At 44.8% G+C, this 72,089-nt stretch overlaps 2 protein-coding genes and 2 long non-coding RNA genes across 5 annotated transcripts in view; 2 read left to right on the top strand and 2 right to left on the bottom strand.

Moving 5' to 3' along the window:
• Positions 1–6,753, bottom strand: part of LOC140464591 (cytochrome P450 2K4-like) — a 22,299-nt gene extending 15,546 nt beyond the window's left edge. For both annotated transcript variants that reach the window (XM_072559844.1, XM_072559845.1), the window contains exons 1-2: positions 6,546–6,753; positions 5,238–5,400 (exon numbers count right to left, since the gene is read on the bottom strand). In XM_072559844.1, coding sequence (XP_072415945.1) covers positions 5,238–5,400; positions 6,546–6,746 — 364 coding nt within the window. In that variant the 5' untranslated portion in view covers positions 6,747–6,753. The remainder of the gene's footprint in view (positions 1–5,237; positions 5,401–6,545) is intronic.
• A 10,302-nt stretch (positions 6,754–17,055) lies between these two features.
• LOC140464594 (uncharacterized) lies at positions 17,056–40,022 on the top strand. Its single transcript, XR_011954944.1, has 2 exons — positions 17,056–17,355; positions 39,287–40,022. It is a non-coding gene; the product is annotated as an uncharacterized lncRNA (long non-coding RNA).
• Positions 39,652–55,616, bottom strand: LOC140464593 (uncharacterized). Its single transcript, XR_011954943.1, has 3 exons — positions 55,391–55,616; positions 48,298–48,469; positions 39,652–40,545 (listed from the first exon to the last, which is right to left on the bottom strand). It is a non-coding gene; the product is annotated as an uncharacterized lncRNA (long non-coding RNA).
• A 3,600-nt stretch (positions 55,617–59,216) lies between these two features.
• On the top strand, positions 59,217–69,081 carry LOC140464804 (cytochrome P450 2C31-like). Its single transcript, XM_072560289.1, is given in 9 exon segments — positions 59,217–59,432; positions 60,317–60,487; positions 65,566–65,588; positions 65,682–65,727; positions 65,730–65,854; positions 66,574–66,715; positions 66,874–67,061; positions 67,692–67,833; positions 68,903–69,081. Coding segments are annotated over 9 exon segments (1,110 nt in total). The 5' UTR covers positions 59,217–59,338.
• Positions 69,082–72,089: the final 3,008 nt, after the last annotated feature.

Below are 72,089 nucleotides of genomic sequence, written 5' to 3'. Positions count from 1 at the left end.
CTCGAACATATGTGGGGAGTTCCTGGACTAGGGGGGATAGGACAGTGTCAAGGTAGGTAGAGATGAGTTCAGTGGGGCAGAGGCATGCTGAGACAATGGGTCGGCCAGGGTGGTCAGGCTTGTGGATCTTGGGAAGGAGGTAGAACCGGGCAGTGCGGGGTTCCCGGAATATGAGGTTGGAAGCTGTGGGTGGGAGATCCCCTCAGGTGATGAGGCTCTGTATGGTCTGGGAGATGATGGTTTGGTGATGGGGGGTGGAGTCATGGTCGAGGGGGCGGTAGGAAGAGGTGTCCTCGAGTTGGCGTTTGGCTTCAGCAGTGTAGAGGTCAGTCCGCCAGACTACCACTGCATCCCTTTTATCTGCTGGCTTGATGGTGAGGTTGGGATTGGAGGGCTGCGCGTTGTGAGGGTGAGAGGTTGGAGTGGGGGAGGGGGTAGACAAGTTGAGGTGGTTAATGTCCTGGTGGCAGTTGGAAATGAAGAGGTCGAGGGCAGGTAATTAGCCAGCGCGGGGTGTCCAGGTGGATGCAGTGTGTTGGAGGTGGGCGAAGGGGTCCTCGGAAGGTGGGCGGGAGTCCTGATTGTGAAAGTAAGCTCGGAGGCGGAGGCGGCGGAAGAATTGTTCGATGTCACGACGTGTATTAAGTTCATTGATGCATGGACGGAGGGGAATGAAGGTGAGTCCTTTGGTGAAGACTGATCGTTCTTCCTCAGTGAGGGGAAGGTCTGGAGGGATGGTGAAAACTCGGCAGGGCTGGGAGCAGGGATCTGGTGTGGGTGTGGAGCTGGGAGTGGGAGCGTAACCTGTAACTGGAGTGGGTGTGATAGTGGGGGGAATGGGGGTGGAGTCATGAGCAGGGGTGATGTTCCCCTCAGGGTTTTGGGGGACGGGAATGGTGATAGTGGGATCTGTGGGGGGGGGGGGGGGCGTGTCAGCAGAATGCAGGTGAGTGGCATTGGTGGGGTGGAAGTGGTGGCAGACACGGCAGTAGAGGTGGCGGAAGTCACTGACCGTGTGACATCAGTGATGATGTGAGAGGTGGAAGTGATGTCACGTGTGATGCATGAGGAATTGTGAGGGGCGGACATGGTTGTGGGAGCCGCCATGATGGGGGCGGAAGTGACATCAATCAGCGTGGGGGTGGCAGCTGCACCAGCCACATGGCTAATGGCGTCCAAGCAGTTCCAGAGGCCCAGGGAATCTTCTGGAATGATTGAGGAGCGCTGGTTATGGAGGTGGGTAGATAAAAGTTTGTTGTACTTGCAGTTTTTGATGTTTGAGATGGAGTTGAAATACTGTTTGTTGAGAGTATGAATTCTCCTGAGGATGTAGTACAGAGTGGGTCCTTTGCAATTCTGAGAGAGTGTGGCCCTCAGCTGAGGCAGGGCTGACTGTAGAGAGGTTAGGTGCCGACGCATTGCTGCAAGCGTGGAGCGGAGGATCTTGAAGGAGAACTGTTGCTGGTGTTTTTGAATCTGTAGTCTGTACTGTTTATCCTGTTCGGGTCCAAACTCTGCTGGTTTAAAGGTGGCCTGGAGTCCGTTTGGGATGAGTTGGTTACAGAGGCAAGCACTGAGGAAGCAAATGTGGCTGTGGTAGCGAGTTTGTTTCACGACATGGTTGAAGAGCTTCAGGGCAGAGGGAATGACCTGGGAGTTGCAGTGGGAGAGGGACTCCCTGAGATTCTTGTAGAGAGAGGAGGAAAACTTCTTCAACTCCCCCTCCCACTCTGCCGAGGACATGGAGGTCCTGGGCCTTCTTCACCGCCGCTCCCTCACCACCAGACGCCTGGAGGAAGAACGCCTCATCTTCCACCTCGGAACACTTCAACCCCAGGGCATCAATGTGGACTTCAACAGTTTCCTCATTTCCCCTTCCTCCACCTCACCCTAGTTCCAAACTTCCGGCTCAGCACTGTCTCCATGACTTGTCCTCCCTGCCTATCTTCTTTTCCACCTATCCACTCCACCCTCCTCCCTGACATATCACCTTCATCCCCTCCCCCACTCACCTATTGTACTCTATGCTACTTTCTCCCCACCACCCCCCTCCTCTAGCTTATCTCTCCATGCTTCAGGCTCTCTGCCTTTATTCCTGATGAAGGGCTTTTGCCCGAAGCGTAGATTTTACTGCTCCTCGGATGCTGCCTGAACTGCTGTGCTCTTCCAGCACCACTAATCCAGAATCTAGGAATTCCCTGGCTGTTCAGTTTGGCTTGTCCTGTAACAGTCGTGTTATCCCAGTCAAACTCATGTTGCTTGTCATCTGCGAGTGTGGCTGCTAAGGGATAGCTGGTCGTGTTGTTTTGTGGCTAGTTGGTGTTCATGGATAGGGATCATTAGCTGCCTTCCTGTTTGTCCTATGTAGTGTTTTGTGCAGTCCTTTCATGGGATTTTGTACACTACATTGGTTTTCTCATGTTGGGTATCGGATCCTTTGTCCTGGTGAGTTGTTGTCTGAGAGTGGCTGTTGGTTTGTGTGCTGTTATGAGTCCTAGTGGTCGCAGTAGTCTGGCTGTCAGTTCGGAAATGTTCTTGATGTATAGTAACGTGGCTTGTCCTTTGGGTTATGGCATGTCCTCATTTCGTTGTCTTTCCCTTAGGCATCTGTTGATGAAATTGCACGGGTATCCGTTTTTGGTGAATACATTGTATAGGTGTTCTTCTTCCTCTTTTTGCAGTTCTGGTGTACTGCAGTGCATTGTGGTCCTTCTGAACAGTGTCTTGATGCAACTTCTTTTGTGTGTGTTGGGGTGGTTGCTTTCATAGTTCAGGACTTGGTCTGTGTGTGTGGCTTTCCTGTAAACCGTTGTGGTGAATTCTCCGTTCGGTGTTCTCTGTACCATCACGTCTAGAAATGGGAGTTGGTTGTCCTTTTCTTCTTCTCCAGTGAATCAGATTCCTGTGAGTGTGGCGTTGATGATCCGGTGTGTGTTCTCTATTTCTGTGTTTTTAATGATTACAAAGGTGTCATCCACATATCTGACCCAGAGTTTGGGTTGAATTTGCAGTAGGACTGTTTGTTCTAGTCTTTGGCATTACAGCTTCTGCTATGAGTCCAGAGATGGGTGAGCCCATGGGTATGCTGTTGATTTATTCATATATTTGGTTGTTGAATGTGAAGTGTGTTGTGAGGCACAGGTCCAGTAGTTTGAGTATACCGTCTTTGATGATAGGTTCCCCATCATGTTGTCTGTTATGTCTGTCCAGCAGGTTGGCTACTGTTTCTCTGGCTAGGGTTTTGTAGATAGAGGTGAACAGTGCCATTACATCAAATGAGACCATAGTTTCTTCCTCGTCTATGTGTATATTTCTGATGATGTCCAAGAATTCCTGTGTTGACTGAATAGTGTTTCTGGATCTGCTCATCAGGTGTTTCAGTTTCTGTTGTAGTTCTTTAGCCAGTTTGTGTGATGGTGTCCCTGGTAGCAATACGATGGGTCTGAGTGGGATGGCTGGTTTGTGCACTTTAGGTAGTCCATAGAATCTGGGGGTGTTGTTGCTTTCAGGTTTCATTCTCTGTAGGTCAAACCTGGTTATCTGTCCATTTTTTTGCAGGTTCCTCAGTGTGTTGTTTATCCTATTGATGAGCTGTGGAGTGGGGTCAAACTCCCTCTTTTGGTAGGTGTTGGTATTGGCAAGTAGTTGTTGCGCTTTCTGGATGTACTCTGCTTTGTCCAGGATGACTGTCATTCTGCCTTTGTCTACTGGTAGTGTGATTATGCTCTTATTATTTCTTAGTGATTTTAGTGCTTCCCTCGTCTTGGTGTTGAGGTTGTGTGTTTGTCTTTTCCTTGTTGTCAGGAACTACAAAAGCAACCACCCCAACACAAACAAAAGAAGTTGCATTAAGACTCTGTTCAAAAGGGCCACAACACACTGCAGTACACCAGAACTGCAAAAAGAGGAAGAAGAACACCTCTACAAGGTATTCACCAAAAACAGATACCCCCAAAATTTCATCAACAGATGCCTAATGGAAAGACAACGGAATGAGGACATGCCAGAACCCAAAGGACTAGCCACGTTACCATACTTCAAGAACATTTCTGAACTGACAGCCAGACTACTACGACCACTAGGACTCATAACAGCACACAAACCAGCAGCCACTCTCAGACAACTCGCCAGGACAAAGGACCCAGCATGAGCAAAACCAACATAGTGTACAAAATCCCATGCAAGGACTGAACAAAACACTACATAGGACAAACAAGAAGGCAGCTAACGATCCACATCCATGAACACCTAATAGCCATGAAACAACACAACCAGCTATCCTTAGTCATCACACATGCAGATGACAAGCAACATGAGTTCAACTGGGACAACACTACTATTATAGGACAAGCCAAACAGAGTACAGCCGGGAGTTCCTAGAGGTATGGCACTCATCCACAGATTCTAACAAACACATCGACCTGCACCCAATATACCGGCCACTGCAACGGACAGTAGGACCTGACAACCAGAAGCGGCAGAGACAAACAACCATAAATGTCAGAGGAAACAACACAGAAGCGCTTCACAGGAGGCTCCCAAGCACTGAGGATGTCACCTAGACAGGGGATGAAACGTCTGCAACACAAATTCCCAGCTCGGCAAACAGAACCACAATAACGAGCACTCGAGCTACAAATCTTCTCACAAACCTTATCCTATCTATGCCCCTCATGATATTATAAACCTCCATATGGTCACCCCTCTGAAGCTCTAGCATGTTACAAAAATCTCAGTTGATGCTAGATCACATATTAATTTTAGATTGGAGATCAATCAGCTTCTGTAAACCAAAGATATTCAGAAACTTGAAATAAAAGTGAGCTATTCTCAGAAGAGCTAATGTGTCACTGTCAGAACAATCAGTGTTCCCAACCCTCCAATATAACCCTCATGTATTGCTGAATATAATATTAGTGTCAGTTCTAAAATCATAGAGAATAGGGTGCTGAATGAAATTACTAAATATCCCCATGCTAACATCACCAATTGTCATATAATGGTTATAGTTATTGGATAATGTATGATTAAATATAACCATATGTTTTAGAAATTACATAGAATTGGTTACAATCAGACACAACAGCTTTTTCTTATCTTTCTAAGTTCTTAAAAAACATAATACTTTAGAAATACTAAATTTTATCGAACACTAAAAAGTATTCATTATCCAAACAGGGACAGAATACAGTCTGACTTTAACTGATAGGTTTTACAACAGTGAAGATGCAAATTACCGTGTCCTTTTGAAACCACTTCAAATATCGGGATGTGTGCTCTTTCTCCAAATTCATCTGCATTGTTGATGAGAGCATCCTTCACTGCTTCATAACCGGTCAGCACCACTGCAGTTGTGGGCCCCAGCTTGATGCTAAACACTTTGCCATATTTCTCAGATAGCTTCAAGAAAAAGTTTACTTGACAAATTATTACAAGTTTTTCCGTGACACGTCCATTTGTTCATTACACCAGTGACCTTTCAGACTGTTCCATGAACCACACATCGATCTCTCACTCAGCAGCACTCCCCAGCTCTCAGGATCTACACTGGACATTCACATCAGCTCCAGCTCACCCTCAGACAACTTTCAAAGGCATCAGCTTCAAATCCATTTCTCACATCCTCAACATGTCTTTAGCTTTATGCAGCTCTGTCAGTACATCACTCAAATACAATGTAAAACACTCTCACTAACATCCTGTTCACTCTCTCTCCTATACCATCTCAAGGTATAATGATACAGCTAGACTCAATCATCATGAGATTGGCCCGTACATAAGCCAAATCTCTGATTACATCAGCCTTGTGCTCCTATTGTTGGTTTCAGAAACTACTTGCATCCCTGTGATGGAAAGGAAGCTTTGAGACTGAAATCCAATAAATCCATTACCTTGTGGTTTAACACATGAAGAATTAAGTGTGGGAGGGACAGGGCACAAATTTAAAGGGTAAGGATGCAGGATGTGACAGTCCAGCGTATAATCTGGCTTCAATGCTGGAAGACATTTACTGGTCTAAAGGCAGTGAATGTTTCTTCAGTTAATATCTCCTATTCACCACACCAGTGACCTTTCAGACTGTTTAATGGGCCACACACCCAGGCTGCACACCACTGTCCCTGGGGATGGAAAATGTCATGCTGACTGGTACCTGAGAGAATTCTGCACCTGGTGGACAATGGATAGGCAGAAGAATATGGTCTCCCCCTCCCACACAACAGTTTCATTGAAATTCGTTCTTACTTCTGTTTGTTGTCACAATATATTTGTGGTGCCTTTTCATCCCCGAGTAACTTTAAACACTCAGACACTCCCACTAATGTGAGTGATCAGATTACAGGGGACGAATACACTCCATTACCTGGCCAACATGGTGTCAATTTCGGTGTAATATCAGCTGGATTCTGGTTGGTTTGCATTGGTGACAATAACTCACATTGAGATCACACCTTCAGAGCAGAAAATCACATCCCCAAACGCTGAACACAAATGGGAAAGAGCAAACCAGGCCTCTGATTCACTGTCCGAGTCTAACTCCCTCTTACCTTCATCAAAGATTTGTTCAGCTTCTTCAGATCCAACATGTGCAGGTTCCCGATCACTGGGAGAGAAGGGGGTCCCGGGGGGAAGTTGATGACTCCAGGATTTTTCAAGCTGCTGTTGAAATACAGCAGGAGGATAATGGTCAGAGCCCCCAGCAACACCAGGGTGACGGCATCCACAGGGAAAACACTTACAATCGACATCCCGGAATCAAAACTGGCAACAGGAGGGGCCGCAGTTTATATTCGAGCTCAGCTCCTTCACTGAAAAGATTCCAAAGGGAAATCTCTCACAGATCGATGTGGTTTTAAACTCTCGGATTATCTGAACTTTCCCTTGTCGAAGCCCTGTTATGTAATGAATTACAGTGGGTGGCAATGATCTTCAAACCAATTGGAAGGCAGGAAAGAAAACTCCGTCCCTCGCAAAAATCCAATTTGTTAATTGCAAACAGTCATTAAAATTCCCCCTCACCTCTCACCTAGTGACACCCGTGAGCGATGCTGGTATTGCTGAATCTGTTGGGAAAATGAGGCAAAGTCAGCAAAAAGGAAATTTACAATGCAGAGAGAAACTAAAGTCCCATTCTCCAAACATGGTGTGAATAGCAAGGCAATTCTCGCTAGCCAGAAAGAAGAGGTTTGTTAGTATCGATTTTCACGCTTTTTAAACAAAACAAAATCCCCCTGTGGGATGTGGGTGCTGCTGGCTGACCAGCATTGATTACCTCTTCCCATTTGCCCTTGAGAAGATCGTGGTGAGCTGCGTTTTGGAACCACTGCAGTCCAGGTGCTGTAGATAGGCCCATAATGCCCTGAGGGAGAGTTTTGACCCAGCCTCAGTGAAGGAACAGCAATGTATTTCTAAGTGAGTGGCATGGAAGGAACCTGCAGGTAGTAGTGTTCCCATTGGAGCTGCAAACATCCAGTCAAGTGGGGAGTATTTCAACACACTCCTAACTTGTGCATTATGGAAGGTGGACAGGCTTTGGGGTGTCAGGAGGTAAGTTACTTCTAGCAGTATTCCTGGTCCCTGATCTGCTCTTGTAGCCACTGTACTTATGTGGCAAGTCCAGCTGAATTTCTGCTCAACGGTAACCCCCAGGATGTTAATGATAACACCATTCCCTTACTGAAGGTGATCATTTTCTGGCATTTGTGTGGCGCAAATATTACTTCCCACTTATTTGTACAAGCCTGGATATTATCCAGATCTTGTTGCATTTGAACATGGGCTGCTTCAGTATCTGAGGAGCCACAAATGGTGCTGAACATGCTGCAGTTAGCAGAGAACATAGATTCTCTACAGTGCGGACGCAGGCAATTCGGCCCATCAAGTCCACATCAACCCTCCAAAGTGCATCCCACTCCCCCCCCACCCCCGACCAACACACCCCACACCCCAATCTTATAACCCTGCATTCCCCATGGCTAATCCTTCCTTAAAACCAATGAAACTATCTGATTGGTGATTAAAACTGGACATTTTGAACAGTTGAGAGAGAACTGCCACAGACACTTCTAGCTCAAGATCTCTATGAAAGGTCCCTGTCTGGGGAAGGAGTTTGCACAGCATAACATCGAGACGGATCTGGAGAGAATCCACAGAGGAACAGCTACAGAGGAAATGCGGCAAAGCTGACTGGTTTTGAAATGTAATTTCTTTTTGTAAATCTTAATTGGGATTTTTTAAAATCAGACTAGTATTGTAGAGTGGGAGGTAAAAGATAAGTGTAAAAGAAAGGAGTTGTAAATAGTTCTTGGTTTTTAATATTGTTGGGGATGGAAGTAAATTATGCAGTCTGTGACTCATTCGTAGTGGTCCAATTTAGAAGTGACAAGCCTTGAGTATTGATTGGTTTATTCGTGAGCTCACTGGGAGAGACAAGTCAACCAAATGGTCACAAGTCACTCCAGCGAGATATAGAGTTGTGTGATTATATAATTTTTTAACAATTAGCAAACTGTTAATTGCAGGATAATAAGCCAGTTAGGGACCTTCTCCAGTCATTAGCTTCAGTCACGTAATGTCTGGATAGTGTCAGTTAGTAGCTGATACGTAGGTGTTAGTGTACAAGTCGTCATTGCAAAGAGTGGAATGGTTCCATGCAAGGAAAGAATTTGTTTGTCAGGTATCAGAACAGCCGCAAGGCCAACCATCTTAGCGGGGCATGGGAAACACAGGCTTTTAGCAAGCAGGCACTAAGGTGAGATTCAAAATGGTTTCCATGCTTTTAATATGTGAAAAATGGCTGCCACAAATTTGACAATTCTCCCACGAATTTGACAATTCTCCTTTTTTCTTTTCACCAAATCAGGAGGGTAGTTCAGAGGAGCCAGCAAAAGGAGGTACATAATCAGACCCAGAGGGGTTGTGAAGTGGTGGGGGCTTAGAGTCGTCCAGGTAACTGTCAGAATCAGGGTCACCAGGCTCAAGAGAATAAGAATCAGGAATATCATTCATTCGCGGTAGAATGTTGGAAATGGCAGCAAAAGGGAGCCAAAAAGGGCACAACATTGCTTGAGGAAAATAATAATAAGTGCAAGCAAAACAAAAACAGCAATGAGAACCACAAGACCCTGGAGGAGGCCATTAGCTCAAGAGCCAAGCCATCCAGGTCCAAACGTCCCACCAGGGAATAGTGTCATGGAGGGAGGAGGCCACCTCTACGGGTGGGTGGGGCAATGTTAGTAATGTTCTCACTGGAGTCAGGGATGAAGGTACAACAGAGTCGATAAGGGCACAAGTGCCTTCTTTCTCCACTAATAGCTAATCGAGGGCCATGCGATTTTGGAGGACAACAGTACAGATAGCGACTATGAGCTGGTCAAACTCCAAAGATGTGGCATTGGCAATCTCTTCCAGAATGGCAGTGATTTGTCTAACCTCAACCTCAAGTTGGAGGGTGGCAAAGGAAGGGGAAAAATATAGATAAAAGGCACTGAAAAGTTGTGAATACCCTCTTGCTGCGAGGCATGGAAGTCTCAAAAGGTGAAGAATGGGAGGGGCCAAGGAAAGGGACAATAGACAATAGACAATATAATAGACAATAGGTGCAGGAGTAGGCCATTCTGCCCTTCGAGCCTGTACCACCATTCAATATGATCATGGCTGATCATCCTTAATCAGTATCCTGTTCCTGCCTTATCTCCATAACCTTTGATTCCACTATCCTTGAGAGCTCTATCCAACTCTTTCTTAAATGAATCCAGAGACTGGGCCTCCACTGCCCTCTGGGGAAGAGCATTCCACACAGCCACCACTCTCTGGATGAAGATGTTTCTCCTCATCTCTGTCGTAAATGGTCAACCCATATTTTTAAGCTGTGTCCTCTGGTTCGGCACTCACCCATCAACGGAAACATGTTTCCTGCCTCCAGACTGTCCAATCCTTTAATAATCTGATATGTCTCAATCATATCCCCTCTCAATCTTCTAAACTCAAGGGTATACAAGCCCAGTCGCTCCAGTCTTTCAGCGTAAGGTAGTCCTGCCATTCCAGGAATTGACCTTGTGAACCTACGCTGCACTCCCTCAATAGCCAGAATGTCTTTCATCAAATTTGGAGACCAGAACTGCACACAGAACTCCAGGTGTGGTCTCACCAGGGCCCTGTACAGCTGCAGCAGAACCTCTTTGCTTCTATACTCAATTCCTCTTGTTATGAAGGCCAGCATGCTATTAGCCTTCTTCACTACCTGTTGTACCTGCATGCTTACCTTCATTGACTGGCGTACAAGAACACCCAGATCTCTTTGTACAGCCCCTTTACCTAAATTGATTTCATTTAGCTAGTAATCTGCCTTCCTGGTTCTTGCTACCAAAGTGGATAACCATATATTTATCCACACTAAACTGCATCTGTCATGCATCTGACCACTCACCTAACCTGTCCAGGTCACCCTGTAATCTCCTAACATCCTCATCACATTTCACCCTGCCACCCAACTAAGTATCATCAGCAAATTTGCTAATGTTATTACTAATACCATCTTCTATATCATTAATATATATTGTAAAAAGCTGCGGTCCCAGCACTGATCCCTGTGGTACCCCACTGGTCACTGCCTGCCATTCCGAAATGGAGCTGTTTATCACTACTCCAGAATAATAGAAATGGACCACAAAGAAACAGACCCTTGGGTCCAACCCATCCATGCTGACCTGATATCCCAAACTAATCTGGTCCCACTTGCCAGCACTTGGCCCATATCCTTCTAAACCCTTCCTATTCATATAACCATCCAGATGCCTTTTAAATGTGGAATTAAAGTAGCCTCCACCACTTCCTCTGGCAGCTCATTCATCATATAAGATCTTCTGTATGAAAAAGCTGCCCTTTAGGTATCTTTTATATCTTTCCCCTCTCACCATAAATGTATGCCCTCTAGTTCTGGACTCCTCACCCCAGGGAAAAAACTTTGTCTATTTATCCTATTCATGTCCCTCATAATTTTATAAACCTCTATAAGGTCACCCCTCAGCCTCCGACGCTCCAGGGAAAACAGCCCCAGCCTGTTCAGCCTCTCCCTGTAGCTTAAATCCTCCAACCCTGGCAATATCCTTGTAAATCTTTTCTGAACCCTTCCAAGTTTCACAACATCTTTCTGATAGGAAGGAGACCAGAATTGTATGCAATATTCCAAAAGTGGCCTAACCAATGTCCTGTCCTGACATGACCTCCCAACTCCTGTACTCAATGCTCTGACCAATAAAGGAAAGCATACCAAATACCTTCTTCACTATCCTATCTACCTGCGACTCCACTTTCAAGGAATTGTGAACCCGCACTCCAAGGTCTCTTTGTTCTGCAACAGTCCCGAGGACCGTACCATTAAGTGTATAAGGCCTGCTCTGACTTGCTTTTCCAGAGTGCAGCACCTCACATTTATCCAAATTAAACTCCATCTGCCACTCCTTATCCCATTGACCCATCTGATCAAGATCCCATTGTAATCTGAGGTAACCTTCTTTGTTGTCCACTACACCTCCAATTTTGGTGTGATCTGCAGACTTACTAACTATACTTCTTGTGCTCACATCCAAATCATTTATATAAATGATGAAAAGTAGTGGACCCAGCTCCCAATCCAGGAGGCAGGCAGCCATAAGTGCCATTGAATGTCCCCAGATGGTCGCTTTGGGCACCATTCCAAAATGTGGTAAATGTGGTGTAGTTGTGACCATGAGATTGGTGAGGAACAGGGAGGGGGGCATACGTGAGAGATTGTATTGAGGTTGGAACTAACCCTTGAATGTATCCATGGCATACCCCACTGATTGCCAGCAGAGCTAGGTATTATCCCCCTGAGAGTTTGTGGTGCCCACCCACTTAAGAAAACCAGGAGGGATGTGAAAGGTTGTAACTGCGGCGGAATGATCTTGATCCAGCCACCATTCAGCAGGGTCAGCCTCATTAAATGGGCCTCAAGGGGATCCCTCCCTTGGAGCGGATGGGAATATTGGCACAAACCCAGCAGCTAGAGTGGTTGACCTTCTGTGCATAAAGGTAAGTCATGTAAAGAAAAGTGTTGAAGTGTAATTCCCATTTTGGGCCATTAGGCTGTCCACAGGGCCCCAGTCAAACATAGTTAACGTCAGAAAAATAAGCATAAGCAGCACAATGAAGGGCATAGCAATCACGCTGAGCCATCTGCAGGTCGAAGGCTGTACAAGTGTCTTGGTACTGTTCTTCTGGTGTTCCTAGGGGGTAGAGCTCTCTTGCACTGCGTAGTGAGTGTCCATTTGGGCCTCCCCTTGACCTTAAGGTCTGTGCAGATCACCAGAAGGACTAGGAATGAGCCTTTCCTTCTCGGAGAAAGAGAGTTCTTTTCAAATGACTTAATCATAACATAGTCCCCAGGTAGGAAAGGATCCCTGGGTTCACTGCTAGGAACAGGAAGGGCTGCCTTAATGAGGTCATGATTGTGCATGATGAGCTGAGACAGAGCCTTGGTTTAATCAAGGAGAGACTCCTGTATCACACCAGCAGGGAGGTTGGGGGCTGTAGTTGCAATAGGCATGGGCCTGCCCATCAAGACCTCAAAAGGGGGTGAGAGGCCTGTAATCGGGTTAACCTGATTCCTGATTGTGTATAGAGTCAGAGGCAACGTGTCAGGCAGGGCAAACCTGTGTCCTGTGCAATTTTAGTAAGGACAGTTTTGAGAGTGCCACTCATCATTTCCACCATACCTGAGGACTGTGGTTGATAAAGGATATGATGTTTCCAGGTTATCCCCAGAACCTCACTAATCACTGTGACAATACCTGCAGTGAAATGATTGTCCCTATCACTGTCAATGGAGCCCGGGACCCCAAACCTGGGGATGACATCTCTTAATAAGCATTTAACCACTGTTCAAGCATCATCTTACTTGGTGGCAAAAGCCTCCACCCATTTTGAAAACATGTCAACAATCACTAGCAGGTAGTGGAAACCCTGCCTTGTTGGCATGTGTGCAAAATCTATCTGCAATTGAGCAATTGGGCCTGCAGGGACCGGGAGGTGGTCGTACTTAGCCACTGGTTTAGTTATTGTTCCACAGGCAAATGAGGCACCGTGATAACAAAGTGCAAGCAGCCGTTGTAAAACCAGGGGCATACCAGGAATGTGCAACAGCATGCCGTATGCCTGCTTCCCAACATGCCCAACCCTGTGGGCAACTAGGGCAAGGACGTCCAGGTGGGATTTAGGGCAAATAATGCAGCCATCAGGACGCGGAGTAAGCAGGATTCTGTGGCGCCCAAACGGGCCCATCGATCCTTCTCAGAATTGGGGGCTGATTACTGAGCCACTCGGATGCCCTCAATCAGGTCAGGAATGATGGGAAATTGTTCTATTTTAGCGGTATGCAAAACATGCATATAAGAAATGCTAGTGGCCATATGGGCAGCTCTGTCAGCAAATGCATTACCAAGGGTGACAGGATCCCCAGCAGCCATATGGGCAGTACATCTGATGACCGCTATAGTGGATGGGAGAAGGATGGGAGAAAGATTATTAATAAGCTGACCTGAGGAGGTGATGAAGCCTCTATGCTTCCAGAGGGTGCTGAAATCGTGAACCATTCCAAAAGTGTAGCGGGAGTCTGTGTAAATATTAACAGATTTGTCAATGGCTTGGATTCAAGCCCTGGTGAGAACGAACATTTCAGCGTGGAAGTACCATTAGGAAGCGCAGCGGACTCAAGGACTTCAGAGGGCGTACATATCACATAGGTAAAAACAATGACTGCAGATGCTGGAAACCAGATTCTGGATTAGTGGTGCTGGAAGAGCACAGCAGTTCAGGCAGCATCCGAGGAGCAGTAAAATCGTAGTTTCGGGAAAAAGCCCTTCATCAGGAATAAAGGCAGAGAGCCTGAAGCGTGGAGAGGTAAGCTAGAGGAGGGGGTGGGGTAGGGAGAAAGTAGCATAGAGTACAATAGGTGAGTGGGGGAGGGGATGAAGGTGATATGTCAGGGAGGAGGGTGGAGTGGATAGGTAGAAAAGAAGATAGGCAGGTAGGACAAGTCATGGGGACAGTGCTGAGCCGGAAGTTTGGAACTAGGGTGAGGTGGGGGAAGGGGAAATGAGGAAACTGTTGAAGTCCACATAGCCAGCTAGTGTCTGATGTTGAGAGGGCCAAAAGGATGAACCATCGGTGAAAAGGACCATATCAGAGTTAATCAAAGGGGTTTCAGAAAGATCGGGGTAAGGGGTGACGACCTCATGAACAACCTGCAAACAGTCATGATCAGCCGTCAGAGAGTGTTCGGTGGGAGGAATTAAGGTTGCAAGATTCAGGGCTGGGGTGCGGCACAGAACGGGAAGGTAGGATGACCTCATAGCCCAGATGCCTGGATGCAGTAGAATGCTGGGTTGCTGCAGAATTTAGCAGCAGAGAAACTGAATGTAGAACAATTACTGTGCATGGGTAATCCAGCACAAGAGGGGTAGGCTTTTCAACCGTTAAAGAGGCAGCTGCCACACCTCGCAAACAGGCCGGCATTCCCCTCACTATATGTGGTAACTGCACACAGTGAAAGGCTATAGGCACCCTGGAGTTGTTCAGGGAGAGGTGGGCGCCACAGGGAGTGGAGTGCATTATTTCCCCCTCCAACTCTATTTTGATTTAGTCCCTACCCTCCCCTTCTCACTGTTTGATCACGCAGCATTGCCCTTTGATGTGAAGGGCAGTGCTTGTCAGTGGCCACTCGGGTGTTTCCTTTCTTTCTGGTGGTGGAAAGTTGAATAAAGATTCGTTCACCTTGTGTCTTTCACTGTGTCTCACACTTGCACACACACAACATGGGTGCTGGGGGTAAAAGAAAAAGAACTCCCATAAACTCTGCAAAAATAAGAAAAAAAAGCGAAAAAAAGTTAATAGGCTATAGGGCGCCGGAGATCCCCATGCATTTGTGTCAGAATGCCTGAAGCATATTCCTCCTTCTCAGCAACATAACGCTGGAACGGCTGCGAGCAATCCAGAATAGGCAGTGTGGGCACAGAGCTCAGTCTTTAGATTAGATTCCCTGCAGTGTGAGGACAGACAGCCAAACACCAACCCTCCAAAGAGTAAGCCACCTCTACCCTACATTTATTTCTGACACTATGGCCAATTCACCTGACTTGTACATCTTTGGATTGTGGGAGGAAACCCATGCTGACACAGGGAGAATGTGCAAACTCCACACAGACAGTTACCTAAGGCTGGAATCAAACCCAGGTCCCTGGTGCTGTGAGGCAGCAGTGCTAACCACTGAGCCACTGTGCCATCTTGACTTTAGCTCTTCAAAAGCCTGTGTCATTTCAGGAGTCCACTGTACTTTAGTCGGTTGTTTTGGTGAAGACGCCCACCCAAGAGGTGCATCGAACTCACAAAGGTCAGGAATCCAATGCCCATAGTAATTCACCATGTCCAGGAAAGGCATTAGTTCAGTGCGTGTAGTGGGGGACAGAGACTGGTAATGGCAGTGGTAGGATTCTGGTACCTTGTAAGAGTGCAAAGCCCACGTATTGTACTTTAGGCTGACAGAGCTGCATCTTGTCAATATCCTGTGCCAGGGACTGAAGTAGGGCAACAGTATCTTGCATGCAGGCCTCAGCAGAGGTGGAGGTGACAAGTAAGCCATCAGTGAACTGAATGAGAACACTGTTACAAGGCATGTGGAGTGTCTGCTGCACAACGGGAGCATGGACAGTGGGGCTGTCCTTATACCCTTGGGGAAGCTGTGTCCATGCATACTGGCAGCCACCAAAGGTAAAGACGAAAAGGTATTGACTTTCAGGGGACAATTTAATAGATAAAAAGGCAGAGCAGAGGTCAGTCACTGAAAACCAAACAGCGGAGGCAGGGACATTAGTGAGAATAACGTTGTTATCAGTCACCACAGGGGAACAGGGAGCAACAATGACATTCACAGCATGTAAATCCTGCACAAACCCCCTATCTGTTTGGTTTTCCAAGCTTTGGGACGGGCAAAATGGAGTGTTGCAGGGGCTCCGCGTGGGCACAAGGATGCCCTTCTTTAGGAAGGAAGTAATGACTGGTCATATCCCCTCTGTCGCAGTGGGTGTTAATGGCAGACTGAGGGCAGGTGAGCGCCAGCCCTCAAGGTGACGGTGTGTGGTGGGACAGAAAGGACCAAGGTTAGGGTGGGTGCATCCAAAGCACGGGCGGCATGCCCTCCAGGAGCCATGGGCGATCGCAGGAAGATGCGGCTAAAGGGTCCAGAGTAGTAAAGGTAGCTGTAACGGTGATGCCAGGGAAACGCACACAGATTCCGTTCGGATCCAGCATATCAGTATGCAATGGAGATGAATCGTCAGGGGTTATGGGCTCGAACGAACAGGGAAACTCGCAGAGACGTGAATGCATGGAGGCGAAATCACTAAGTGTCCAGGGGATTCCAGGATGATGGGAATCAAAGGGATAGCGTCAGGGATAAGCCAAGACTGCTGAGATGTCAGTGAGACTTCAGCAGCGAGTCCCTGGTGTGCAGATAGCAAAGACCAGTCAGGGTAATGTTGGTCTCTTTGTTCAAATGTGAATCCGCAAACGCAGAGTATATAACCAGTCGGGAGTGCAGAGTCAAGCAGCCATGCAAAGGAGATCACCAAGGGGATGGAAAGTCAACAGAACTCAAGTGCAGAAAAAAGGCCACAAGAGGATGAATGGGCCCCGCGCATCTGTGTAATGAGGGAGTCAAAAAGCGAGCAAACCAGGTGACTGGCACAGTGCCAGGGGAAGAGGGCAGCCTCAGATGGCGGCGGTGGTGGGTCAGTCAGTGCAGAGCATAGCGTAGTATAGCGAAATTCAGCAATCTCTAAGACAAGGCCCTGAGATGAACAGTGAATGGAAGCATTTAATTTGCAGAGAGTCTCATGGCCCAGTAAAGCAACTGGACAGAAGGCAATCACTCAGTGGCATATGGCCTCCCTTATTGTCTAGGGATAAAAATCTGTTTTGACTAGTGACTGTGTCATGGTAGGTGTTAATAATTGCATAATCTTGCACAGGCGCATACAGGAGGTACTTATCGATAAGCAAATCAAAATACTGGACAGTCCAAATATTATTGCTTCTGCATCAAACTCTGCTGTTGCCTTGTCCTTGAGGAACATTGTGGACATTGAAGCACTGGAAAATCCCACATCTGTTTTTGGAGCGCACACTGAAGAAGGCGATAATAGTCGAGTCAGGAGCGGTGACAGGTCCAGCGCTAATGGCGATCTGATCAGAGAAAGGCTCAAGTATGGGTATACCGGAGACACCCACAGTACTGACTGATTCGGAACTGAGGGAGAGACCCGCAGAGGGAGGTGCAGAAGAGTGAGTGGCGCTGGAATCCACCAAAACCGGAACAACCCCCCCCCCCCCCCCCCGTCCGTCTCTGTTCTCACCATGGGGTTTTTAGATGGGGATTGAGAGAGAGACATATCGAAGCAGCCTGCTGAACCTCCCCACTGAAGCAGTCCTCATCATTAGGGCAATGGGGAGACGGGGTCGGCACTGTGGTGTAAATGGTGGCTGTATGAAGCAGCCGTGCTACTGTTACACTCCCAGTGGCCACATTGACCGCAAGACCAGCATTTGCCAAATTTCCTATCCGGTTGAAATAAACCTTATGACTGACGTGGTGTGCTTACTAAATGCAGATAAGCCTCTTTGTTGCCCTTAGTATCCAAGAGATCATATCTGTCCATGTTATGAAGGGTAGTGAGTGTATCTTTCCAAGTGGCAATCTACCAGGTAAGGTTCTGGGTTTTGTAAATCTGAGCTGGATGTGGCAAGATGCAATTGATAAGGGTCTGGATGGCGAGTTTCTCATTGTCCTGGAGAGGAAGGCCCGCTCAACTCTCCCATGTGTCCCTAAAATGGGCAAGAAAATCAGGGACAGTTTTAGATGTCTTTTGCAGGCAGTGAGTGACCTCACCACAGTCAGTTTGTTATCTATCTATGATAGCATCCTTAACATGTCTACCCAGCCAATGGCCCAGTGTCTGGAGGGAAAATCAATGGAGCCCTTAATGGTAGCCCAAAGGGAATCGTAGGCCAGCTGAAGGAAAGTTTGCACATCCTGTGGAAGGCAACTGTAGATGCCCGCCAATTTGTGAGAGCCAATTATAGAAAGGAACAGGATGCTTAATGTGATCCGGGGCATGCTGCAACATGCCGTGGACCTCAGCATGGGTCCAGGGTTTGTCAAGTGGCATATTACCTACCATAATTCTGGGCAATTGTGGCGCAAGATGGCTATCAACGTCCGATGAGGCCCCTCCCTCTGAATCAGCGCGCTGCTGTCACCAATTTAACAGTTATCATAGTGGTGACCAGAGGCTGCAGTGAAACAGCAGACACAGGTGTTATTGCATCACCACCCTCATGGGGGGGGGGGGGGGGGGAATGTTCGAGAAGTGGGGCTGAAGCACTGCTGCCTGCAATGCCGGCTTGGGCTCCATTGCAAGTGGCAACAATCTCATTCATTAAAGGTTCAGGCTCAGGAGGCGAAACAGGGACTTTAGGGAATTGAGGCGAATAGGGCGGGAATGCAGAGGGAACAGACGCAGGAGAGGGAGGATTTCCAGAGGGTTCCTGGTGATCCTTCATCTTGTGGGGGCTGGTGTCCTTTTGCAATTTCCTTAAACTTTTCTAGGTATCGGAGTGTGTAATTGTCATCCCACAATTGTTGGAATCACCACACTCTCCCTTGATGTTAACTAACCAGTAATCAATCTTGCCTAATTTGAATGAACCTACGTAAGGCCAATTTCCATGGGACCACCCATATATGTCAAAAGTAAAATGAATAACATAATGGGTGAAAGGGTTTCAGAAAAGACTTCTCTCCTCCCATTGCTCCTCCCCTGTTTACATCTGTTTCTAATCTAAACCCGGTTGTTCATCTCTGAACTCATCCGGCCTTGTCTGTGACAAAATGTTTATCTCTGGCCTCACAAGGCCGTTTGACCACATCCTGTTGTGGTCCATTGTTAGGTATATCCTCCTTCACTACCATCTGTTTCCCTTACTTGTTATGACCTCATGACTTCTTGATTGTGGTTTGTTCTTGTTTTTGCAGAAGCGGGAAATAGATGCTGATAACTACTGTTTGTACAGGTGTATCTAGTTTAACCCCCTCCCCTCACAGCACCTTATCTATTTGTCTGTAACATCTACCATTGTTTGCAGGCACATTTCATTCTTGCATGCACATTTTAGCTAATACAAAAACAATTATATATTTCCTTCACATAGTTTTTATTCTTGTTGACTCAGCTCTTGACTGAAACAATTATACACTGGTGTGAGTTCATTTACCGTGCATAAGTAATTATGATTGCAGAAGTAACACTGCTTTACCTATATCCCACAACTTCCCCCTTTTTCTTTAATTATCATTTATTACCTTCTGCATTTTTCTTTTACGTTGCTTCCAAATTGACGAGCATCTTACCCAAAATTTCATTTATTTTGGAAATCTCCCTGAAGTCACTTATTCCTTCATTGTTTAATCCTTGTAGAGCCCTTCTCTCTGATTGCTCTTTAGGGGCATTTGTTTCATCAAGGCTGTCTCAATCAGGGTATGATACAACAGCCAATGGCTACCAATACCCCGGCTACTACTATCAGAGAAGTAAGGATGGAGACCACCACCCCCTTCCATTTTCCAAACCATGATTCAAGCCATCCCCTGAGAGATGTATCTACTCCTGAATTCTCAGCCAGTTCTCTGCTAAAGTAGCCTATCCCCTTAAGGCCTGAGTAATTGAACCATCAGGCGCAGTGTTATTAGGAGTAAAGGTACAACAGCTTCCTCCCAACATCACACACGCACACCCTTTTTCCACTAAAATCATATCAAGGGCCATTCTGTTTTCCCATGCCATCCTACTTGTCACATCAAGCTGTTCTGATATTCCTTTAACCGCATCTCTTGTATAATTTATAAATCGCTGTTGATTATAGAAAATGTAATTTATCCAATTTACATTTTTATTAATCTTTACCCACCAGAAGAGAGCTGACTCAAAGCCTGCTGCAATCTGGTTGCGAGCCTTGAACTCATCAGGTACCCCTCTTGGAACTCCTATAGAGTCTAAATAAATCCTGCCATTGAAAGAGGTGTCTAACAGTGATCTCCCACTCCTTCCCTTTTTCTCTACTATCTTTTCCTTCTCAAATGCCAGGATAAATGGAATTGCCAACTGTACAATTGCACATATCCCTCTCCAATCCGGAAGTAGGGTGGGTCTCAATATTTTGCCTCCACAGTCCCACCACAGATCCGTTCAGGGAACATTTAGTGCTGAGTAGTTCCCTCCCTTGTCCATTTCAGTGACATTCTTAATCTCTGTACATAATTTCAGCTCCCCCAAGTCTCTAGACCAATTTGTACCTTGTCTACGCACACACAACGTGTGATTTCCAACTGCGGCTGAAAACGTAGGGGGGTTGGGGAATGCTTTTAAGTCTTTCTTCTCCAAGGGAGGGAACATCAGAGATAGAGAGATCCTATTATTCCATGCAGTCTCATCCTGGTACAGGGCTATCATACATTTCATGCCCTTCCTATCTTGCTTCCACCCGAGCGGAAAGGGAACCACCTGGGCCATTGGTCTACTGGAGACACATGCATAGCAATTGCTCTTGTTCAGACTTTTTACAGTATACTTTACCCATTCAACTCAGGCATTTGCATCCCCGTACCCAGTTTCTATTTCAATGGTCTGTTTCAAAGTCCTTCACCTGTACAATTTTTACTACTTTAAGGTCATCGGGAGGGGTGAAGGGTTGTACCTTATTATCCAGTAGTTCTGCCCGTTTTCCCTGTCCTATGCTAATTCAAAAACAACAGCCCAAGAAATCCTTCCCGTTTGTTTTCATTCCTATCCCAAATGTTTCATTTAATTGTATATCATAGGTGCCCCCCCCCCACCCCCAGAGTTGCTTCATGCCATGTGGTTTTCTTTATCGTTAGGTATATTGGGTTACACTTTTTAATCGGGACAATCAAGAGCTGATCGGAAGGGGACCCAGTGTACTGCGACGAAACAATTATACCAAGTACCATCCCCGAGACCATCCGCAAAGGACTTAAGATGTATCTCTGAGCTGCTGTACTGTCTCTGATTATCTACATCCCCACAATTTACTAAGCTACATGCATCAGGTCTATTACTTGTGGATTATCAGACTCAAGGACTGTTAATAACATATATGAAAATAATGTTTGACAAAATCCCAATACTAAGAGAGCTTGTATCATAACCCCAAGCATCCCCAGCATTCTAAAAATCGTGCTGAAGCACAAAAAGACTTAATATACAATCCTACAGAAATAATCCCGCGCTCGCATCGCCACTGCATAATCTGTTACTCAAAGTCTCTTTAGCCTGAGTTTCAGTGGTGCTTCCGTTGATTCGACTGTCCAGACTTCTTCCTCAACTGGAGATTCCATTGGCCCTTTGACCTGAGTGTAGTGAGTCCAGCCTTTCCCCGCCATTCTTATCGCTGTTTCAGTGGTCAAAAGAGCCTGGTACGGCCCTTCCCGGTCCGGTTGCAATTTAGTCTCTGTCCATGATTTTACTAAGACCCAATCTCCCAGTCGAATCGAATGAACAGCAGGGCGGAGTCTGTGCCAATAAACTCTGTTGCCTGAGGAAAGACAAACAGGAGGACAAGCCCAGTATATACTTCTTTAAGAACAAATCTTTAGTTTCTGGGATTGGCAGTGGCCAGAGATAGGAGCTTCCCAAGGACCTGGGACAGTAGGTATTAAGGAATAAACCACCGCTTCCTGTGGATTCAGAGCTGCTTCTTTAGTTAACTCATCAGCCAATAATGTAGCTTTCCATTCTTTAATTAACAATGAATTAATGCATTCATGTTTTAACTTAGCCATGAATCAATATGACAGGTCACTGAGAATCTGTGATGGGATCCTGGCAATTAATATTGATTCAGGCTAGCCCACAATCGATTTATTGTAAATATTAATTATTAATTATATATCAAATAAATATAAAAACCATTGTCTGTAATTCAGGGTGGAAACGCAACAAATGGCCAAAACATTTTTAAAACTGTAATTGTGCAGTTCTGTTTGTTTACTAGTCACTTGTGACTTCTCATTTTGTTACTGTAATTGTTTTACACGAGCACATTCATTTTTAAGAACCTCACAGATTTCATAGCATCATTTGCAGTTAATTCAATCCCAATTTGGTGGCAGTATTTTGTCATGAGCACAAAACTAATTCTTCGTGCCTCTCATCACAAAATTGTCGCCATTATCCAATTAACTCGTTCGTTCCCGCTGTCTTAGGCTTAAATTTTAAGGATGACCTTACTGCCCCTGTATCGACTAGGAAAACTATGTCCTCTTTATAAAGTCCCACCTTTAAATTTATCAAGGGTTCCTGGTGGGTCCACGGGGGCAGGAACTCCTGACACCCCTATTTTTCAACAAGGTTCATAAATGGTACTGCCTTTACTTCCTTTTTCAAATCTGGACACTCTCTCTTAAAGTGACCTGTCCTTTCACAGTAAAAACATCCCACCTGTGGGGATTTCCACTTCAATCCTTGTTCCTGTCCACCAGACCCCTGAACATCTCCTCCCCGACCATTCCGGTTTCTTTCTCCTTTTAGTTTTGTAGGTATAATTGAGGACACTGTACAGAGGTTCATTCCCAAGAAAAGAAAGATTAACCAGGGAGGGATTAGACAACCTTGGCTGACAAAGGAAGTCAGGAAATGTATTAAAGAAAAAGAGAGATCCTATAAAGTGGCTAAGAACAGTGGGAAATCAGAAGATTGGGAAGGATACAAAAGCAAACAGAGGATAACAAAGAGTGTAATAAGAAATGAGAGGATCAAATATGAAGGTAGGCTAGCCAGTAATATTAGAAATAATAGTAAAAGTTTCTTTCAGTACATAAGAAACAAACGACAGGCAAAAGTAGACATTGGGCCACTTCAAACTGATGCAGGAAGCCTAGTGATGGGAGATAAGGAAATAGCAGGAGAACTTAACAAGTACTTTGCGTCAGTTTTCACAGTGGAAGACATGAGTAATATCCCAAGAATTAAAGGGTGTCACGGGGCTGAGTTGAGTATGGTTGCCATTACGAAAGAGGTAGTGCTAGAAAAGTTAAAAAGTCTTAAAATTGATAAATCTCCTGGCCCCGATGGGATACACCCTAGAGTTCTGAGAGAGGTGGCTGAGGAAATAGCAGAGGCATTGGTTGAGATCTTTCAAGAGTCACTGGAGTCAGGAAAGGTCCCGGATGATTGGAAGATGGCTGTAGTAACCCCCTTGTTCAAGAAAGGATCAAGGCAAAAGATGGAAAATTATAGGCCAATCAGCTTAACCTCGGTTGTTGGTAAAATTCTAGAATCCATCATTAAGGATGAGGTTTCTAAATTCTTGGAAGAGCAGAGTCTGATTAGAACAAGTCAACATGGATTTAGTAAAGGGAGGTCATGCCTGACAAACCTGTTGGAATTTTTTGAAGAGGTAACAAGTAGGTTAGACCAGGGAAACCCAGTGGATGTGGTCTATCTAGACTTTCAAAAGGCCTTTGATAAGGTGCCACACGGGAGGCTGCTGAGCAAGGTGAGGGCCCATGGTGTTCGAGGTGAGCTGCTGGGATGGATTGAGGATTGGCTGTCTAACAGAAGGCAGAGAGTTGGGATAAAAGGTTCTTTTTCAGAATGGCAGCCGGTGACGAGCGGTGTCCCGCAGGGTTCGGTGCTGGGGCCACAGCTGTTTGCATTATATATTAATGATTTGGATGAGGGAACCGGGGGCATTCTAGCGAAGTTTGCCGATGATACGAAGTTAGGTGGACAGGCAGGTAGTACTGAGGAAGTGGGGAGGCTACAGAAGGATCTAGACAGGTTGGGAGAGTGGTCCAGGAAATGGCTGATGGAATTTAACGTGAGCAAGTGCGAGGTCTTGCACTTTGGCAAAAAGAATAAAAGCATGGACTACTTTCTAAATGGTGAGAAAATTAATAAAGCCAAGCACAAAGGGATCTGGGAGTGCTAGTCGAGGATTCTCTAAAGGTAAACATGCAGATTGAGTCCGTGATTAAGAAAGCGAATGCAATGTTGTCTCTTATCTCAAGAGGGTTGGAATATAAAAGCAGAGATGTACTACTAAGACTTTATAAAGCTCTGGTTAGGCCCCATTTGGAGTACTGTGTCCAGTTTTGGTCCCCACACCTCAGGAAGGACATACTGGCACTGGAACGTGTCCAGCGGAGATTCACACGGATGATCCCTGGAATGACAGATCTAGCATATGAGGATACTGGGATTGTATTCGTTGGAGTTTAGAAGATTAAGGGGAGACTTAATAGAGACGTACAAAATAATACATGGCTTGGAAAAGGTGGATGCTAGGAAATTGTTTCCGTTAGACGAGGAGACTAGGACCCGTGGACACAGCCTTAGAATTAGAGGGGGTCATTTCAGAACAGAAATGCGGAGACACTTCTTCAGCCAGAGAGTGGTGGGCCTGTGGAATTCATTGCCACGGAGTGCAGTGGAAGCCGGGACGCTAAATGTCTTCAAGGCCGAGATTGATAGATTCTTGTTGTCTAGAGGAATTAAGGGCTACGGGGACAACGCTGGTAAGTGGAGCTGAAATGCGCATCAGCCATGATTGAATGGCGGAGTGGACTCGATGGGCCGAATGGCCTTACTTCCACTCCTATGTCTTATGGTCTTATGGTCTTGTCCCTTTTCTTTATTATCTCATCAACCGTGGCTATCATTATTTTTGCCTTTTGTTTCTACTTCTCATGTTACGTTGCCAGATCAATTGCTGACCTGATTTAACCAACTGAACAACCTTAGGGCCACCTAATGGCCATTCTTCATCACCCAATGTCTTATTTAGACCTTGAGAATTTTTTTTAAAAGAAATATTGCAATATTTCTTGCTCCCCATAACTTCAAATACTAATTCATCAATTTATGATTGTCTAACTTTAAAGCCTGTTCCTAACTATACATTTTGGAACCTTACTTGTAAATATATATTTATATATTGTAAATTCATTTATTCAGTATTTAATATTTAAAAGTAAAATGCATACAGTTCCCAACTTTAATATCTACTAAAGTTACCCAGTTTTAGTCCCTTAATTTAAATCCAAAATTAGTTTTCTTAAGTAGTCCTGACCAATCATTGCTCAATTACAATGCTATAGGTTGTGAAATAATCGGAGCTGCCTTAAAAGGATTTGTCGATTCAAGTTAAAAAAAACTTCTAATGCATGAGCAATGGCCAAATTCAAGATCACAGATTTTAACAATAGGATTTTTTTACTACAACCTAATGTTGAACTGAAACTTCAACTGTCCTCCATAAATCGCTTTTATGTAAGGACAAAAGAGATTAGTTAGAAACTGATAGTAAGGCAGTCATGACTTGTAAAAAGAACAGGAGTTAACATTTTATTTCATAATCACTGTAAAATCCTTAACCTTAAAAGGAAATCATGTTAAATTTCCATAATAAAAATCAGATTCAAAACAGTCCTGGATCTCAAGCTCCAGGGAACAAAGCACAAACCCTTAATCACCGACAAACAAGTGTGCATTCAAACCGAATCACAAAGGGTTAAACTTTCTACCAGCTGTACAGCTCTTTCCTCTCTCTCTCTCTCACATACACACACCGTATCTCACAGACACTTTGAGCTTCCCACAACACCTCTAGGTGCTCCTCGCTCCACCCGCCTATCTTTTGAATGTTTTTTTCTGAATGTCTGGCCATGATTCAGTTACAAAGTGTACCCTCAGTAGCCCTTCAGCTAGTAGACCTTCTGACTTGAAGCATAATCTGATTCCTCCTGACTGTAAGGCTGTTTCTCATTGACAAATAAATTCAAATATTTACAAACCCAGTCTTCGTCCGACCCGTACTTTGGCCAGAAGACGGCAGGACGAAGAATTGATTCCGTAGTGCATACAAAGCAACAATATTTAATTGTCTTTTTCCCTTATTATTATTAGTATTATTTTTCCAATGCCACAACATCCTGCCCAACGGACTTTCTGGAGGGATGTTGTAAGGGACCCCACCTCCATTTCCATTTCCTTTTTTTCCTTTTGTTTTCCCGGAGGATTTTTCCTTACCCATGACACAGCCAATATTGAGTTCCTTCGTTAGTCCCTTATTAACTACTAAAACTCAATCCCGGCCACCAAGGTAGTACTTAAAAGTCAATTTTCTTACCTGGGTCTGTGCATAGAGTTGCCTGGCCCCTTTTTGCCGTAATTCCTATCAACCTCCTTTCACTGTCTGATCCAGATGTCTCTCTTGTGGGATTCGTACCAGTCGCCCAAGGGAACGGACCAAACCGGGACACGAGACCGCTCGTCAATCTGGAACGGATGTGTCTTCCCAGTGTCCAAGGCCAGCCACTCCCCCCGGTGATGGAAGAATATCCTGGATGAAGCCCCCAATTGTGAGAAATGAAGCTCAATCACTTCAATAATTTCAGTCCGAGACATTTTCTGAATCAGTAGTGTCATTTATTAGGCTCTTGCAAGTGGGGTGTCGTGTCCACTGTCCACAAGGCAGGGACACACACACTGAATTCAACTAGTACACAATATTTATGTAACTAGTTTCTCTTCTCTCCTCCAATTGCTCCTCCCCTGTTTACATCTGTTTCTAATCTAAACCCGGTTGTTCATCTCTGAACTCATCCGGCCTTGCCTGTGACAAAATGTTTATCTCTGGCCTCACAAGGCCGTTTGACCACATCCTGCTGTGGTCCATTGTTAGGTATATCCTCCTTCACTACCAGCTGTTTCCCTTACTTGTTATGACCTTATGACCTCATGACTTCTGATTGTGGTTTGTTCTTGTTTTTGCAGAAGTGGGAAATAGATGCTTATAACTACTGTTTGTACAGGCGTATCTAGTTTAACCCCCTCCCCTCACAGCACCTTATCTATTTGTCTGTAACATCTACCATTGTTTGCAGGCACATTTCATTCTTGTATGCACATTTTAGCTAATACAAAAACAATTATATATTTCCTTCACATAGTTTTCATTCTTGTTGACTCAGCTCTTGGCTGAAACAGTTATACACTGGTGTGAGTTCATTTACCGTGCATAAGTAATTATGATTGCAGAAGTAACACTGCTTTACCTATATCCCACAGCATGGACAAGTTGGACCGAAGGATCTGTTTCCATGCTGTACATCTCTATGACTCCATGACTGTCGGCAGTCTCCCACCAAACAATGTCAGCTGGTGAACTCGGAGGTACCAGAGGTTCTCCCACCTCATTCTTGCACTTCGCGTGTTTACTATGGAGCTACTGTGTCCTTTTCAAGGGAGCGAAAGATTGTGGGCCACCCTGCTCAGCAGGACAAGGTAACCTCATCCCCGGGATCAGCTCATCACTGGCGAAAGTTGCAATCCCATTGATCTGTATATCGGTCAACTAGAGCAAACGAACAAAACAAAGTAACAAAGCGAAGCAAGCCAAGCCAAAAGACAGAGACAACAGAGAAACTGAGACAAACAACAAATATCAGGATCCTGGTCAATCTCTCAAGGTGGATGCCACTGAATTAGTTACAAGGTCTGGCGCGGTGTCCTTCCACCCAATCTTGCTACAGAGTCTCACAGCTGTAGCTATAAAGGAACCCAGTTCCCTTCTCAAGCTTGTTGGCTTAGAGGAGAAACGGCCACAAACTGCCAGGGAAACACTTTGGAGCAACTCCAAAACTTAATGTCTGTCGCCACAGCCCGACTAGCCTGTGGTTCAAGGTTTACCAAAATAAAGCTCAATCTCTACCAGATGACTAAGGATCACTAACCTAAAACTAGTCACCTCCAGCACCACAGTCTGGACGCTACGTCCAGGGCCCTGATGGAAACGGTCAAAGACGCCAAGCTGCACGACGTCTTCAGCACCCCTGCAGATGGAGCGCAGCGTAGATACACCTGGTCACGGGCAGACGGGTCTATCCGCTCAAGGATAGATTACCTGTTTGTGTCCCGAACGCTCTCGGTCAGATCCACCGACGTCAAGCCGGTGTTCTTCTCTGACCACTGCCTCCTGCTGGCCGACTGTCACCTACAGGACAAACAGCGGGCGGGCAAGGGAACGTGGAAACTGAACACTAAGCTGTTGACCCCGGGAAACATCGAAGAGCTCAAGAGGGATTACGCAGGTTGGAGAACCGTGAAGCCCCTCTTTGAGTCTCCAGCGGACTGGTGGGAAACGGTAAAAGGGAACATCAAGAGGTTCTTTATCCTCAAAGGTGTCCAGGAGGCGAGAGAGAGGCGGGGAAAACTGTCCCAGCTCCAGGAAAGTATGCAGAACCTGCTCCTGCTGCAGACGATGGGGGTCGATGTCACGGAGGACCTCAAGGAGGTGAAGGGCCAGCAAGCCTCGCTCTTTGCCTCGGAGGCCTCCAGGATAATCTTCCGGTCCAGGGTCCGCTCGGTGGAGCAGGACGAGACGTGCTCACGTTTCTTCTTCCAGAAGGTGCACAAAGAGAGCTCCGTGCTCAGCAGCCTGAAGGAAGAAGATGGCTCGGTAACGTCATCTCAGGCTGACGTCATGAGGATCAGCAAATCCTTCTACGCCAGCCTGTATGACTCGAAGCCGACCGACAGCGCGGCCTCCCAGTCGTTCCTGTCCTCTATCACGGAGGTCCTAGATGACGGAACACGAGAGAGGCTGGACCAGCCGCTATCTCTGGATGAACTGACCAAGGCCCTCGAGTCCTTCGAAAAGAATAAAACTCCCGGAAGCGACGGCTTACCGGTCGAGGTTTATTCCGCTCTTTGGGACTTGATCGGCCAGGACCTGCTGGAGGTGTATGTCAGTATGCTTCGGGCAGGTACCATGAGTGAATCCATGAGGAAAGGCATCATTACCCTCGTCTACAAGCGGAAGGGGGAGAGGGAGGAAATTAGAAATTGGAGACCGATCTCACTGTTAAATGCAGACTACAAAATCTTGTCAAAGGTCATCGCCAACCGGGTCAGGTCTGCTCTGGGATCGGTGATCCACCCGGACCAAACCTGTGCTGTACCGGGCAGGAAGATCTCTGAGAGTCTCGCACTCCTCAGGGATACGATCGCCTACGTGCAGGACAGGGGGGTGGACACCTGCCTCATCAGCCTGGACCAGGAGAAAGCCTTTGACAGGATATCGCATACATATATGAGGGATGTCCTCTCCAAAATGGGCTTTGGGGAGGGAATCGGAAATTGGATCAGACTGCTCTACACCAACATTGTCAGTGCAGTCTCAATCAATGGGTGGGAATCAGATAGCTTCCCTGTAAGATCTGGAGTCAGGCAGGGATGCCCCCTCTCACCCGCCTTGTTTGTGTGTTGCATAGAGCCATTTGCCGAATCCATCAGGAAGGATGCGAGCCTGAGAGGGGTGACTATTCCTGGCAGCGGGGGCCTGCAGGTTAAGGCCTCCCTGTACATGGATGACGTCGCTGTTTTCTGCTCGGATCCGCTGTCCGTGCACAGACTCGTGTGCATCTGTGACCAGTTCGAACGGGCCTCGGGGGCCAAGGTAAACCGAGGCAAGAGCGAGGCCATGCTCTTCGGGAACTGGGCCGACCAATCCTCTATCCCCTTCACCGTCAGGACGGACCACCTGAAGGTGCTGGGTATTTGGTTCGGGGGGGCTGGGGCGTGCACCAAGACCTGGGAGGAGCGGATCAGGAAGATGAGACAGAAACTAGGCAGATGGGGGCAACGGTCGCTCTCCATCGCGGGAAAAAACCTGGTCATCAGGTGTGAGGTACTCTCAGTATTGCTATATGTGGCACAGGTCTGGCCTATCCCCAGGACCTGTGCCGCCGCAGTCACCCAGGCCATCTTCCAATTCATTTGGAGATCAAAGATGGACCGGGTCCGAAGAGACTCTATGTACAAAGACCGGTGCAATGGGGGAAAAAGCACGCCCAATGCCACCCTCACCCTGATGGCCACCTTTGTGTGTGGCTGCATCAAGCTGTGCGTGGATCCCCGGTACGCAAACACCAAGTGTCACTACGTACTGAGGTTCTACCTGTCCCCGGTGTTGCGAAGGATGGGCCTGGCCTCGCTGCCGCGGAACGCTCCGAGTAGTTGGACCGTTCCGTATCACCTGTCCTTCGTGGAGAAATTTATGAGGAAAAACACCTTTGACCACAAGTCCATCAGGAAGTGGTCAGCACGTAGCGTCCTTGAGACCCTTCGGGAAAAGGAGAGGGCGGATCCTGTCGAGCGGTTCCCTGAGCAGACTGTCAAAGCCATTTGGCAGAATGCCTCATCGCCAGAACTTTCCAACAAGCACCAAGACGTGGCTTGGCTGGTGGTGAGAAGGGCTCTGCCTGTGAGATCCTTTATGCATGCCCGGACTCTCTGCCGCACCGCACGCTGCCCTCGAAGTGGCTGCGGGGGGGACGAGACTGTCACACACCTCCTTCTGGAATGTGCCTATGCAGAGGAAGTCTGGAGAGGAATGCAGTGGTGCTTGTCGAGGTTCGTCCCGAGCAGCGCCGTGACGCGGGACTCCGTGCTCTACGGCCTGTTCCCCGGGACTCACACCGAGACGAACATTAACTGCGCCTGGAGGATCATCAACTCGGTGAAGGACGCTCTCTGGGCGGTCCGAAACCTGTTGATCTTCCAGCTGAAGGAGTTGACCCCGACCGAGTGTTGCAGACTGGCACATTCCAAGGTCCAAGACTACGTGTTGAGGGACGCGCTGAAGCTTGGGGCAGCTGCCGCCAAGGCGCGGTGGGGAAAGACCACCGTGTAAGATCGGCCTGCCGAAAGAAGAACAGGGGGCCCATACAGACGTTTTTTTGGGCTCTGCTGATGCCTCAGCCAAATATATGTATATATACAAGATTGAAAAATGCACAGGATTGTAAAGGACAAGGATAAAGTCGAATCTGTGTTTGTAAATATGGACATATGTATGGCATGATCCAATGTACAGACTATCAAATCATTTATGAATAAAGTATATTTTTGAAATAAAAAAAAAATTTTAAAAATTCATTCTTGGAACCTGGGTATTACTGGCTGGACAGAATTTTACTGCCTGTCCCTTGCCCTTTTGAAGAGGGTGGTGAGCAGCCTTCTTGAACTGGTCAAGGCCACATGCTATATGTTGACCCACAATGCTGTTCGGAAGGGAATTTCGGGATTTTGTTCCAGGTCCAGTAAAGGAATGGTGATGTATTTCCAAGTCAGAATGGTGAGTGGATTGGAGGGGAACTTGCAGGTGCTAGTGTTTCCATGTACTAGCATCAAATATACAGGAAGAAATGGAATTAAACAAAGCTCTTTGCAAGGCAATGGAACTCTCGCCTAACACAATAAGTAACAAGCTTTCCTGCAGCATTTCACCTAGATGTTTTTTTTCTTCTAACCTCCTAGTTATATATCTTTCTTCTCTTTGACTTTTTCTCTATTTTTGTTTTTTTTCATTTATAAACCCCTGCACTACCACCAGCGAGCAGCAGTGCTTATTCCTCCCCAGTACCCGTGTCATGTGTGCGCAGGTATAGGACACAGTGAAGAAACAACAAGGGCAGAAACCTTTACTGACATTCCACCATCAGGTGGCCAGTGACAAGCAGTGCCCTTCACATCAAAGGGCAATACCTACGTGATCGAAAAAGTGAAGGGGAGGGCAGAGATTAGATCAAAATAGAATCGGAGGGGAACAAAAACACTCCATGTCCCATGGTGTCCACCTCTCCCTGAAAACCTCAAGGGGTTGGTATAGACGGTGTTTTTTTTTCTTTTTTTCTTTTCCTTTTTTTCTCTCTTTTTTTAACCCCATAATACCGCCTAACTGCGGTAGTGCTTGTTTTTTAGAGCTCCAGTAGAGGGAGCAGTTCCTGCACATACACTGATAGTGCCAGCTGCAGTGAGTCAGTCTGTGATTTTATGATTTGTGCTAGATGGCGATTTTAGGTCACATTTTGAGATGCAAAGTGATACGCAGTAAGAGGGAATACCGTTAAGTTAAAACTGTCACATGACTGCTCCCAAATATGTTCAGTTAATTTTCGGTCATTGTGACTAAAATTCAGTCAGCTTCATATGGTCAGGAAGAAGAGATCACATCCAGAGTGGGACACAGACTGAGTGAATGTACAGGTCTGGGATTTGGAGATGGTGTAGGAATTCAGTGCAGAGTGGAATTAGGTGCTTTTTCCTTGCACTCTTTTGACTCAGATTTTAAATTTTCTTTAAACAAGATACACTGAAGCCCAAGAGGGGGACCCAGCACAAAAAAAATGACATCAAAGGAGTTCATTGATTGGTGACAGCTATCAATTTGACTATCCTCTATGGTTTGCAGAGGAATGTTGAGTTGCATGGAAAATTATGGAAAGGGTTAAGTGGGGAGGGGAGAGCTCAGCAGAGATTATTAATGAGGCAGAAAGTGTGGAACAGTTCAGGAATATAGTGCAGGCACAGCAGCTAAAGAGATAACTATGAGGAGGGGTAATCAAGGCAGGACTGAGGGTGTTGTACTCAATAGCACACAGTCTACAAAACAAGGTGAATGAGCTTGTAGAGCAGATTTAAATTAGCCGTGGCTTCACTTGGAGGTCGCCACTGATGATGTTACCTAGCCAGGTAATGAAACGTCTGGATATCAAACCTACAGCTCAACGAGCAAACCTACACCTGAGCTACAAACCTTCACAAACCTTGCAAAAAGCAGGTATGATGTTGTGGGTGCAGATATGCCTGCAAAGGGATCCGGGCTGGGAACTAAATATCCACAGCCAGGCAGACGAGCAGGATTGACTTGTTGGTAAGGAATGAAATTAAATTGATAGCAAGAAATGAAATACTCTGGAAAGTGTAGAATCTGTGTGGTAAAATTGAGAAACCACAAAGGAAAATAGACCCTGATGCGAGTTATGTACACGCCTCCTGGAAGAGTTAGGATTTGGGGCATGTAAGAAAGGCACTACCACAATAGTAATGGGGGATTTCAATGTGTGACTGGACAGGGAACATCAGGTTGTTGGCAGATCCTTAAAACAGAGAATTTGTGGAACGTCTACAAGATGGCGTTTTTTTGGGGTAACTTGTAGTACAGCCCACTAGAGAACAGTCAGTTTTGGATTTGGGGTGATATGTCATGAGGCAAAATTGATTAGGGAGCTTAAGTTGAAAGAATCTTTGGGGGCAATGGCCATAATGTGCTACACTTCACCGTGCAACTTGAAGGGGAGAAGAAGGAATCACATGTTACTGTACTACAGGGACAATGGTGTAGCATCGGTGGGAGCAGGGTAATTCCTCAGGGCAATTTGGGAGGCAGCAGAAATTCATTCCAAGGAAGAAGCTTACTAAGGGAAGGATGAGGTAACCATGGCTGACAGGGAAATCAGGGGCAGCATAAATGCAAAATGAAAAGCATTAAACGTGGTGAAGATGAGTGGGAAGGTAGAGGACTGAGAAGCCTTTAAAACCCAGCAGAGGAATCTTTTAAAAAACTAAATAATAGGGGAGAAGATGAAATCTGAGGGGAAAGTTTCCTGGTAATACGGAAGAAGATTGCAAAAGTAGAGTTTAGATATATAAAAGGTGAGAGAGATGTAAGAGTGAGCATTGTACTGCTGGAAAATGAGGCTGGAGAAGTCACGTTGGGAAAAGAAATGGCAAACAAACTGAAGAGGTACTTTATATCAGTTTTCACAGAGTGAGACCCCAGCAGCATAACAACATTTCAAAACAGCATCCAACGAGCAGTGAAATCGACGTTTCGGGAAAAAGCCCTTCATCAGGAAGTGCTTTTGCCCGAAACGTTGATTTCGCTGCTCGTTGGATGCTGCCTGAACTGCTGTGCTCTTCCAGCACCACTAATCCAGTATTTGGTTTTCAGCATCTGCAGTCATTGTTTTTACCAACATTTCAAAACAGTCAGGTGCAGAGTTAAGTGTGGTGGCCAACAATAAGGAGATGTTGGGAAGCTGAAAGGTCTGCAGTTGGATAAATCACCCAGAGCAAAGAAGTGGCAGATGGAATACCGTTTGGGAAAGTGTGAGGATATGTACTTGGGTAGGAAGAATCGAGGTGTAGACTATTTTCTAAATGGGGAAAGACTTTAGAAAATGGAAGCACAAAGTGATTAGGGAATGCTGGTTCAGGATTCTCTTAAGGTTAATGTGTAGTGGGCAGTTAGGAAGGCAAATACAATGGTAGCATTTGTGGAAACGTTTTTCCCTGATAGGGAATGAAAATTCGGGAGGCAGGCAAGATGCAGATGAGTGGAAGCTTATTCCTGCAGAAAACCAGTTAAAAGCAGGGAGAGGGTCAAAGGATCTTCCCTGAATCTGGCCTCAATGTATGAAATCAATGATTCACTTAATCTTTGGCTGAAATCAGAGGATCGATCAATGACACACCCTAACTTGTTCAGTAAAAAACAGTATTTTTATACATTTCTGTATCATATTGAACACACAGAAAACGGTTAAGCCCTTCCCTCATAATCCACCTGATTAATGATTGGCATTTCTGTCCCCAGCCTTAGGTCCTCATGATCTCATGGCTTTTGACAGGTATCATTATCTCGAGACATTGGGATCTTTCTGTGCATCCTGCTCATTTGCGTTCCAAAGTTTATTGCTGTACTCCTTCAGGCCTCTCAGGCTGGCTTGCTCTGAGGAGACGGTTTGAATTCGATTATTTATTGTATCTCATGTGCTGTCTTTATCAAAATCAGTTATTACTTTGATATTCCCCACCATCCTAATTATGCATGCAAAAGACAGTTAGTTTCGACTAGTTGCTGTCAGACTTGTAATATTGATTTCTGTTAGGAAGTTAGTTAGAAAGTGAAAGGTTTAATACAGCTTTTCCTACACTTAGTACTTTGGGCTTTAAGCAATCTCTTTTGTTCAGGGGGCAGGATAGTATTTCCTGAAGCTAATTAACTTTCATATTTACGTCTGAATGTTTTTAAAAATACTTTTATTAAGTGTTGATTTTTTTTTTAATGCTAAAAACTATCCTTATGATTCCCAAGAGAATTTCTAACTAGAATCTATTAGACAATAGACAATAGGTGCAGGAGTAGGCCATTCTGCCCTTCGAGCCTGTTGTGTCAAACATGCTGCCGTATCCACAGAATGTTTAGGGGGTCATGTCCCACTGGGCATTGGGCAACCCATTAATACCTCCAAATGGGGTCAGTCCGGTGGTTCTATTGACCTGGTTCCGTATGGTATAGAGAGCCAATGGTACAGCCTCCGGCCATGGCAGCCCAGAGTCTTGTGACATCTTTGTTAAGGTGGTCTTGAGGGTGCCATTCATCCATTCCACCATACCCGAGGACTGAGATTGGTATGGGAGGTGATAATTCCATGCGGCGCCTAGTGTTTTGCTCACATGCTCAGTAATTGCGGAAGTGAAATGAGTGCCTCTGTCATTGTTAATGCCTCCCGGAATTCCAAATCTAGGAATCACGTCTTTCATGAGACATTTAACCAACGTCTTGGCATCATCTTTCCTAGTGGGGAAACTTTCTATCCATTTGGAAAACATGTCAACAATGATTGGCATGTACTTAAAACCTTGTCTGGCTGGCATGTGCACAAACTCCATCTGTAGGTGATTAAAGGGGCCATCAGGGATAGGCAGATGATTATACTTTGCTAAAGATTTAGTGTTATTATTCTACAAGCATATTGAACACCTTGAGACAAGCGCCTGTGCAGCTGCTGCAAATTCTGATGTGTATCAGGTTTGTCGTACAGAGTGTATCATTCCGCCCTTTCCTGCATGGGAGGTCAATGCAAGAACATGCAGGTGGGACTTAGGGCAAATGATACGTCCATCAGGATGCACAAGCATGCCTAGAACATTAGACTTCTTGCCGCTATGTGCATCCAACTATTCTTCTCTGCTTGTTCCTGAGCTGCTCTAATACCCCCCTATGGGATCGCAAATTGTTGGTGGTAGGTTTGACCTGCGAGCTTGGAGAACACAAACAGTGGATTTTAGTGCCGCTTGTCTAGCAGCGTGGTCCAGCATTGTTTCGGTGACAGTATGGCAGTATGGGCTGCGCATTTTATAATGGCTACCCCGGACGGGAGCATGATGGCCTGGAAATGGTTGTTAATGAGCCAGGGTCATCCAGAGGAAGTGATAAAGCCTCTATGTTTCCACAAGGTCCCAAAATTATGGACTACCCCAAACACATATTGGGAATCAGTGTAAACATTAACAGATCGTTTGTCAACGAGATCACAGGCTCTGGTAATGGCAAATAGCTCACCGACTGCGCAGAAGTCCTGTCTGGTAGTGCAGCTGCTTTGAGAGTTTCAGGAGGGGTGCAAACCACACAGCTGGCTGACATGTGGTGACCTGAGGTGTGAAAGGAGGAGCCATCAGTGAAGAGGATCATGTCAGGGTTCTTAAGCGGGGTTTCGGAGAGGTCAGGATGTGGAGTAACAACCTCACGGACTGTGTGTGCAGTCGTGATCACCAGCGGGATAGTCATGGACAGGGAACAGGGTGGTTGGATTCAGAGCAGGGGCCTACTGGAGCATTAAATTAGTTCGCGAGAGTAGGACCTCATTGCCATTTCTCCTAGATGCCGTAAAATGTGGAATTGCTGCTGAACTTAACAGCAAGGAAAATCCCAAATACCGTATGCCAGCCCTGATCGGGTTGATTGAAACCAGGATACCCACTATGGGCAGAATCGTCCTCAGGTGCTCACCCAATGACCATTGCTGAGCAACGTTTTCCCGAGGGGACCCTGAGAAGGGGAACATGCAGGCTCCAGCATTACACCTTTGAGACTGGGAACAAGATAGCAAAATCTCCCAGGGACAAATGGCTGGCCCTTGCTTTAACAGTTGAAATGTGGCCACTGGGGAGTCTTCAATGTTACCTCGGAGCTAACATGAGGAATCAACATGCTTGTGTCCTAGGAAAAGGAAAATCTACTAATGTACACAAGTCTTTATTATGCTTTTATATGACCCATGATTTTGGAGTCTTGTGGGAACATTGAAGGTTTTTAGCCCCCATGGGGCAGCATTTTGGAAATGTTGTTTTGTCCAGTCAATCTGGCAGTTATCATGATATTCAGCTCATGTCAAGGAAACTGATACTGTTTCCAAAGTAGAGCGCAAGTGGATGTAGCCGCCATGCTGGCAGCCTTACACCCCAAACTTCTGGTCCCATTGGATCCCCAGCAAAACCCAGTTAGACACAGTATAAGGACAAGTATGCCAGACCCGGGTAAGGTGCAGAAATCATAGGGGAAGCCCCTGCTGAAGACCACAAATTATGGCCTCAAATAGGATACTCCCTCGATACTCAAACCAAAATATGGGTGACCCCGAATGGATGAGTTTGTGTTCCTTCTTTGCTGCGACCTATTTTAGTTGATTATGTATATTTTGTACATAGTTCGACAAGAAGGGAATGGTTTATACTCTATTACAATGGACATTCTGCGGTCTCCTACCCCGATGGGAGAGGCCCTTCCAGGTTCTCCCCATCACCCCCACTGCTAATAAGGTCACTGGCCACCTCCATCATTGCAAGTTCATCAGATGAGCCCCTTGCAAGGGAGGGATAGATGATGATGATCAATCTTGGCCTGCTGTATGTTCTTGCCATTGCCAGCATTGGTGCACAAGAAGGGACAGTTTACCTGTATGATCCTGGGCAACCAGAGACGCAAAACCATCTATTTTGATGCGTGGAACATTACCAAGAATGACTGTTGTAGTGGTCAATTGCATCAACAAGATTGGACAGTCCATTTACAGAACAAGTCTAAGTGGTCTTGACCCTGTAAAGGTGTTGTGTGCCAGTTTGATTTCAGTTGTGCTATGGACAACCCTGGTAAACATTGTCCCCATTCAAATAGATCACGCCGCAACAGAGAAGATGGGGAAATGTTACTTTTCACTAACAATTTGTTTCTCCAAAGTCACAATAGAATATTTGGCCAGGATGAAGTGGTCTATTATGCCCTTACTTCAGCAAAAGACTGTCTGACCCCTTTTCCCCTCCTGAATCCCAACGAAGGAGTATAGAATGCTTCTAAAGCATTTACTGGATATAACATGTCTTTTGCTTATTACTTATCCCCACCTGCTAGCTGCTTATGGACTTCTTCCAATAAGTCCGGGGTAGCTTATCTGAATTTTTACAATGGTAAAGGATGGGGGTTTACTTACATTAATGTGCCCAAGACTATTCCCTGTGCAATGATCAAATGTACCAATCGCCATTGCTCCTCTGCAGGACCTCGCATCTCATGCGTATGGCTTGGGGAAGAGTGTGTCTCTGTTATCGCTGGTATTCAGGTCCTTTGTGGAATGGGTGATAGCACCCACCTTCATTATGAGACCCCCAATGGCACCCACATCTTCCTAATTGTGGGATGGAAGGAATCATTCTGGGACAATAACCCATCTCTTTCTATTGAACAGCTTTCACCCCAAATGCTCAGGACAGTCGTACTTTGTAGCCATGGACTATCCATATGTTCTGGGAAGTCACAAAGACAGGCCCGCTTCTTATTGGGAAGCTCCATCCATCATTTATTCTAAACCTGGTTACTATTTTTTCAGCCAAGGCAAAGCAACCAATTTCCTTATCCTTAATGAAATAGGCACTTCCCGTACTGTAGTTGTAGGAACACTCTTTCCGACCATGGTTCCCTGACCGATTTTCCCATCAAACATTCAGTCTCATCTGAATTCTGCACAAATTGGAAGAATCCAAAGGCTTCGAGCACCACTAAGGCTCACTCTCTGGGGTATGCATTTCTCAGTATTATTTTCTGCAGGAACTATTAGCCATCGAAACTGAAATTCTCTCATTTGCAGTCTCACCCTCTTGGGTAATGAGATGACTGCTGCCTTAACAGGAGTTAAAGACACGCTTTCAGAATTACGCCTATTTTCTCAACAAACCAGTACGCTCGTGACTACATGCTTGCCAAAGAAGGTGGAGTTTGTGCCATAGTCAAAGGCATATGCATCAGGGGGGTCACTGGCCTCATCAAGAATATTACCAGGCATGTAGATAACATCAGCCAATTGAGGGAGCGGGATGGGGAGATTGGGGTTTTGGCTCATGGTGCAACTGGCTGATAAATATGGCTATGTATGCTGCTATTGTTTTAGTTGGTATTTTGTTGGCATTGCTATTGTTAAGTGTATTATTGCTAAAATACTAACTTCTATTGACAGGATCGGTTTCACTCAGAAAATGCTTTTTCTCCACTCAAACGACGATGAGGAGGCGCCATTACCTACACCTACTTCCTCCCCAGAGGAGGAGTAAATATGGCAGTCTCTGGCGTCCATTCAATTGGATTGACCTACTTAATACCCACACAGCCTATGGTGTGGTCATGGAATGATCAAAGGGAGAGATGAGGATCTAAAATCTGGATTTAGGCTGTTGTCAGGAACAACTAATTAATGTATGCTTTTACGAACTACAAAATGGCTTCTTAATGCAAGTAACATAAAGTAACATAACAAAATGGCTTCTCGGAGTAAATTAACAATTCTGTTTATAACAGCATCCAACTCTGCTGAAAACTGCATTCCTGAACTAATTGAAAGAGATTAGTAAACAATGTCCTCTGTTCATTGTATGAATTAACAAAGTAAGATATGATATTATTAAAGTGTCCTAAATTGACCTTGGAAACCAGGTGTCCTAGAAATAAAGACGCACAAAACAAGTCAGTTCCCAGGAAATATCATTGGCATAATTTTATGTCTATTTGTCATTTTATTTCATTTTACTGGGTTAATTTTGCACTTAAGGCTGTTCCGTTTGTTAAGAGACCTATAAAAGTTGTCTGTGTTTTAAGCTAAAGTGTGCAGCTTTTTCAGAGTACACAGAGGAGTGCTTAACCCCTGTGTTGCTGTAACCTGTGCCTAGTGCCGTAATAAATTGTGAAATCTTGCTGAACCAGACCGAGCTGCTAGTGTTGATTTGACTGATCGGGGAACCGCGAGGCCCTTCCCGGGGGTCCAGATCTTCAGGGGCAGGCGGGCGGTTGGTCAGTCAGATGGAATTGTGTGAGGTCATCCCACCCCCTCGCAGGGGTTGGGGATCATGATGGACTGTTCTGTCTGTTGGAGAAGTGGCGATCCGGAGCCAGACCTGTCTGTGGTATATTTCTCACACATACAAACCCAAGCAGTAAACAGGAATCAACTGAAAACAATTCATGGGGATGAGCCTGAAAAAGCTGATGTCGCCTGCACCCGTGATTCTGAATTGGAGAGGTCTCTTCAGCTTGCCCAGGATGAAGGATCACAATCCCAGGATTGATGTCACACAACGTGTTGATAAATGGTTTTGGCGGAAATATTGCCAGCTGACAATTGATTGCATTTTCTTCCTGACAGCTTCAGAACATCATGCTGAGGTTGAATCGGATGTTGGTGAGGCCACATTTGGAGCACTGTGTTCAGTTCTGGTAACTCTGCTATAGGAAGAATGTTATTACATTGGAGGGGTTACAGAAAGGATTCACCAGGGTGTTACCAAGACTGAAAAGTTTGAGTTACAAGGAGAGGCTGGGTCAGCTGGAATTTTATTTCCTGGAGCATAGAAAATTGAGGGATGACCATATAGAGGTTTATAAAATCATGTGTGGCATGACATACCATCAACTGGGATCATAACAATATGGACTATAGATCTCTCAATTCCATATGCTAATTTAATGTGACCTTCCTGTTAATTTCCTTTTTCCTGGGACTTCCATGGACTGGAATCCTTTTAAAAAGGCACCAAATGCACTGATTGAGAAATACCACTGGAATTTCCTAACAAAGGTAAGTTGGCAAAGTTTCATTAAAGTGACGTGGATTAAACAAAAGACAGTCTGAGCTGAAATTAATAATTTAATGAATGGACAATGGAACAGCTCAGACAAGCCACTGGCAGGCTTAAATAAATCTCAGTCTCCTATTTTATTTGTACCATTACGAGAATCTTCAGATGTTAGAGATGAAAGACTATGGACAGTTTTTTTTAAGATTAGATTACTTACAGTGTGGAAACACTCCCTTTAGCCCAACAAGTCCACACCGACCCTCCGAAGAGCAACCCACCCAGACCCATTCCCCTACATTTTACCTTCACCTAACACTATGGGCAACTTAGCATGGCCAGTTCACCTGACCTGCACATTTTTGGACTGTGGGAGGAAACCGGAGCACCCGGAAGAAACCCAAGCAGACACAGCGAGAATGTGCAAACTCCACACAGACAGTTGCCTGAGGGGGGAATTGAACCTGGGTCTCTAGCGTTGTGAGGCAGCAGTGCTAACCACTGTGCCACCGTGCCACCCTTATCAAATATGCAAAGCATATATTCAGCAGATGGAATATATAAACCAACTCCCTATTTCAAGGAGATTGCTTTTAGACAGAAGTGATGGGTGTTAGGCGGGAAGGAATTGTTGGAAACAGCTCAAAAGATAACTGCAAATATTTACTGCTGTTAATAGTTAGAGAAGCCAACTAATGAAACATGAACACAAATCTTGGGTCAAGTGCTACGTTTCTAATTGATGCAGGAGCAAGAATTGTCAACGATCGTTTTATAGAAATGTTTGCAAACATGAACATTGTGGCCAGCCATACTGTGGCTCAAAGTCTCTTACAGCATGGACTCTGTGAAAGGAATCCCGTGTTGATGATTAGGCGAACTCCTGCTGCAGAACGGAAAAACACCAGAAACAGATGTGTACATGCAGCTCAGACTGAACTGTCGCTGCTGGCACGAATAAAACCTTTCCTGATATCTTTCTGGATAGTGGATAGAGTATCAGTAAAGTTTCTGCAGAATGATGCATCACTTTTTAGGATAAGCATGCTGAATTTGTAATGTACTGCAGATATACATGATGGAAATAGTGGTTGGACACAGCCTGCACCCATTTGCCAGGAACACAGTTAATCATTGCTCCGATGTTTAGAAGTTCTTGAAAGGTTGTTCATTCACCATTAAAATCCCCTAAATAGCAGCGAGGTGGGCATGTCAAGCTTGTGCCTTCCCTCTGTACCCCATTCCAGACAGTACTGATAAAGGGCATGTCTCTAAAATAGTCAAGCAACTGATCCGAGCCTTTATTAATCCAAAAGTAATTGCCCAGTGAATGAATGAACACCAAGCATGAGATAAGCCCAGTCACCTCCTTAAGTCATCACCAGGACAATAGTTAGTTATTTTGTAGTTGTTTCTTTGAATTGAATTGTTCTGCAATAGATTCTAGTTAGAAATTCCCTTGGGAATCATAAGGATAGTTTTAGCTTTAAAAAAATCAACACTTAATAAAAGAATTTTAAAAAGCATTTAGACGTAATTAGCTTCAGGAAATACCATCCTGCCCCCTGAACAAAAGAGATTGCTTAAAGCCCAAAGTACTAAGCGTAGGAAAAGCTGTATTTAACCTTACACTTTCTAACTAACTTCCTAACAGAAATCAATACTACAAGTCTGACAGCAACTAGTCAAAACTAACTGTCTTTTGTATTTTTGCATGCACAATTAGGATGGTGGGGAAGACAGAGTAATAACTGAATTTGATAAAAACAGCACACAAGATACAATAAATAATTGAATTCAAACATCTCCTCAGAGCAAGCCATCCTGAGAGGCCTGAAGGAGTACAGCAATAAACTTTGTAATGCAAATGAGCAGGATGCATAGAAAGATCCCAATGTCTCGAGATAATAGTGCCTGTTAAAAGCCATGAGATCATGAGGACTTACGTATGGACAAAGAAATGCCCATCATTAATTAGGTGTTTTACTGGATTAGGAATATGGATTATGAGAGAAGGGCTGTAACCATGTTGTGTGTGATCAATATTATACGCAAATGTATAAAAATACTGTTTTTTACTGAACAAGTTAGGGTGTGTCATTGATCGATCCTCTGATTTCAGCCAAAGATTAAGTGAATCATTGATTTCGTACATTGAGGCCAGATTCAGGGAAGATCCTTTGACCCTCTCCCTGCTTTTAACTGGTTTTCTGCAGGAATAAGCTTCCACTCATCTGCATCTTGCCTGCCTCCCGAATTTTCATTCCCTATCAGGGAAAAACGTTTCCACAAATGCTACCATTGTATTTGCCTTCCTAACTGCCCACTACACATTAACCTTAAGAGAATCCTGAACCAGCATTCCCTAATCACTTTGTGCTTCCATTTTCTAAAGTCTTTCCCCATTTAGAAAATAGTCTACACCTCGATTCTTCCTACCCAAGTACATATCCTCACACTTTCCCAAACGGTATTCCATCTGCCACTTCTTTGCTCTGGGTGATTTATCCAACTGCAGACCTTTCAGCTTCCCAACATCTCCTTATTGTTGGCCACCACACTTAACTCTGCACCTGACTGTTTTGAAATGTTGTTATGCTGCTGGGGTCTCCCTCTGTGAAAACTGATATAAAGTACCTCTTCAGTTTGTTTGCCATTTCTTTTCCCAATGTGACTTCTCCAGCCTCATTTTCCGGCAGTACAATGCTCACTCTTACATCTCTCTCACCTTTTATATATCTAAACTCTACTTTTGCAATCTTCTTCCGTATTACCAGGTAACTTTCCCCTCAGATTTCATCTTCTCCCCTATTATTTAGTTTTTTTAAAGATTCCTCTGCTGGGTTTAAAAGGCTTCTCAGTCCTCTACCTTCCCACTCATCTTCACCATGTTTAATGCTTTTCATTTTGCCTTTATGCTGCCCCTGATTTCCCTGTCAGCCATGGTTACCTCATCCTCCCATTAGTACGCTTCTTCCTTGGGATGAATTTCTGCTGTGCCTCCCAAATTGCCCTGAGGAATTACCCTGCTCCCACTGATGCTACACCGTTGTCCCTGTAGTACAGTAACATGTGATTCCATCTTCTCCCCATCAAACTGCACAATGAAGTGTAGCCATTATCGTGATTGGCCCCGAAGGTTCCTTCACCTTAAGCTCCCTAATCAATTTTGCCTCATTACATATCACTGACTGTTCTCTAGTGGGGTCTACTACAAGCTGCTCCAAAAAAACGCCATCTTGTAGACATTCCATAAATTCTCTGTTTTAAGGATCTGCCAACAACCTGATGTTCCCTGTCCATTCACACATTGAAATCCCCCATTACTATTGTGGTAGTGCCTTTCTTACATGCCCCAAATCCTAACTCTTCCAGGAGGCGTGTACATAACTTGCATCAGGGTCTATTTTGTTAGTTTCATTCCTTACTAACAAGTCAACCCTGTCTGTCTGCCTGTATTTAGTTTCCAGCCCAGATCCCTTTGCAGCCACGTCTGCACCCACAACATCATACTTGCTAATTTAAATCTGCACTCCAAGCTTATTCACCTTGTTTCATAGACTGTGTGCCATTAAGTACAACACCTTCAGTCCTGCTTTGATTACCCCTCCTCATAGTTATCCATTTAACTGCTGCGCCTGAACTATATTCCTGAACCTTTCCAGACTCTCTGCCCCACTAAAGAGGGTTACCTCAGATTACAACAGGATCTTGACCAGATGGACCAATGGGCTGAGAAGTGGCAGATGGAGTTTAATTCAGATAAATGTGAGGTGCTGCATTTTGGGAAAGCAAATCTTAGCAGGACTTATACACTTAATGGTAAGGTCCTAGGGAGTGTTGCTGAACAAAGAGACCTTGGGGTGCAGGTTCATACCTCCTTGAAAGTGGAGTTGCAGGTAGATAGGACAGTGATGAAGGCGTTTGGTATGCTTTCCTTTATTGGTCAGAGTATTGAGTACAGGAGTTGGGAGGTCATGTTCGACTGTACAGGACATTGGTTAGGCCACTGTTGGAATATTGCATTCAATTCTAGTCTCTTTCCTATCGGAAAGATGTTGTGAAACTTGAAAGGATTCAGAAAAGATTTACAAGGATGTTGCTAGGGTTGGAGGATTTGAGCTTTAGGGAGAGACGGAACAGGCTGGGGCTGTTTTCCCTGGAGCGTCGGAGGCTGAGGAGTGACCTTATAGAGGTTTACAAATTATGAGGGGCATGGATAGGGTAAATCGACAAAGTCTTTTTCCTGGGGTCAGGGAGTCCAGAACTAGAGGGCATAGGTTTAGGGTAAGAGGAGAAAGATATAAAAGAGACCGAAGGGCAACTTTTTCATGCAGAGGGTGGTACGTGTATGGAATGAGCTACCAGAGGAAGTGGTGGAGGCTGGTACAATTGCAACATTTAAGAGGCATTTGGATGGGTATATGAATAGGAAGGGTTTGGAGGAATATGGGCTGGGTGCTGGCAGGTGAGACTAGATTGGGTTAGGATGTCTGGTTGGCGTGGGCAGGTTGGACTGAAGGGTCTATTTCCATGCTGTACATGACTCTGCTGAGCTCTCCCCTCCCCACTTAACCCTTTCCATAATTTTCCATGCAACTCAACATCCCTCTGCAAACCATAGTGGATATCAAATTGATAGCTGTCACTAATCAATGAACCCCTTTGATGTCATTTTTTGTAGGAGAAAGTGAGGACTGCAGATGCTAGAGATCAGAGCTTAAAATGTGTTGCTGGAAAAGCACAGCAGGTCAGGCAGCATCCAAGGAGCAGGAGAATCGACATTTCGGGCATAAGCCCTTCTTCAGGAATGAGGACAGTGTGCCAAGCAGGCTAAGATAAAAGGTAGGGAGGAGGGGCTTGGGGGAGGGGCGTTGGGAATGCGATAGGCGGAAGGATGTTAAGATGAGGGTGATAGGCCGGAGAGGGGGTGGGGGCGGAGAGGTCGGGAAGAAGATTGCAGGTCAAGAAGGCGGTGCTGAGTCTGAGGGCTGGGACTGAGAAAAGGTGAGGGGGGTGAATGAGGAAGCTGGAGAAATCCGCATTCATCCCCTGTGGCTGGAGGGTTCCTAGGCGGAAGATGAGTCGCTCTTCCTCCAAGTGTCGTGTTGCCATGGTCTGGCGATGGAGGAGGCCAAGGACCTGCATGTCCTTGGTGGAGTGGGAGGGGGAGTTAAAGTGTTCAGCTACGGGGCAGTTGGGTTGGTTGGTGCAGGTGTCCCAGAGGTGTTCTCTGAAACATTCCGCAAGTAGGTGGCCTGTCTCTCCAATATAGAGGAGGCCACATCGGGTGCAGCGGATGCATAAATGATGTGTGTGGAGGTGCAGATGGATTTCTGATGGATATTGAAGGATCCCTTGGGGCCTTGGAGGTATGTGAGGGCGGGAGATGTGGGCGCAAGTTTTGCAGGGGAAGGTGCCGGGAGTGGAGGTTGGGTTGGTCGGGGGGGTGTGGATCTGACAAGGGAGTCGCAGAGGGAGTGGTCTTTCCGGAAAGTTAATGGGGTGGGGAGGGAAATATATCCTTGGTGGGGGGGTCCGTTTGGAGGTGGCGAAATGATAAAGGATGATCCTATATATCTGGAGGTTGGTGGGGTGGTAGGTGAGGACTAGTGGGGTTCTGTCCTGGTGGCGATCAGAGGGGTGGGGTTCAAGGGCAAAGGAGCGGGAAGTGGAGGAGATGCAGTGGAGAGCATTGTCAACCACGCCTGAGGGGAAATTGTGGTTTTGAAGAAGGAGGCCATCTGGGTTGTTCGGTATTGGAATTGGTCCTCCTGGGAGCAGATGCAGCGAAGGCGAAGGAATTGGGAATATGGGATGGCGTTTTTACAGGGGGCAGGGTGGAAAGAGGTGTAATCACCATGGACATCCAGTCCCTATACACCTCCTTCCCCCATCACAAAGGGCTCAAAGCCCACCGCTTCTTCCGTTCCCGCTGAACCAACCAGTACCCTTCCACTGACACCCTCCTTCGACTGAGTGAAGGAGGTCCTCACTCTTAACAACTTCTCCTTCCAATCCTCCCACTTCTTCCAAACCAAAGATGTAGCCATGGGCACCCGCATGGGCCCTAGCTATACCTGCCTCTTCGTTGGAAATGTGGAACAGTCCATCTTCCGCAGCTACACTGGCACCACTCCCCACCTTTTCCTCCACTACATTGATGACTGTATCGGTGCTACCTCGTGCTCCCATGAGGAGGTTGAACAGTTCATCCACTTTACTAACACCTTCCACTCGACCTCAAATTAACCTGGACCGTCTCAGACTCCTCCCGCCCCTTCCTAGATCTCTCCATCTCTATCTCGGACGACCGACTCAACATGGACGTATACTATAAACCGACTGACTCCCACAGCTACCTAGATTACACCTCTTCCCACGCTGCACCCTGTAAAAATGCCATCCCATATTCCCAATTCCTTCACCTTCGCCGCATCTGCTCCCAGGAGGACCAATTCCAATACCGAACAACCTAGATGGCCCCCTTCTTCAAGGACTGCAATTTCCCCTCAGACGTGGTTGACGATGCTGTCCACTGCATCTCCTCCACTTCCTGCTCCTCCGCCCTTGAACCCCGCCCCTCTAATCGCCACCAGGACAGAACCCCACTAGTCCTCACCTACCACCCCACCAACCTCCAGATACATCAGATCATCCTTCGTCATTTCCGCCACCTCCAAACGGACCCCCCCACCAAGGATATATTTCCCTCCCCACCCCTATTAGCGTTCCGGAAAGACCACTCACTCCGCAACTCCCTTGTCAGATCCACAGCCCCCCCCCCCACCAACCCAACCTCCACTCCCGGCACCTTCCCCTGCAACCGCAAAAAATGCAAAACTTGCACCCACACCTCCCCCCTCACATCCCTCCAAGGCCCCAAGGGATCCTTCAATATCCATCAGAAATTCATCTGCACCTCCACACACATCATTTACTGCATCCGCTGCACCTGATGTGGCCTCCTATACATTGGGGAGACAGGCTGCCTACTTGCAAAACGTTTCAGAGAACACCTCTGGGACACCCGCACCAACCAACCCAACCGCCCCGTGGCTGAACACTTTAACTCCCCCTCCCACTCCACCAAGGACATGCAGGTCCTTGGCCTCCTCCATCGCCAGACCATGGCAACACGACGCCTGGAGGAAGAGCGCCTCATCTCCCGCCTAGGAACCCTCCAGCCACAGGGGATGAATTCGGATTTCTCCAGCTTCCTCATTTCCCCTCCCCCCCACCTTATCTCAGTCCCAGCCCTGAGACTCAGCACCGCCTTCTTGACCTGCAATCTTCTTCCCGACCTCTCTGCCCCAATCCCTTTCCAGCCTATCACCCTCACCTTAACCTCCTTCCACTTATCGCATTCCCAACGCCCCTCCCCCAAGTCCCTCCTCCCTACCTTTTATCTTAGCCTGCTTGGCACACCCTCCTTATTCCTGAAGAAGGGCCGATGCCCGAAACGTCGATTCTCCTTCTCCTTGGATGCTGCCTGACCTGCTGTGCTTTTCCAGCAACACGTTTTTAAGCTGTCATTTTTTTGTGCTGGGTCCCCATCCTGGGCTTCAGTGTATCTTGTTTAAAGAAAAGATAAAATCTATGAGTCAAAACAGTGGAAGGAAAAAGCATCTGATTCCGCTCTGCACTGAATTCCTACACCACCTCCAATTTCCCACACCTGTACATTCACTCAGCCTGTGTCCCACTCTGGATGTGACCTCTGCTTCCTGACCATATGAAGCTGACTGAATTTTAGTCACAATGACCGAAAATTAATTGAACATTTTTGAGAGCAGTCAAGAGATGGTTTCAACTTACTGATATTCCCTCTTACTGCGTATCAGCTTGCATCTCAAAATGTGACCTAAAATCGCCATCTAGTTGCAAATCATAAAATCACTCACTGCAGCTGGCACTATCAGTGTATGTGCAGGAACTGCTCCCTCTACTGTAGCTCAAATAAAAACGAGTACCCTTGAGGTTTTCAGGGAGAGTAGGGCACTGTGGGACTTGGAGTGTTTTATATCCCCCTACCTTCCCCTTCACATTTTTGATCATGCAGCATCACCCTTTGATGGGAAGGGCGTTGCTTGTTACTGGCCATTCTGGTGTTTCCTTTCTTCCTGGTGGTGGAACACAAATAAGGTTTCTGCCCTTGTTGTTTCTTCACTGTGTCCTACACTTACGCACACATGACATGGGCACTGGGGAAGAATAAACTCTGCTGCTCTCTGGTGGTAGTGCGGGGCTTTATAAATGAAAAAAAGAAAGAAAAAACAACAAAAACACCATCTCGATGAAATGCTGCAGAAAAACTTAGCAGATCAAACAAAGTGAAAGTGGACCTGCTCACCCATTCTATACCATCAGCCGATCTCATCTCTGCTTCAACTCCATTTTCCTGCCTGCTTGCCATACCTTTCACCTCATAACTGATTTAAAAATTGTCTATCTTCTATTACTTATTGTGTTTGGTGAGAGTTCCATTGCCTTGCAGGGAACTTTGATTCATTCCATTTCTTCCTGTATATTTGATGCCAGTACATGGAAACACCAGCACCTGCAAGTTCCCCTCAAATCCACTCACCATTCTGACTCGGAAATATATCACTGTTCTTTTCCTGGAGCTGGAACAAAATCCCGAAATTCCCTTCTGAACACCATTGTGGGTCAACATATAGCATGTGGCCTGGACCAGTTCAAGAAGGCTGCTCACCACCCTCTTCTCAAGGGCAAGAGACAGACAGTAAAACTCTGTCCAGCCAGTAATACCCAGGTTCCAAGAGTGAATTTTTTTTAAATGCTTAACAAACCAGGAGAAATACTTTCATCCAAGCTGGGATCTCAGAGAAAATTCAGAGAGCTCTCAGGGATTATCCAGCACAGCCTTTCATTCCGGGGATATGGTGTGCATTAAGTTCTTGCTTAACATTGTTGGTACATTCTTAGGTAGACAGGGGAGTGAAGAAGGCTTTTGGCACACTGGCCTTCATCGGTCAGGGCATTGAGTATAAGGAGGAACTGTTGGGCAAAGTTCACAGCACAGAATCAGATAAGTTAATTGTTGTTTTAAGTCTGTCCAAGAGAAAGGCTGCAGTCGTGAGTATAGTGGATTCTTTCTTGATTATATGTTTTTGGAGATAAGTCTCTTGAATAAACTTAAAATATAAGCCATAGCTATTAATTTAACCTGGGGCAGTGTTTTGTAGAGGAATAAGATGGTGTTATTTTCTGGGTCTGTAGATTGTGAAGGAGCAAAAATGGCCTTTGCAGTGATATGTACTTCTTGTCAGACGTGGGAGTTTAAAGAGAGTTTAAGGGTTACTGCGGATTATATCTGCCATAAACGCTAATGGATGCGAATCTTATCAGATTGAGTGAATCGGTTGGAGAGACAGATAGAAGCAATGAGGAATTTGCAACAGCAACAGTATGTGATGGATGGCAGTTATAGGAGGGGGGGGGGAAGTCTCAGATACAGTCACATGTTGTGGTTGTGTTCACCGAGCTGGGAATTTGTGTTGCAGACGTTTCATCCCCTGTCTAGGTGACATCCTCAGTGCTTGGGAGCCTCCTGTGAAGCGCTTCTGTGATCTTTCCTCCGACATTTGTAGTGGTTTGAATCTGTCACTTCCGATTGTCGGTTCCAGCTGTCCGTTGCAGTGGCCGGTATATTCTACAGGAAGGATAGAAAGGGAGGCAAGAGAGGAGGGGGAGTAGCATTTTTGATAAGGGATAGCATTACAGCTGTGCTGAGGGAAGATATTCCGGAGATACATCCAGGCAAGTTATTTGGATGGAACTGAGAAATAAGAAAGGGATGATCACCTTATTGGGATTGTATTATAGACCCCCCAATCGTCAGAGGGAAATTGAGAAACAAACTTGTAAGGAAATCTCAGCTATCTGTAAGAATAATAGGGTAGTTATGGTAGGGGATTTTAACTTTCCAAACATCGACTGGGACTGCCATAGTGTTAAAAGGTTGAGATGGAGAGGAATTTCTTAAGTGTGGACAAGACAATTTTCTGATTCAGTATGTGGATGTACCGACTAGAGAAGGTGCAAAACTTGACCTACTCTTGGGAAATAAGGCAGGGCAGTTGACTGAGGTGTCAGTGGGGGAGCACTTTGGGGCCAGTGACCATAATTCTATTCGTTTTAAAATAGTGATGGAAAAGGATAGACCAGATCTAAAAGTTGAAGTTCTAAATTGGAGAAAGGCCAATTTTGATAGTATTAGGCAAGAACCTTTGAAAGCTGATTGGAGGCAGATGTTCGCAGGTAAAGGGACGGTTGAAAAGTGGGAAGCCTTCAGAAATGAGATAACAAGAATCCAGAGAAAGTATATTCCTGTCAGGGTGAAAGGGAAGGCTGGTAGGTATAGGGAATGTTGGATGACTAAAGAAATTGAGGGTTTGGTTAAGAAAAAGAAGGAAGCATATGTCAGGTACAGACAGGATAGATCGAATGAATCCTTAGAAGGGTATAAAGAAAGTAGGAGTATATTTAAGAGGGAAATCCGGAGGGCAAAACGGGGACATGAGATAGCTTTGGCAAATAGAATTAAGGAGAATCCAAAGGGTTTTTACAAATATATTAAGGAAAAAAGGGTAACTAGGGAGAGAATAGGGCCCCTCAAAGATCAGCAAGGCGGCCATTGGTGGACCCACAGAAAATGGGGGAGATACTAAATGAATATTTTGCAACAGTATTTACTGTGGAAAAGGATATGGAAGATATAGACTGTAGGGAAATAGATGGTGACCTCTTGCAAAATGTCCAGGTTACAGAGGAGGAAGTGCTGGATGTCTTGAAACAGTTCAAAGTGGATAAATCCCCAGGACCTGATCAGGTGTACCCGAGAACTCCGTGGGAAGCTAGAGAAGTGATTGCTAGGCCTCTTGCTGAGATATTTGTATCATCGATAGTCACAGGTGAGGTGCCAGAAGACTGGAGGTTGGCAAACATGGTGCCACTGTTAAAGGAGGGCGGTAAAGACAAGCCAGGGAACTATAGACCAGTGAGCCTGATATCGGTGGTGGGCAAGTTGGAGGGAATCTGAGGGACAGGATATAAATGTATTTGGAAAGGCAAGGACTGATTCGCGATAGTCAACATGGCTTTGTGCGTGGGAAATCATGTCTCACAAACTTGATTGAGTTTTTGAAGAAGTAACAAAGAGGATTGATGAGGGCAGAGCGGTAGATGTGATCTATATGGACTTCAGTAAGGCGTTCGACAAGGTTCCCCATGGGAGACTGATGAGCAAAGTTAGATGTCATGGAATACAGGGAGAAATAGCCATTTGGTTACAGAACTGGCTCAAAGGTAGAAGGCAGAGGGTGGTGGTGGAGGGTTGTTTTTCAGACTGGAGGCCTGTAACCAGTGGAGTGCCACAGGATTGGTGCTGGGCCTCTACTTTTTGTCATTTACATCAATGATTTGGATGTGAGCATAAGAGGTACAGTTAGTAAGTTTGCAGATGACACCAAAATTGGAGGTGTAGTGGACAGCAATGAGGGTTACCTCAGATTACAACAGGATCTGGACCAGATGGGCCAATGGACTGAGAAGTGGCAGATGGAGTTTAAATCAGATAAATACAGGGTGCAGCACTTTGCGAAAGCAAATCTTAGCAGGACTTATACGCTTAATGAAAAGGTCCTGGGGAGTATTGCTGAACAAAGAGACTTTGGAATGCAGGTTCATAGGTCCTTGAAAGTGGAGTCGCAGGTAGATATGATAGTGAAGAAGGCGGTTGGTATGCCTTCCTTTATTGGTCATCGTATTCAGTAAGGAGTTGGGAGGTCATGGTGCAGCTATACAGGACATTGGTTAGGCCACTGTTGGAATACTGTGTGCAATTCTGGTCTCCTTCCTATCGGAAAGATGTGAAACTTGAAAGGGTTCAGAAAAGATTTATAAGGATGTTGCCAGGGTTGGAGGATCTGAGCTACAGAGAGAGGCTGAACAGGTTGGGGTTGTGTTCCCTGGAGCGTCAGAGGCTGAGGGGTGACCTTATAGAGGTTTACAAAATTATGAGGGGCATGGATAGGATAAATAGACAAAGTCTTTTCCCTGGAGTCAGGGATTCCAGAACTAGAGGGCATAGGTTTAGGGTGAGAGGGGAAAGATATAAGAGACCTAAGGGGCAATGTTTTCACGCAGAGGGTGGTACGTGTATGGAATGAGCTGCCAGAGGATGTGGTGGAGGCTGGTACAATTGCAACATTTAAGAAGCATTTGGATGGGTATATGAATAGGAAGGGTTTAAAGGGATATAGGCCGGGTGCTGGCAGGTGAGACTAGACTGGGTTGGGATATCTGGTCGGCATGGACGGGTTGCACCGAAGGGTCTGTTTCCATGCTGTACATTTCTGTGACTCTATGACTCTAAGTTGAGAAGTTATGTTGTAGTTATACAGGATGTTGGTGAGGATGCACTTGGAAGTAATGTGTTCAATTTTGCTCACCTTGTTATTGGAAGAATGTTAATAAACTGGAAACAGTGCAGAAGAAATTTACAAGAATTTTGCCTGGACTCCATCGTATGAGTTGTAGGGGCCTTTTATTTTAGAGCGTAAGAGACTAGGGTGGACCTTTCAGAGGTGTTCAAGGTCATGAGAAGCATGGATAAGGTGAACAAACTCAGTCATTTTCCCAGGGTTGGGGAATCGAGGAGTAGAGAGCATCAGTTTAAGGTTAGAGAGGAAAGAATAAAAGGGAACCTGAGGGGAAACTTTTTTTACACAGAGGCTGGTATGCGTATGGAATAAGCTACCAGTGGAAGAGGTTGAGGCAGGTACATTAACAACGTGGGAAAGGTAATCCGACAAATACATGGCTAGGAAAGGATTAGAAGGATATGGGCCAAGTGCAGGGAAATAGGGTTCATGTGGGTGGACATTTTGGTCGGTATCTACCAGTTTGGACCAAAAGGCCTGTCTCCATGCTACAGGACTCTACAACTCTATGACTCTTTCTGAAGTATACAATTTTAACAAAATGTTGAGTGAATCAGGCTACAACCAAAGCAAACACTTTAATTAGATTCGGCAAGATTTTCACTTCAAAGAAAAAATGCAAGTATTGTGTGATGGAACCTCCAGCAGCAGATGCGATAAATGAAATAGTCTCCTTCTGTGCTGTAAATAAGTTAAAATCATGTACAGCTATATTACTGAGTGTAGAGCATATCTCAATCATGATTTTTTTGAATTTCAAACCATTAATTTTGTTATGATGTAATGTGATGATAATACTAGGTCAGTCAGATCCCAGAGTGAGCTTCGCTTGAATGATATATTTTCTTTTTGTTTGCTATGCTGGTCAGACTCTGAATGTCTGAATGTATTCACAAGAGGCTGTCATTGTCCTTTTAACAAAAAAACATTGAAGTTTAAAGACAGACAAGAGAAAAATGTTACACAATCCAAGAATTATTTTTAAAAGTCCTATTTCAAATATGGGGCAGAAATTTTCCAATATCTTCCAATATCAGTCTTACAAACACACAAACCTCAGAGTAGGGTCATTCCTGTCCCAATGTTCAGCTGATATGACTTTAACCACTTTCTTTCTGACCACATTCTACATTCACAGGATGTGATTTTCTTTCATCACTTACAACCCGCATAAGCCCTTCCCGAAACGTCGATTCTCCTGTTCCTTGGATGCTGCCTGATCTGCTGCGCTTTTCCAGCAACACATTTTCATCCTAAATTATACCCCATTCGGGCAGATGCGTGATCCAACTTGAGCCAGAACACAAACTGAGTTCCTGATCCAGCCCGGGGAAAGGTGGATCTGTCCGATCCATCCCGGGTAAAGGTTCTGTCTGGAACTGTATTCCACAGTCTGAACACTTCCCTAAACTTATCTAAACTCATGCCATACGAAGGTAGGTCGCCGTACATAGATAGCTTCCCTATTCTGTTCTCAAACAATATTGGCTGGTGACCAGTATAACCAGGATATTCCTGACCTTACTGTCCGAGCAGGAATGGTTACCCTGGTGCTTGTTACTTCCCTGAGAGAGTTGGTGTCCGCGGACCGCCGCCTCAGTGGGACAAGTCAGACTTGTCCCTGGGCTGGTCCTTCTCCTGGGGGCTTTGGGGTCCCACAATCTCATTGACCTCTGGTTCGAGCTGGGAAGAGAGAACAGACTGCAGCACTGACACAGAAACGAACAGGTCGGACAAAGATTTACAGATGGGACAGACAGCCGACACAAAACACTAGACAAACAAACTAAATAAGCAGGGCCGCCCTGTCAATTCCCCACGGTCACAGGATCTTTAATGAGAGAAATTTAATTGGCGTCTTTCCTTCTGTCTCGCCAGGCACCCCCTGCCGACCCACCTTCCCCCAACCTCCGACTAAGATTAAAATCATTGAGTCTCAAAAACTCTTTGGGGGAAAAAGGAACCTCTGCAAGCAACTCCCCCCCTCCTCCTCCGCCCTCTCCCCTTCCTTCAGTAACCTACACTTACCTTTGGCGCTGTGGAACTTGACCCTGGGGGAATGGGATGAGGTGGCTGTGTTCCTGGCTTCTGGGCTGCACAGGGCAGCAGAGACACAGAGAGAGGGAGCAGTGATGGTCCGGCAGCCTATCACAATTCATGCTCGTACTCTACGGGGTCCTAGTGCCTGGATGCATTACTTATTGTATTGAACATTGGAGAAAATTTGACCCTTTGTGTTCGGCCTTGCATACACATTTGGTTGCTGGGGATTGAATGTCTGTTTCAATCCCTGCAGCTCAAGATCTAGAGATGACGTGATTTAATTTGCATTTGGTGATCTATGATGATTTTTCTTTTAAGGAACCATTAGTGCTTATGAAATGCAAATTCTGCACGAGTTTTATTAATAAGGTATTAACTCTTCCGTTCTTCTTGCACACTATGACTACCCTGCTGTTGTCTCTCTCACTAGTCAAAGAATGAACTAAAGGAGATCAAAGCAGTCACTATAACTAGATTGGCATCAGACTGTACACTGCTTCTCTTATCAAAGATTTCAGAAGCATGTTTACTTTAAAAAAATACAATAAAATTCAATGATATGGTGTAATACAGTGGAAGGAACATTTTGGCATTCTGGACTGAGGTGCAGAATGGTTCTGTATGAGAATAAATGTGAATTATATATGATTTAATTAAATTACAAAAGAAAACTGTAAAACTGAGAGTTTAAAGATGGTTCTAAACCTCCCAAACCACCAATATTGCTTTCAGAAAATTATATTGGCAGAGCTAAATGTTGTTTTGGGATCTACATAATTTTAAGACTGCTGTGTCTCATCAGGAAGTACAGAGTACCCATGGTAGAGCTACTATCTAACCCTGTCACCTTCAGCGTACGACCTATCACAGTCCCTGATACCACAATAACGTTTGCTTTATGTCCAGTAGCCCTCCTGGGTCGGCAGACATTGGATGCCAGCATCCACTGTTCCATTGAGGGTCTCACACTGGAAATCCCAGACACATTACTCCATGCTGCGGGCAGCAATTACCCACAGTCCTGAACTCTCTGACCCTGCCAGCTCCAGCTCCACCCAGTCTTGCTCGGGCAGGACACATTCAACCTGCTGCTGGAGAGTTCCGCCCCCCCCCCCCCCCCCCCCCCAGGATGACTACCTGGAAGGACGACAGATGACAGCTTCGACTGCCGAAGGAAAGGTCCTGCTGCTCGCTGCAGCCATCATCATCATCTCCCTCACACTGACCATCACACCACAGATGACTCGGGACAGGGCACATGCAACGAGGCATCTACCTGGTCATGAGTTGTGGCTCAACATGTTCCTACACATGGCAACCAGGCCTGCTGCTGAGTCTACCCTTGTGTCTCCATCCACTCCCATGGAGGTATTCCTCTGAGATCCATTCCCTTTAATGCCTCAGACATGACTGAATGGTGGCTGGAGTGGGACAGGTCCCCTGAAGTCATCACACCCAGCATACCACCGCAAATGGCCAGCTATGGGGGGTAATGGCCCAGCCCACTGGAGGTCTGTGGGGTACCAGAGAGATAGATAGATTTAAAGGATGGTTCTACCCGGCTTACAACCCACAAACCCCCAGCCCTGATTCTTACAGACACTACCGGACAGGGGCCATCCACGGGGTCTATCAGCCTCAGAAGCAGCCAGCCATCTGGATGAGAGGATGGCTGAAGCTGGTGCACCAACTCCTTCCTCCTCACCTCTGTGGCATGCTGATCTGCAGCAGAGGGCAGCATGCTAAACCTCCGACCACCTCTAACACCACATTTACTACCTTCTGGGCAGGAACGTGGACCCACCATCTGTGGACCTATAATGGCACTTATTTCATCTGTGACCACAGGGCTTACCCTTGGCTGCCGTTGTCCTGGACTGGAAGCTGCTATGTTGGGTACGTGATGCTATTCGTCTACCACTGCCAGTCCTCCCCCTTCCTAAAGCCCATAACTCACAGAAACAAGCCATCATCGCCCTCGACACAATCCTCTCCATCTTTGTACCCCTCTATGAAGCCCTGCGGCTAGACACAGAAGACCAACAGCTCGCCACCACTTTAGAGGAGGAAGCCAATGCCACAGCCAAGGCTCTCGCCCAGCTAAATGCAGAGGTTATTGCCATCCGCACTGTGGCCCTGTGAAACAGAATGGTCCTTGACTACCTGCTGGCAGGGAAAGGGGGCACTTATGCCCTCATCGACGCTGACTGCTGTACATACCCCAGTGACAACATCACTGACCTGGCACAGCATATCTGACAGGCTGCAGCCACCGACATGGACAGGGATCACACTGGGACCTGTGGAACTGGGCAACCTCCTGGCTGGGCTCATGGGGCACAGCCCTGCTGCAGGGACTAATAGCCCTCATTGCTGTCATTGCACCGCTACACTGTCCACCCACAGAATGGCCATTAGAATGTGCTGTTTGTGCCTGTGTTCACTGTTGCAACTAACTGCCCCCCTTACCACTCAATGGGTATGTGTCCACTGGCAGAATATCCCTACCCCCAGGGCAAACTGCTGCTTCGGATTTGGACTCTGATGGCTATCCCTCTGATTTCAACCCCCCCCCCGGCCCCCCAACCTGGTAACCCCCTGCCGGCTCTGGCTACATTGACCCCTTCTCATGACTCCCTTGGACTTGATGGGCCAAATGGTCTGTGTCCACAGTGTAGGGAATCCATGTTCGATGTTGATTACAGCATGTTCAGCAACATTCTTGACTCCTCAGATACTGAAGCAGTCCATGTTCAAATGCAACAAGATCTGAATAATATCCAGGCTTGGGCAGACAAGTGGCAAGTAATATTTGTTCCACACAAATGCCAGGCAATGACCATCTCCAGTAAGGGAATGGTGTTATCATCAACATCACGGGGATTACCATTGAGCAGAAATTCAGCTGGACTTGCCACTTAAGTACAGTGGCGACAAGAGCGGGTCAGAGGCCAGGAATACTGCCAGAAGTAACTCACCTCCTGACTCCCCAAAGCCTGTCCACCGTCCATAATGCACAAGTTAGGACTGTGTTGGAATACTCCCCCACTAGTCAGGATGTGTGCAGCTGCAACAACAGTCAAGACACTCAGTAGCAGCATTGCGCATGGTCTATCAGCTGCACTGCAGAAATTCACCAAAGATCCTCACACAGCACCTTCCAAACCCACTGTCAGTTCGATTGAAAAACATATGGGCAGCAGGTGCATGGAACATCGCCCACCACCTGCAAGTTCCTTCCAAGCCACTCACTTGGAAATACATTGCTGTTCCTTCACTGAGGCTGGGTCAAAACCCTCCCTAAGGGCATTGTGGGCCTATCTACAGCACCTGGACTGCAGTGGTTCCAAAACGCAGCTCACCACGACCTTCTCAAGGCCAAATGGGAAGGGGTAATCAATGCTGGTCAGCCAGCAGCACCAACGTGAATATTTTTGTGAAAAATTTAGTGGAAACCGAAATTAACAAACCTTTTCTTTCTTACTCGCGAGAGTTGCTTTGCTGTTCAAAACATGTTTGGAGAATGGGACTTCTGTTTCTCTCTGCATTGTAAATTTGCTTTTTGCTGATTTTGCCTCATTTTCCCGACAGATAATGCCAACATTGTTCACAGGGTGAGCAGACTCTGCCATTCGATGCTCTGTGTCTTTTTTTACTCACTAAGTGAGAGGTGGGTGTCGTTTTGGAGATCGATTACAGTTAAGAAATCTTTGGGAGGGACAGAGTTTTCTTTTCTGCCTTCCAGTTGGTTTGAAGGTGATTGCCACCCACTGTAGTTCATTACACAATAAGGCTTCGACAAGGGAAAGTTCAGATAATCCGAGAGCAAAACCACATCGATCAGGGAGAGATTTCCCTTTGGAATCTTTTCAGTGCAGGAGCTGAGCTCGAATATAAACTGCGGCCCCTCCTGTTGCCAGTTTCGATCCCGGGATGTCGATTGTAAGTGTTTTCCCTGTGGATGCCGTCACCCTGGTGTTGCTGGGGGCTCTGACCATTATCCTCCTGCTGTATTTCAACAGCGGCAGTGGGAGTGTCTGAGTGTCTGAGTGTTTAAAGTTACTCAGGGATGAAAAGGCACCATGAATATATTGTAAGAAAGAATTTCAATAAAAATGTCAAGGGAAGCCATATTCTTCTGCCTCTCCAGTGTCCACCAGGTGCAGAATTCTCTCAGGTACCAGTCAGTATGACATTTTCCATCCCCAGCGACAGTGGTGTGCAGCCTGGGTGTGTGGCCCATTGAACAGTCTATAAGGTCACTGGTGTGGTGAATAGGAGATATTAACTGAAGAAACATTCACTGCCTTTAGACCAGTAAATGTCTTCCAGCATTGAAGCCAGATCATACTCTGGACTGTAACATCCTGCATCCTTACCCTTTAAATTTGCACCCTCTCCCTCACACTTAATTCTCCCCTGTTAAACCACAAGGTAAAGGATTTATTGGGTTTCAGTCTCAAAACTTCCTTTTTATCACATGGGCACAAGTAGTTTCTGAGACCAACATCAGGAGCACACGGCTAATGTAGTCAGAGATATGGCTTGTGTACTGACGTCTTGTATGGCACTGAGTCAAGCATAAGGTATACAAATGGTATAGTAGAGAGAGTGAACAGGATGTTAGTGAGTGTTTTACATTGTATTTGAGTGATGTACTGACAGAGCTGCATAATGTGAAAGACATGACGAGGAGGTGAGAAATGGATTTGAAGCTGATGCCTTTGAAAGTTGTCTGAGGGTGAGCTGGAGCTGATGTGAATGTCCGGTGTAGATCCTGAGAGCTGGGGAGTGCTGCTGAGTGAGAGATCGATGTGTGGTTCATGAAATAGTCTGAAAGGTCACTGGTGTAATGAACAACAAATGGACGTGTCACGGAAAAACTTGTAATAATTTGTCATGTAAACCTTTTCTTGAAGCTATCTGAGAAATATAGCGAGGTATTTAGCATCAAGCTGGGGCCCACAACTGCAGTGGTGCTGACCGGTTATGAAGCAGTGAAGGATGCTCTCGTCAACAATGCAGATGAATTTGGAGAGAGAGCACACATCCCAATATTTGAAGCGGTTTCAAAAGGACACGGTAATTTGCATTTTCACTGTTGTTAAACCTATCATTAAAATCAGGTTGTATTCTGTCCTTGTTCAAATAACGAATATGTTTCAGAATATGGCAACAGTTAGTATTTTTCAAAGTGTTATGTTTTAAAAGAACTTAGATTTAAAAAAATCTATTTGAATATGATTGTAACCGATTCCCTGTAATTTCTAAAACATATGGTTATATTTAATCATACAATATCCAATAACTATAACCATTATATGACAGTTAGTGATGTTAGCATGGGGATGTTTAGTAACTTCATTCAGCACCCTGTTCTCCATTATTTTAAAAACAATACTAATATTATATTCAGCAATACACAAAGATTATACTGCAAGACTGAGAACATAACTTGTCCTGACACTGAGAAATAGCTCACTTTTACCTCAAGTTTCTGAATATCTTTGGTTAACAGAAGCTGATTAATCTCCAATCTAAAATTAATATTTGATCCAGCATCAACTGAGATTTTTGTAACATGCTAGATCCTCAGAGGCTGAGGGGTGACCTTATGCAGGTTTATAAAGTCATGAGGGGCATTGATCAGATAAATAGACAAAGTCTTTTCCCAGAACTAAAGGGCATAGATTTCGGGTGAGAGGGGAAAGATATAAAAGGGTCAAAAGGGGCAACATTTTCACTCAGAGGATGTTGCGTGTATGGAATGAGCTGCCAGAGGAAGTGGTGGAGGCTGGTACAATTGCAGCATTTAGATGGGTATAGGAATAGGAAGGGTTTGGAGGGATATGGGCCAAGTGCTGGCAAACGGGACTAGATTATGTTAGGATATCTGGACAGGTTGGACCGAAGGGTCAGTTTCTGTGTATTATGTCTCTATCACTCTAAGGAGGAGACTTGTGTCGAGGACAAATGCTGACATAGACCATTTGGTTCAAATGATTTGTTTCTGTGCTGTGTGATCAATACAGACCTCTACTTGTCGATGATCTAATGCTTTACTTTTATGATCTTAATACTGTATCTCCAATAGTAATTTCAAGGCTTCCTACACTCTGTATTCAAATTACTTATCAACTGAAAAACATTAACTTGATCTGTTAATTGGCAGATATTTTTAAGTTTGACAGTCTTTTTGACTCTTCAAACAAAAAAGCTTTTAACATTGTTTGAGCACATAATGTTGCTGTGAAATTAAACATTCTCATGTTTGACCGTCAATTCATCAATCCCATGTTGAATATAAAACAGCTTGAAGTAGTGGAGAGAGCCCATTGCATTGCCATATAATCTACTGTCAGTGATGTCACAATCAGTTGCCTGCCTGTCTCTGAGTGAGATAGTGTGGGTTCCCAGGTTCTTCATCAGAGACTAGAACATATACTCCAGGTTAATATTCCCAGGTAGTGGAGGAATGCTATATTGTCAAAGGTACACTTCTTGGAATTCTTTCCATCTTCTCTCTCCAGTGGGAATAAAATGTCTCATGGTATTATTTAAAGTAGAGCAGAATACTTTTTTTCCCCGATGTCCTAGTTATTATCATGTTAATTTATGAAATTAGATTCCCTACCGTGTGGAAACAAATCCTTCGGCCCAACCAGTCAACACTGACCCTCCGAAGAGCAACCCACTCAGACCCATTTCCCTCTGACTAATGCACCAAACACTATGGGCAATTTTAGCATGGCCAATTCATCTGACCTGCACACCTTTGGACTGGGGGAGGAAACCGGAGCATCCGGAGGAAACCCAGGCAGACACGGGGAGAATGTGCAAACTCCACACAGACAGTCACCCGAGGCTGGAATCAAACCTGATTATACAAATTAGGCCGATTTACTCTGAAAGGATGACCTGATTGAAGTCTTTGAGATAGTAACAGGAAAAGTATAAACAAGAAAAGAAACTGGAAAGGAAACGGGGTATAAACAGCAAAAACAGTCAGTACAGAAAAACTATTTCCATTGGTTGGGGATTCTAGAACTAGGGGCAGCAGAGTCTGAGAAACAGGGCCAGACCAAGCAGGCAAAATGGTAGGAAGCACTTGTACACCAAGAGGATTGCAGTTGTTTGGGACTCTCTTCCACAAACAACAGTGGATGCTGGATCAGTTGTTAATTTTAAATCTGAGGTAGGTGATTTGTTAAGCAATGGAATTTGGTCACAGGTTACCTATGATCTCATTGAATTGTGGGATAGGCTTAAGGGGCTGAATGGCCTACTCTTCTTCCCGTGTTGCTATGTTCGTATTTATTCTTCCATCAATATCTCCAAAATAAATAGTTTGTGGAAGCTTATTGTGTATAAATTGATTAGCGCATTTACTGTATGCTAACAGTGAGTACAACCTGAAAAGTAACTCAGCGACTGAAGCATTTGGAATGCCTGGGTGTTATCTCTCAAAGTGTTCTGCATAGAAATATTTCACAACAAAAATCCAAACCTTTCTCACTTCACTGTGTACTAGTTCTCTCATTAGTCATGCCCTTGATTCTATGCGGAAAGTTGTCAATTGAAATGAGGATTACAAGAGTCACGGGGTTTGCTTCTTTCTGATGGATTTAAGGTATTATTTTGGTCATGGAAGGAAATGCGAAGATTTGCCCTCACCACATTACGAGATTTTGGAATGGGAAAGAAAACCATTGAAGACAAATTAATCGAGGAATCAAACTATCTGGTAAAAATGATTGATGCTTATCAAGGTGAGTTTGTGTGAGGTAAATGAACAGAATTACCATTGTTCCTTTTCCCTGTATGCATTATTTATGAACGCCAATGTACATTAAAGAATCACAGAAATCTATATCACAGAAAGGGACCATTCAGGCCATTGTGTTTCAACAAGGTCTGTGTAAGAGTAATCCAAAACTAATTACAAGGGGGCATAGCTTTAAATTAAGGGGGGGTAGATATAGGACTGATGTTAGGGGTAGGTTCTTCACTCAGCGAGTCGTAAGTTCATGGAATGCCCTGCCAGTAGCAGTGGTGGACTCTCCCTCTTTATGGGTATTTAAGCGGGCATTGGATAGTTATATGGAGTATAGTGGGTTAGTGTAGGTTAGGTGGGCTTGGATCGGCACAACATCGAGGGCCGAAGGGCCTGTACTGCGCTGTATTCTTCTATGTTCTATGTTCTAATTGCAATTATTGTGGTATGCTCCCCCCAATGTGTATTCAAATAGATTACATGTGATTGAATAGACCAGCTAGTTCATAGATTTCCAGTTCATCCATCCCTCAATTCATGATCTGTTCTGTAATTCCCTAGCTCAAATTGGACATTGAAGGAGCCTTAAAGATTCTGGTGAGAGTGTCAGCTATCTCCTATCTATCTTATTTCTATAGGCAAGGGAACAAGCTTCAGGGTCTTACCTGAAGAGTAATGCAATTTGATTTCTTGTAAAGTGAAATACCACCATAGAGATTGCTATCCCATCACCAATTCACACTTCATTTAACATGCATAGCACTTGACTGTTGTCTGGCTTCCTCACAGCCAGTCTCGGAATGATAGAATCTCTGACACTCCTGTTTTTTTTCTCTCTATGCACTCCTGTTATTTTTATTTTGGTTTCTTTTTTACCCCTACACTACCGCCCAACTGTGGTAGTGCTTATTTTTTTCCCCAGCACCCAGGTTGTGTGTGTGCAGGTGTGAGACACAGTGAGAGACACAAGGTGCACGAATCTTTATTCAGTTTCCACGACCAGGAAAGAAAGGGAACACCCGAGTGGCCAGTGACAAGCAGTGTCCTTCACATCAAAGGGCAATGCTGTGTGATCAAACAGTGAAGGGGAGGGCAGGGATTAAATCAAAATAGAGTTGGATGGGGAAATAATGCACTCCACTCCCTGCGGCGCCCACCTCTCCCTGAACAACTCCAGGGTGTTGGTGGACACCGCGTGCTCCTTCTCCAAGGACACCCGGGAGACTCCTGTTTTTTTTTTCAGAGCCAGCTCTCAGAGTGAGCAGAACCCCTAACACTCCTGTTTATTTTAAAATAATTTTTTTGTTTTTTTTAACACCCATGGTATGTGTGTATGTGTGTGCAGGTGTGAGAGACACAGTGAGAGACATAAGGTGCACAAATCTTTATTCAATTTCCACCACCAGGAAGATAGGAAAATACCCGAGTGGTCAGTGACAAGCACTGCCCTTCACATCAAAGGGCGATGCTGTGTGATCAAAACAGTGAAGGGCAGGGCAGAGATTAAATCAAAATAGAGTTGGAGGGGGAAATAATAAAGAGAGTGAATGAGAATATTTGACTTCTTGGTTCACCTGTGGCCCACGTAAGTTTCATCTTTCATTTGAATTACATCCAGAAGAGATCATTTGCAACTTTCAGTAAATGGAAGGGGTCTGTACGTGGAGCCTCAGTAAATATGTGGTGCAATATAATTGGCCATTACTTGCCCACTTAGTGCCTAAATTGGCATGAGAGTAGGCAGGCTGTACTAGGCCTGCCCCTCCTACACATAACATGGTGGGCGGGTTTGGGGATGGGCAGGTGTGTGCCAGTGTCATCTACAAAGGGTTACAACCTCCTGTGACTATAAACCTGCTCATGAAACTATACCCATCAACTCCACTTTGAATAGATTCAATATATTCTGGCCTGGGGAGTAGATTCCAATCAGTGCCCATCTCTGCGTTTTTCAAACAATCTTACTTTCAAATTTATAGTCTCAGCTTTAGATACTTTGACAAGTGAAAACATCCTCTCAACTACCTGTGAGGTTGCCTCAAAATCTTTGGCCTCTGGAAGATACCTCATTCATTGAAACTGAAACAGAGGCCTGTCCAACATAGAGGACGATCATTTGATCCAGTATTCCTTCTCCAACTCTTTTGAAAGAGCTATGCAATTTGGTCCAAGTCACTTTCTCATTCCCATAACTCAGTGAACTGATTTTTAAAAAGTATTTATCAAATTACCTTCTGAAAGATATTGAGTTTGTTTATGCAAGTGTTTCAAGTACTGCATGACAATTACCTTCATAAATGGCTATAATTATTCACAATGTTCAAAAACCACTACTTACCAAAGATTCATAACATTTAAAAGATTTACCTATCACTTATTTTGAAAGTGCGATTGCTTAGATGTAAACAGGTAATTGGTTTGTTTCAATATACTGTATACCTTAATAACATGATTATAAAATATTAACAATAATAATAACATAAAATATTTTGATTTCTGTAGCTGTACAATGCATTTCCACTTAGAAGATTCCTTCCTAGAAAACACAATAAATTTTTACCAATATGGAAGAGAGTACTAATTTCCTCAAAGGCTTATTCAAAGAAAGTCGTCAGAAATTCGATGGCAATGATGTGAGGAGTTTAATCGATGTATTCATGGTCAGACAGCAGAAGGTAAAAGAGTCACTTTCTTTTCCAGAGTTTTGACACCTACCCAAAGTTATATTGATGTATTTCAGAAAGTAAAGTCAACTTTGTTCATTTCAGCTTTGGCATTATGGGCTGAATCGTCACCTTTTTTGACGCAAATGTATACGATTCTCAGTAAAGAGTGTGGAAAAATGTTCCTTTTAGAAAGAAAGAACTGACATTTACATTGTGTCTTTCATAATCCCAGGATGCCACAGAGCATGCTACAGCTGATGAAGCAGTTTTGAAGTGTAGTCACTTTCTGATATAGATTTGTCCAAGATCAATAAAATCTGGTCAGAACCTCATAGCTGTTTGTGGGAGTTTGCTGTGCTAAAATTGCTCATGCACTTCCTACATTATACTATTGGCTGCACTATAAAAAGCACTTGTTATTGACTTTGAGGTGCTTTGGGGCATTTTAAGATCTTGAAAATCACAATGGAATAGATTTCTTTGTGATACATTGACCTGAGAGGAGACAGCACCTCAGAATATCATCTTACCTGAAAGACTGCACCTCTGAGAGTTTGGCCTTCCTCAGTACTACACTGGAGTAAACATACAGAAGCCTTGTTTTCCTGGCCTCTATTCTGAGCTGCAATACCCAATAATCAATGTGTCAGGCTAACTATGCATCATAAGACTTACAGTATAGATCCCAATTCAATTCTGAGCTATTGCATTATCAATCTTGCTTTCAGGAATTGGACAACTCTAATTCATACTTTAACGAAGACAACTTACTGACCTCGACAACTAACCTGTTTTCTGCGGGGATGGAGACCACCTCAACCACTCTACGCTGGGGAATGCTTCTGATGATGAAATATCCAGAGATCCAGAGTAAGGAGCACTCTGATTAATTTCACTCTGGAGCTGACCTTGTTGAATGATTTTCAGTGTCTCATATTCTCTGTTTACTGTGATTGAGATTTTGATCTTGTTCAAAAATATTTCCAATGAAGTACTTCCAATGACTTTAAAATTTGTTCGGATTACAGGAAAGGTTCATGAGGAAATTATCAGAGTTATCGGATCGGAACGACATCCCAGAGTTGAAGATCGGAAAGATTTGCCGTACACTGATGCAGTGATCCATGAAATCCAGAGGTTTGGGGACATCGTACCACTGGGCATAACACATGAAACAACAGTGGACGTAAACTTCAGAGGATACTTCATTCCAAAGGTACCATCAGGAAAGGGTGGCTGCATTCGGGGCCTGAGATATAGACAATAGGGAGGAAGAAAGGGAACTTTGAAACCTGATGCACTGTGCACCATTAGTGCCTGAATGATTCAATCTCATCACCTTACATGTACCATGTTATTTAGAATAATATGGCAATGTTTGACTGCATTTGGGTAGTTTATTAATGTGCAGGTAGTGGAGAAAAAGAGGAGGAGTGGAGAACTATATTGAAAAGGTACGGCTTGAGCACAACATTTGCTATTTTGGACAGCTCCTCTTAATGTAGTAAAGAATCCCCAAGAATATCTACATGAGAGTTATTGAAAAATAATTAATACCAAAAGCCATAGACATGTAGCCAAAAGCTTAGTCGAAAGGCAGGTTTTAAGGAACTTGTGAAAGGAGGAGAAAGAAATAGGGGATTCCAGAGTTTAGGACCCAGACAGCTGCAGGTACAGTCACCAATCCTGGAGCAATTCAAATCAGGATGCTCAGGGGACTACAATTAGAATGTAAATGCTCTTTCTAAATTTCAAATGCATTTATCAATGTGCAATTATTTTCAACAGTGCCTTTGCATTTTAATAATAAAAACATAATACAGAAATGATATTTTAATATTTGTAGGGAACCCATGTAATCCCATTGCTGTCCTCTGTGCTGTATGATAAAACCCAATGGGAGAAACCAAATGAGTTCAACCCATCTCACTTTCTGAATGCTGAGGGCAAGTTTGTGAAGAGAGATGCCTTCATGCCCTTCTCTGCAGGTAACATCTCTTATTAATTTTTGAATGATATGTGAGTGAAATAATCCATCCCTAGCTGAGGAGAATAAGAACTAGGAGATGCATCATTGAGGGAATTTTAGTTTTGTTAGGTCAACACAATGGCTCAGTGGTTAGCACTGCTGTCTCCCAGTGCCAATGACCCTCCCCATGTGTGTGTGGGTTTCCTCCAGGTGCTTGGTTTCCTCCCAAAGTCTAAGGTGTGCAGGGTAGGTAGATTGCCTCTGCTAAATTGCCCATAGTGTTTAGGGATGTGCAAGTTTCATGGGTTAGCCATGGGAAATGCAGAATTACAGCAATAGGGTAAGGTGATGGCTAGGGTGTGATGCTCTTCAGAGCTGTGGACTCGATGGGCTGAATGGCCTGCTCCCACACTGCAGGGATTCTATGATTCTGTGCTGGGGAGAAAGGCATTGGTGGGGGTGCTACTGTCCAAGCAGAGTCCAATGCAATATCTGTGCACATAGTTGTTAACTGGAGGATTGAGTCGCAATCAGGAATGGGAATCTGGGGTAATGTGTCTTTTCCCTATGTCTGCAAAAAGTTATTTATTTCTATAAAGGTGAGGTTAATTGCTGGCACACCAGAAACGAATCAGTTTTCCTTGATTAAAGATGTACCTTTCCCAACAGTAGGGCATTTTAAAGTGCCTCTCATCATTATTCTGGATGAATGATCATTGTTGAAATGTCGGCAATCTCTGCAGCCAATACACAATGGCAGACATGGCTGCAATTTGAACAAGCCCCTCTGACAATACAGACCTTGCTTAATCCCACAGGGAGAGCATTAGCCCCGACTTAGTGCCTCAGGTTCTCGAGTGGTGCTTGAATTTACAGGCTTCAAGGTGAGAGTCCTACTCCCTGAGCAACTTGTGTCATCGATAAATTTCACAATCCTGAAAGAATTGGCATTTAAGTGATTAAGAGATATGGTTTCAAAAAGACAGTATAAAACAGCAAGATTCTGTTTATTATAAAAAATATATTGTGAACACCATTGTGTGATGAAGAGTTGCTTTGACACTTTGTTTGCAAATATGTTTTTGCAGGTCGAAGGATTTGTGCTGGTGAGACCCTGGCTAAAATGGAGCTGTTCCTCTTCTTTACTACTCTGATACAAAAATTTAAGTTTCAAGTCCCACTGAATGTCAGTGAACTGGAACTCGAGTCTGGAGTGGGTTTTACTTCGTTCCCAAAGTATCAAACTGTGTGCGCTGTGCATCGCTGATGTCACCACCTCATTCGTGATTTTCATTTGAAATGATTTTAATCATTTCAATGAAAGTGTTTCTTCACACAATGCCTATTAGGTGCTTATAGTTGTGAATGGGCTGAGTAATCATTCTGATGTGATGTTCAAACTAGCTGTGTCACAATTCACAAAGGAGACAGAAGGATCAGTGAATTAAGAAATATGCTATGAGTTGTGAATTTCCTGAAGTTGTTGGAACCTTTCCAAGTGGACAAGCTCTGCATGTATCATCAAAATGTAACGGTCTGCTTTCATCTGTGATGGTGTTAGCCATGAAAATATATTTCAGGTATACATATCATGACCTCATTCCAGTTTTCTCAGCACAAGCATCTGTGATTTGCTTTTCTTGACTAAGGTGTGGAATACCTTTTGCTGTTCCTCTGTGATTTCTCTACGTCTCTATGATTTTTTTCTAATGTCGCTTACCCACAATTAATCGCAGTAGGCCAAATCTGATCTACATGAAGTCAGAAATGTGTTGCTGATTAAATGCAAAGGCTTTGAGTCTGCTTTTCAGTTTTTTTTTCAGGACATGTTTAAATCATAGAAAGATAATGTGTGGAAGGAGGCTTATTGTGTTTATTGCTGACTCTTTGATGCAGCTATCCATACTCTTTCCACGATTAGCCTGGGGAATTCATCCCAATCGAGTATTTATACGTTTGAAAGTTCCAATTTAAGGCAGCAAAATCCTTAACACCTCGCTGTGTAATTTTTTTGTCAGATAGCCTTGGACATTTTGTTAATAAAATTGATTACCCTTATGTCATTGGAAGCAGATTTTCTTATATTTTTATAACAAATATTCATCATTTTGTAATCAAATCTCTTCATTGCAAAACAACTTTGTGCCACAAAATATGGTTCATTAATTGATTAACTCTTGTTGCTGCGATCTTAATAAATTACATTTTACAATGTTCATTGAGTATCATTAACTTTCTTTATCAGGTGAAAGTGGGTACTGCAGATGCTGGAGATTAGAGTCAAGATTAGAGTTGTGCTGGAAAATCCCAGCAGGTCAGGCAGCATTTGAGGAGCAGAAAAATCGACGTTTTGGGCAAATGCCCTTCATCATAAACTTTCTTTATCATCCAAACCTTGTATGATAATTTTGTCCTTGTATTCACTGTCTCCTTTTAGTAAGTTCAGGTGTTAACATTGAAATCTATTGTTTAGTTTCATTTGATCACAGGGGTTGGGTAGTTTTAAAAATTAGCAAATGCTGAGAAGCTGGAAATGCTGCATTGTAGGTCAGGTCTACCCTGAAACATTGGCTGGAGATCTATTTTAAATAAGGTTTTTTTTGAAGTTGTGGTGTCATACTGTTCACTCGTGCAGTAAGAGTTAGAGTGGCACTGTGGACCTTCACCCCCATTTTGCAGACTGTAGTGAAGGACAGTGGTGGTAGAAGATTGAAAGATTTTCCTCAACATATTTGACCAGAAATCTCTCAGAGTGGGAGACCAACTGTCTGCAATTTGGAAAGATTTGCAGGTTGAAGCTCAAACTATTTGGTGATAGTATGAACATCTCTTCCTCACTCATTAAGTTGTGCCATCGAGACCTCAGATTCAAACATCCTGAATAAGACAATCCCTTCATTTTCAGGAACCAGCCTAGTGAGCCTTCACTGAACTGCTTCCGATGTAAGTGAATCTCTCCTTCAGCAAGAGTTCAAACCAGAATATTCCATATGTGGTCTAACCAGTGCCCCGGACAGTTCTAGTAAAATGTCCTTGATGTGTACTTATATCAGAATGTTGGACTGTTACTTTAAGAGTCTGATTTACACAATGTGATAATGATGTTACCAGCCAGTTTGAAGAATGCGTTACAAACTTGTTTGCTGTCTGGTAGAGTGAACATCTGCTTAATAAAATCTCTTGTAGCTTCAAATACTACAGTTCCCTCATCCTTCTTGAAATCTAAAACAGGAAGAAAACCTGCAACAAGGAATTCATAGCAATTTTAAGGGCATCAGCAGAACCCTGCTATTTCAGAGACAAGTGATGCTATGAGAAATAGACTGGTGCGAGATTTAAGATGCGTTCACAGTTTGTCATACTGTACTCTTTCTGCCAGATTTTTTGGCTACTCACTCAACTTCTTTATATCTGTCTGTAGTTCCCAATTAGTAAGCTCCCTACGACATTTTCAGAATTTATGTCCTTACCTATCTTTCTGTCATCTGCAAATTTAGCTAACATGTCTTTATTTCTCTTATATAAATCATTGATATAAGTTGTAAAAAACAGAGGTCCATGAGAGTATTCTGTCAGTCTCCATTCATGACATCCTGTTAGACAGAAAAGAAACTCTATGCTGTCAGCCAGCCCATCCTCTGGTCATACACATCCTCTGTTACCTCCTGCATCATGAGCTCCTACTCTGCACAATAACCCTTTATGTGGCTTCCTGTCAAACATCTTCTGGAAATCCATGTCTCCAGGCTCCAACTTATCCACAGTACATGATGCTCCTTCAAGGAACTTCAATAAATTGGTTAAGCACGATTTCCCTTTCACTAATCCACGCTGACCCTTGTAACCTTTGTGTTTCCTTCATGCTCAGGTATAACCTCATCAGTGCTCAAATTCTGATGTTTTCTGAAGGGCTGGCCTCAAACTAACTGGCCTCTACTTTCTTGTTTCCAGCCTCCCCTCCTTCCTTCTTTAAGAGTTTTATTTAATGTTTTCCAGCCTAATGAAACCTTTCCAGAATCTCATGAGCTGTGGAAAATGAACACTAATGCATCTGCTACCTCATGAGCCACCTCTTTTAAGATCTTAAGGTTAAGCCTACCAATGTCCAGGGACTTGTAGGCTCACAATTTCAATGTGTTCAATACTGTTTCCCAAGTGATTGTAATGTCGCCATGTTTCTGACTCCCTTTAATATAAATGATTTGGATGAGAGTTTAGGAGATATGTCTAGTATGTTTGTCGATGACACCAAGATTGATGGTATAGTAGACAGTG

The sequence above is a fragment of the Chiloscyllium punctatum genome, chromosome 40 (genome assembly GCF_047496795.1).
Source record: "Chiloscyllium punctatum isolate Juve2018m chromosome 40, sChiPun1.3, whole genome shotgun sequence".
NCBI lineage: Eukaryota > Metazoa > Chordata > Chondrichthyes > Orectolobiformes > Hemiscylliidae > Chiloscyllium > Chiloscyllium punctatum.
Note: the sequence above shows the minus strand (reverse complement) of the source record. Positions and strands in the feature narration are given on the sequence as shown.